This window comes from Amblyomma americanum, chromosome 8 (genome assembly GCF_052857255.1).
Source record: "Amblyomma americanum isolate KBUSLIRL-KWMA chromosome 8, ASM5285725v1, whole genome shotgun sequence".
NCBI classification, from domain to species: Eukaryota; Metazoa; Arthropoda; class Arachnida; order Ixodida; family Ixodidae; genus Amblyomma; species Amblyomma americanum.
Genome location: NC_135504.1, coordinates 53,505,236 through 53,560,434, shown reverse-complemented (window position 1 = coordinate 53,560,434; position 55,199 = coordinate 53,505,236). Strand labels below are relative to the sequence as shown.

At 45.2% G+C, this 55,199-nt stretch overlaps 1 protein-coding gene across 4 annotated transcripts; it reads right to left on the bottom strand.

Annotated features, from left to right (window-relative positions):
* Positions 1 to 10,391: 10,391 nt before the first annotated feature.
* On the bottom strand, positions 10,392 to 50,548 carry LOC144101652 (uncharacterized). 4 transcript variants are annotated; one of them, XM_077634789.1, is made up of 11 exons: positions 50,298 to 50,377; positions 48,481 to 48,527; positions 38,825 to 39,050; positions 38,013 to 38,048; positions 34,213 to 34,248; positions 31,468 to 31,561; positions 25,089 to 25,441; positions 18,617 to 18,664; positions 18,490 to 18,525; positions 13,064 to 13,220; positions 10,394 to 11,968 (listed from the first exon to the last, which is right to left on the bottom strand). In XM_077634789.1, exons 4-11 carry the CDS (start codon positions 38,025 to 38,027, stop codon positions 11,949 to 11,951), a joined length of 759 nt encoding a protein of 252 aa, XP_077490915.1. In that variant the 5' UTR covers positions 38,028 to 38,048; positions 38,825 to 39,050; positions 48,481 to 48,527; positions 50,298 to 50,377; the 3' UTR covers positions 10,394 to 11,948. The 4 variants fall into 4 exon arrangements, with proteins under 4 accessions (XP_077490914.1, XP_077490915.1, XP_077490916.1 ...); XM_077634787.1 differs by lacking the exon at positions 38,825 to 39,050 and having other exon boundaries at positions 10,396 to 11,968; positions 50,298 to 50,429; XM_077634788.1 differs by lacking the exons at positions 38,825 to 39,050; positions 48,481 to 48,527; positions 50,298 to 50,377 and adding an exon at positions 50,444 to 50,548 and having other exon boundaries at positions 10,392 to 11,968.
* Between the last annotated feature and the right edge of the window lie 4,651 nt (positions 50,549 to 55,199).

The following is a 55,199-nucleotide window of genomic DNA, read 5'->3' as shown; positions in this document are numbered from 1 at the left end:
TAACTAATTCCGCTTCAAAAACTGCTCCACTCAATGAGACTTGCACACAACATACTCCCAAAGGACGCAACGACTCGCCACTCACTCCATAAGACGTTGAGGTTCGCTAATAGTTAAAAATAACTGCGCCCCACCAAGCGTTTAAACTCGAGATTCAAGGCAGAACCAGTTGCACTTGTATCAACAAGAGCTGAGGTAGTCAAACAGCCGATAGATAATTTTTATCTTTAGCATTAAAACGAGCGGAGGTTCAACGGTACACAGCTGGCCTCCAGCGACCTGACCTCTATCGGTCGCGCTGACAAATTTCCCGGATTAAGAGTCGAGAAACGCGGGCATGGTGACGGGGTCCTCCGCACGGTGTGCGGGGGCAAGAGACACGCTGCGTTCCGACACCACAGTAGCTGTCCAAATTCTGGAGTGCCAAGAGTCCGCTGCAGAGATCGAGCGGGACATCACAGAGTGTAGACAGACTGGTAGGCTGGCCATGCAGTGAAGGTCGTGGAGCTGTAGCTGGATGGCTAAGCCACTCGAGCACGTCCTCACCAGAAGCTGCGACGAAGTGGCCGGGCTCATGTTAGGGCGGCCAGAAGCCGCTTGACGCTGACCCGCAAGCGGGGTCTTCGTCCAGGCACATCTCAGGCACGGAAAGTGGCAGACCGGCGAGACGTCAACCCCGACGAGGTTCCTACATGTTGTTGTGAGCACAAGCTTTCACGATGCACGAGATACTGTCAAATTCACGGTGTTTTGGAATAAATATATTTCGTACGCACAGAGCTCTTTATCGTATTCGCGGCCGTTACAATATAAAGGAAGCCAAAAGTCACCCAATGCAATGATCATATAAGGGCGTTTCTACCTTTCTAATATATTTTGTGGGTTTATTCCATGAGAAATTAGTTGTAAAATAAGGATTTTCTTGTGGGAAAAAAGTAATCAGAAAGGAGAAGAAAAAAACAACCGCATGCCCTAACTCACGACCTCCTTCCTTCCTTTGTCTCCTCAATAGATGAACAAGGGCCTCGGTTCTGGCAGTCTTAATGCAATAGGTCGATTAAGAGGGCTCTAAGAGAGTTTCTGCCCTCACTGTTCCATTGCATGTCACTCGCGGTAACACAGGACGTACTACACCTGCTGGCGAAGTCAGGGGTGGCGCTGGTGAACACTCTCATAGTTAATTTGCACGCAGCATAAATACCCCCAAAGCAGAAGATTGCTCAGCCGCCATAGTACCTCAGTTGGCATATTACCGGACTCGAAATTCAGAGGTTGTGGGCTCGTATCCCACCTGCGGCACTTGGTTATTTTTGTTCTGCTTTGAAATGTATTATCTTTCACCAGTAAAATAATTTCAGCTGAACAAAACCACTTAACTTTATTTAAAAACATAAAAGCATTACCCCATGCTCTTTGTTTCAGATGGCTGTAGGCTTCCTTCATATGTAGGGCGTACCTAAAAGAAACCGATCTAATTTTTGTTTGAAGTTATTTGTTAAACATTTTAAGCACATACCTTCAATCCTCTTCAAACTCTTCAAAATACTCCCCACTTGCACTAATACATTCCTCTAATCTTTCATTCCATTTTTCGAAACATTTAAACTCAACTTTTGGGATGATAGACAGCGCCTGCGTCGTTATTTTTTTCACCTCAGAACATCAGCAAAACGCTTTCCTTTAGTATGTCTTTTCATTTTAGGAAACAAACCAAAAAGAAAGTCGCATGGGGCAAAGTCCGGCGAGTATGGGGACTGAAGTACAGGGGTCATACCATTTTTGTTCACGAATTGCCATACAGACAGGGGTTGCCGTGACGGAAAAAAAATGTCACTCGACTGCCACAAATGAGGCCGCTTCCACCGCACACTGTTGGCCAATGATTTCAAGACTTCCAAGTAGAAATCTTGTTTAAATGTCGAACCCTGCGGAATCAACTTTGACTGCACGGCTCCTCTCACGTCTAAAAACCAGATCAGCATTGTTTTTAGGTTTGATTTCACTTGATGAGCTTTCTTGAGGCGAGGTGAATTCGAAGTCTTCCACTTGCTTTATTGTTGCTTTGATTGAGGATTTAATCAGGAACACCTGAGTTATCCCCATATCCCCGTGGCATCATCCTTGAGCGCTGTTTTTAACATTTCGAGAGTTTCTGTTCCACTTTTTCCGGGCAAAAGCAGAATTTTGCCGTCACACGCTGTTCGCAAAAATCAGCCACTGCAAAAGCACAGACTCACACAGAACACTTGTCACCATAAACTCGGCCGAAACTAGTCTCACCTTCTTCAGCGACGGCACTCGGCTTACTGACTGTGGACTGTTTTCGCTCTATGGTCTCCTAGCATTAAAACATGGTACTACAAAACCTCCGCCCACCAAAAAATTAGTTCGGCTACTTTTGGTACCCCCTTGTACATGTGGTCGAGATCGTGCGAGGTGGAATATAGTGAGTGGTGAAGCCAAAATTACGATAAATTCTGCAATTGCCGACCCCTATCTTAAAGGGGCTGTGAAGAGGGCTCTAATAAAGTTGCGGCATGTCTGGGATATTGAAGCACGCCGCTTCACGAATAGTGTTCAGCAAGGATTTTTTAAATGCGCTTTGTAGAAACTGAGTTATCTGTAGTTAAAATTTGAATTTCAGCTTCTTCGCACCCTTCCCTCTCCTCTCGTCACTTTTTGCACGCTGGAAGGTAGGCGCTCCTCCGCCGACCCTCCTCTGGGAGCGGACCTTCCCGACCCGCCGGAGCTAAGCGGTTTATTGGCCACGGCCACGGTAGCTGCCGGACGTCTGAAAGAATCTAACCAATGGTCACCTCTCACCTTATCTACGCAAATGCGGCGGACGGAGGAGGGAGGAGGAGGAGGAGGAAAACTTTTATTTCTATTTACAGTGAGAGGTCGATGGGGCGAGCCGGAAGGGCCCGTCCCTCACAAACACTAGGAGGGAGCCCTAGTCCGGGATCCCTGTAGCTTCCGCAGCGGCTCGGGCTCTAGCTACCAATGCCTGTTGGGCATGGAGTTCGGAGCAGCCGCGCAGGGCAGCTTCCCAGGCCTCTCGAGTGGGGTGGAAGTGGGGTGGGTAGGCAGGATTGGAAGGGCATGCCCACACCATGTGGTAGGTGTCCGAAAACTCCTCCTCACAGTGTGGGCACGCGCCCGAGAAAGAAGAATTGAAGTGCTTAAGTACTGCCGGGCACAGTACAGTATTGGTATAGAGGCGGAGAAGCCAGCGCTCCTCCACCCTGGTGAGGCCTTTACAGGGAGGGGGATAGAGACCATGAAAATTTTGATAAAGAGAGGTGATCTCTTTAAAGGTGATGGCCGGATTGAAATTGAATTCCGGATCAGGCTGCGGATGAGGCGACGCCCGGTGAGTAAGCGCGCGGGCGGCAGCGTCGGCTGCCTCGTTCCCCTCAAGACCCGCATGAGCCGGAGCCCACACGATGGTACGATGGGTCGGAAACCCTGTGTAATCGCATGCGTGGAGAATTTTGAAAGCACGGTCTGGAATGTACCCTTGCTCAATATTGCGGCAGGCGCCCCTGGAGTCCGTAATAATGACTCGGGACTCTGGATCTGCGGCGGCCAGTGCAATGGCGATCTCTTCCGCAAATGTAATGTTTGGGGCACGGAAAGTAAGGCCCTGAACTGTAGTGTTTTGGTGGATGACGGCCGCCGTGTACCAACCCCCATGGTGTGGGCCGGCCGCATCCACATAGAAGACACCTGGCTTGTGGCCATATTGTTGAGAAATAGCCGCCGCCCGCGCGAGACGGCGACCATCATGGGTGTCTGCAGTCATGTTCTTCGGAAGGGGTCGCACCTGGAGTGCAAAGCGCCAGGCTTCAGGGATGCGGACCCGTTCTTCTGTATGTGTTGCGTAGGAAATGTGTAAGCGGGTTAGAAGGCGGCTCCCCGCAGGTGTTTTGCTTAGGCGCAAGTATTGATTGTTAAGATGAGCTTCTCGTAGCTCCCCAAAGGTGTTGGTCATCCCCAGACCGAGGAGACGCTTGTTGGACGTCGTTATGGGGAGGTCGAGCGCTCTCTTATAAATCTTGCGGAGAACTACCTCTAAGGCATTCTCATCGCATTTGCGTAGGTGGAGGTAGGGAGCCGAATATAAAATCCGGCTGGTCACGAATGCATTGGCCAGCCGCAGGGCATCTTTGCATCGTAGTCCCCCCCTTTTATTGGACACCCGGCGGAGCATCCGACCCACCTGGTCCCCCCCCTTACGTAACTTGTTTAGGGTAGTGTCTATCTTGCGCCTATGATGAATGAAAAGCCCCAGTACCCGGATCTCCGCGTGTTCAGGTATCGGTCCGCTAAGTAGGGAAAGGGCAATTTTGGTTGTGCACTTTGAGTTGGGGCGTATGTGCACAAATTCAGATTTGCTCGGGGAGCATTCAAGACCACAGCGACGAGCGTATTCGTCCACTATAGCTGCCGCTTGTTGCAGGTTGGTCTCGATGTCTCCAGCCAATTGTTGTGTTGCCCAGAGGGTGATGTCGTCCGCATACAGAGCGTGCTGCACACCGGCGACCTCCGCCAGCTGGGTAGGGAGCTTCATCATGGCCAGATTAAATAGTAATGGCGAGAGGACAGCTCCCTGTGGGGTCCCTCGTGTACCAAGTTGATATGGGCCATATTCTGTGTCTTGTAGCCAGATATAGGATTGGCGATCTGTAAGGAATTGTTTGATATAATTGAAAGTATTGCGCCCACAATGTGTTTGCGACAAGTGGGATAGGATGATCTCGTGGGTCACATTGTCGAAAGCCCCCCGCAGGTCAAGTGCGACGACTACTTTATCATTACTTTATCGATTACTTTATCGGAGGAGGGTGCGAGCATGAAAAAGTCGCCGGAAAGGCTCGCCAACTTTGACGCGTGATTGTGGGTCGTCTGCTGCGCGTAGAAGAGTATTATTTGGCTCTGGTTTTCACCGCAACACAGTGCAGTGATTAAGTGAGTTAATGTGCTCTTCTCGGAAGGCGTTTCAGAGCCCCTTTAATATTTATTAAAAGCACTGTGGGGTCCGCAACGCTTTCCGAGAGAATTCTACATCCAGCGAGAACGACCATTCAGCGAGAGTGACCCTTAAGCGAGAATGACCCTCATCCAGCGAGAGTGACCCTTTTTTTTCGTGATGCAAATTGTCGGATTGAAAACAATATTCGCGAACCAGAAATGAGCAAAAGAAGTTTTGTTATTAGGCAGCAATGTCCCATTCGATCAAGCGGTTTAGAAAGAAGCCTGCAATTATGCGATATGTCATCAGTGTTTTCTTCCTGGTTCATAGGGAGACTGCAGCGAGCTGAGTGGCCGGCACAAGCCCCATGCAGAAGGAAGTGGCCTTCGCACGCGATAGTGAGAATTCTCGGGACTTTTGCTTCAGCGGAACGGTGCCGTAGCTGCTTCTCCGATTGCCACGTCGGCAAGATTTCAATAATTGTGGTCGCAGTCGTGTAGTCGGTGACCACAAGATAACTAGTGCATTCTAGTAGTTGCAAGTTGCGTCCTGTTGGAGGATTTTTCCTGGTGCTTTGTTGATTTGGTTAAAGAAGCCAATGCACCCCAGGGTCAGGCGCCGATAAATGAAACGATGTGTTCAGTATGTTTACGTGGTATCACGTGGTATAATTATAGGGACATAGGTAGTAACCATGGTGTATGTTAAGACATACAAGGGGATAACATTGCCGTTTTTCTTATCGTAAAGAATTTCACCACCTGACGCCGATTTTTGAAACTAATAAAAATATTATGCGAAAGAAAATTGTATAGAAGCTAAATATTACTTAAATAATTTGCCTAAAAGAAGTTTGCAGAACGGGTGATGGCACTCAATTGGTTCACTATATATACTGGGTCATGAAAGCGAGCAGTTTAGACGTTCCACAGGGGTAAGGTTGCAATGATGGTCGTAGCGAGCATATCAGATGGAGTTAACGCAGGTATGCATTTATCGCGACCGATTGAACGTCTGTGGATATGTAACAGTGAAATAATATCACATGGGCCAAGTGGTGGTAGACTGTGCCATTTCCCACGCCACCGTTAGCACCGTTCAAGTCAACAGTTTTATAAACTGTATTCGCTTAGGAGGTGCCCGGGTTAGCAGTAGTGCATATTGTTTAATTTTTAAACTAACTGGAGACTGATCCCTTCAATGTAAGAGGTATGTCAAATGTCAGCTGGGTGAATTTGCTGGAGATTGAGATACTAGAGGATTAGTACGAGACATCAGTTTCAAGTGAAGACTTCAGCCTCCAAGGAAGAAAAAGAACCCCTTCAGGAAACATTGCTCACATTGCAGTGGCATGGTCAGGGAAGTCTTATACACGTCTGCTACTGGACAGTAGCTTCTCCCACTGACCTTGTTAAAGCTTCTACTTGTGCCTTCCTGTGTCTAGTTCTGGCATGCTACCCCAGCGACTTTGCTATCTCGTCCGACCTCTGGAATCTCTGCCGCCTTCTGAAACATTTTCTCTTATTTAGTAGTGGGGACCACCAACACATTTAGAGGCAGAATGTACAGTCTTGGTCAAAAATCTTAAGGTCACAGCGTTCAGCTGCAGCGAAATGAATGTTTCTAGAATGCGCTGTGTAGCGGACCCTTCAAAACGCAATTCAAGCAGGCATCTTCTCTATTGCAAGAAGAAACCTTCTGCTAGAATTTCAAGCTCACTCGGTCTTTAATACTGCCGTAATGACTCTATTATACGGCTCAAGCAAAAAGCCTTTCGCCTTAAGACTTTTGACTAAGACTGTATTTCCGATCTCTGTACTTCCGATAGTTTATATCACGCAAGTAATAATAATTAAGAAGATATTGTGTGCATTAACAGTAAATAGCACAACTGCACTTCGTTTGATTTTCTTTTCCTTCTGATAAAGAGGACAAATATTTCCATGCAGGAAATCATCCTAATAAAATTCAGTCAGCAACCACATTTTTTTTTAGAAATAGTGCGCTTGAAGTGAAACTGTAGCAGCATGAGCAGAGCTCAGTACGTCTAGAAACCCTGCGTATGCTAGCTAGAGATGAAGAAAAGTTTGGACATGGCATGGCCAGCGCTAGGTGATTCATTGTGCGTGAGCCGCGTCTGCATCTTAGCTATCCGTACACGTGTTACTTCGTTAGAAACTTCATCAGGTGTATAAACAGCAACTAGTCCAAATTTGATCAACCTTTACGTTTGGGTACAAAATTTTGATTTTCACAAATATCGAGAACATTTCTTCTGGTCACCAGCGTTCAAGTCTTCACAAACTAGTCGTACTCTGTGATTTCAGTTCTCACTTCTCTACAATTAGCTCTTTTTATATACAATGAAGACCCTAGTGATAACTTGCCACCATTTTTCAGCTCAAATTCGACCTAGAAGATGCGAGGAATCGATTCGCATTGATTCAAGTAGGATATCACAATGCCCAGAGCATTGTTCGGCAACCACGTTTTCGACACCAATGACCAGTTTTCAGATTACCAACGAGCAAACTTAATCGCCTATACATTTCATCTTTCGCTCGTTTGCAGCTTGCCGCTTAAAATCAAGCCAGCTAAGTGCTTGTTTCGCAACTAAAACAATTATGCTTTTCAAAAATGATTGGCCATCAAATACGCACTAAGGTCAGTGAGTACTGTGTGCACAGCAGGATGGTTTTGGAGAAACAACGCACCAGTGCTGATAATCTGCGTAGCGCGAACTATGTTTTGAATTCCGACAGAATGTGTCGCGCTGTCAAGGTTGCGGCCCTGCGACTTGGCCTTCCGCCAAATATTGTTTGGTGACCTTGTGTCCGCAGTCGGTGCAAGATAATCTAAGTTGGAATGAACATTCAGAGGACAGACGAGGACGCTGAAAACAAGCTTTTTTGTACATTTTTGCATTAGCCTGGTTCCTCCTGATAAGAGGACGCAACATCGCCACACGCTAGCAGTGTGTAGCACATGTGTACGCGGGCCCAGCCTTGGCGCAGAGCCATTGTGCCGCCGCGTAGCTCAGCCTGCGGATCTGATGCTGCCGCCATAACAATTTATAACGCATAGTCCGATGGGAGGTCGAGGAATTCTGGTATTTAAAGGGTGTATTTAACGCTGAACCTGATTTCGTCGAGCCTTTCGGGATAAAAAGGGGCACAGGCATAAATCTAAAGAAGCCAAAGAAGCCGGATAAACTGCAATATAAGTTAGAGGAATTAAAAAACGAAAGGAACGGGACAATAGTAACATTGCAGGACAACGCCCGAAACATGGTGGCAACGGCACGAATACTGCTCAAGGCGCCATTGCAGGTCATCCGTGTTAACTGGGTCAGATGAGCAATCATAAAGACGTTGTCTTTATCTGGAATTCAAATTTCAACAAGTAGTGTAATTTATTTCAGGAAGGAATTATTTTATCATACACACCTGCGCAACAGAGAGAAAAAATAAGGTCGAGCACGTTCATATCGAGCGCAGCGAGCTTTGGGGCCTTCTGAAGCGCATAATTTTATTCCTCATCAAAGTAAGAAAGACCGAAAGCATTCCTGCCCTGTTTCATTTTTATTACTATTATACGCGAATTTATTGCTACAAAAAAGCAACCAGATATTTCAAATATGTTTTTATACTTCTGTATTAAATTTTTGGCATTCCTCTTAAATGCAATGCCGCACTAACCGATGTATCCAAGCCTCGTTCTGCTGCGTAGAGGGGACCCCTATTCATAAAGCCACCGGTGCACGCGTCTGTGTCATTGGGGACCTTTATTTCCTTGGGGCCCCAAACCGTTCGGGTCCTCATGTTTTAAAAGTCTCTCTAATGTCGGGACGATGTCTGGGTACAGAAGTGACACTGAAGGTTTTGCTCCATATCAGAAGAGATTTTTAGCATGGCGCGATCCGCAGCCCCTACTGCGATTGGCTTCCGTGGGGAGCCATTATGCGTGCGTAGGTCAACCCCAGGGCGTCAGACGGTGCCAGGTGCCGGCTAGCCGTGCGCAAACCAACCATACCGGGACCAATCAGTGCGTGCGCACTAGCTTCGCGAAGAAAGCTGATCGCGCTCTGCTAGGCCTCTCTAAGCAATGGGTTTTCTAGGGGGAGCTTCTCTTTGTCCTTTACTGGATTGGAGATGGCAGGACTTTGTATTCGACGCCACGACCACTCGAGCAAAAAGATACATGCCTCGCTTTCCGATCCGCAGCATTCCAGGAAGCCCTATCTCTCTGTCTAGATTTCTCGCTGCTTCTCTCAGGTGGGCGTTTCTTTGGTACACAAAAGCAGCGTGCTGCGAACTTCTAGGCTCCGAGCACATGTCTCATTCCGTCTCTCGGGCCAGACCTAGCTCGTGGGACAGTTTCATCGCACAGTGCACACGCGTCTATTCTTTCTAATTCATTCGCGCCTGTCACAAATTGTTTTCTGCAAGCTCTCGACGGCCCCCAAACCAAGGTCGCTATCGTTCTGTCACACAAAAGCTTTTATTCACTCCTCGCGTCGGATAAAGTTCCGTAAGAGCCATGGAAACCGAAAAAAGGCCAGGTCCCTCCCCTTCATATATTGACGCCTGAATCCTTACGCTAGACAAGTACCAGACATGATGGCCCAATCAACGATGTCGAACAAGATGACTGTAGTGGTGGTGGTACACTGGAATATTGGACTGGCGGTTCGTTTACTCTTTCGGTGATCTTTCGCGACATTTCGACCAGGACATGGCGCATGCACATCGCGAAAAAGTTAGAGGTCTAATCAGTCGTATGCCTTTATTGCCCCACTGCAGGAATGCACGCATGATTTTAATATCGCCAAACTGCAGATATTTTACATTTTATGCACGAGACAAGCCAACTAGACACACCAACACTTTTAGACTCCAAGAGGGCCTCGTCAAAACTACAAGCACCTGCTGAGAGCAACATGAGCACGGGTGCAAGGGAGACTGCGAACTTGTGCTCGAGCGCTACAGAAAACGCACGACAAAGAAAAACACTCTGCGCATTACAAAAGCATAAAAGCAGCAACGTTTTCAGGGAGTCTCTACTTGCATGGTCATCTCGTGTAGATATTGGAATTTGATACGGGAATAAAAAATGTCGCTCGTACGGTGTCGTTTTTTCATATACAGTCAACCTTTCATCCCACTTTCATCAATGACGGGCTCACTGCCCATACGCAACCCCGCATCACCATTCCTCAAGCAATAGCCCAGCACGTCCGCAACACGCTTGGTGACACTTGATAGAAGGCGATACTACTAATTAGCCTCGGAAATGGGCTAAACGTTGTATAGAAATGAAAAACGTTAACAGAAACCACTACTACGGTCGTCTATGATTTTCTACAGCATTCATCATAATGCTTAAGACGCAACTCAAAATATGTACACTTAAACAATTTATTGATTTTGAGTAAACTTTATTCATCCATACTCACGATATTGTTTGTCTTCATGGTTGGTTCTGAGTATTGAAGCCAACTGCCTGTAAACTGAAGGCGTACTTGGTAGTGTTTAGAGGGGCCCTGCAACACCTGGTTAGCATTGCATATAAACTCTATCAATATCTAGGCGGTTGTATGATGAACAAGTACGCCAAATAAACGGATTTTACATACATTACAGAACCCAGGTCCGCGCCAGACAGTTGACGAGCTCTTTTCGGCGATGTTTAGAACTTGTGCCCTCCTACTTGTCACGCCTGTATATATATATATGTACGTTAAGTGGATATTTGTAGGACTGTTTCAGACACCACAAAGCCGCAGTGGCTGAGGGAAGTCAGCCGCGTCGGGCCGGCGCTTAGGTAACCTCCGACTCGCAGTAAAGTCCCGCGCGTGTTGGCAGCCTGGTAGTGGGGCGGGCTGGGTGGGGCCACTGGAGGAGCGCTTACCTTTGCGTATTCAAAAATGTGACCACTATAGAGAAAAGCTCGAAGACGCCGAAATTCAAACTCTGACTGCAGATAGCTCAGTTTCTGCCAAAAATGAGTTTTCAAAAACTCTTGTTGGCTGACATTAGTGAAGCCGCATAGTTTCACATCCAACGCATACCGCAACTTCATTAAGCACTACTGCAAGGCTCCTTTAGGGTGACTACATGTCCAGTGAAGTCGTAGTAGATCACACTGCCACGCCGTATTGTTTGCACTGTGGGGTTGAGTGCCATATTAAAGGCCTGCTTAACGTATTAAGGGAACCACTGGTTTGCTACCTTCAAAACGCCCGCATTCAAATCTTCGTTAATGACATTGGCTTATCGCTGTCCTGGGAGGTGCCATAGAAGGGTATTACAGCCCCAACGCTGTGTCAGCCGGCCTCCCGGATCTGCTGTAAGCACTGTTGTGTCCTACTTCACTGTGGATTGGTGGTGCTAGGCAGCTTCACGGCGACGTTTTCCTTCAACGAGCTTCTTCTTGTGGGTTGTGGTTGTTTTAGAGAGGTGTGACGGCGTCTGAAGCGACGAGTGACTCAAGATCGGCGCTGCACCGGCGCACCGAGTGGGTAAGGTAGCTAAAGCACGCTGCCGCATCAAAATACTTCTGTCTCTCTCTCGCGCTAAATGAACTAGAATATGTCTCCCAACATGATATGCTTTTTTACACGCAACATCTCACTAACACCACGGACGGAGGACTATATTTTGTCTGGAGGAACGTGCCAAACAAAGTAAGAACGAGACACCGCTATCTCAGCTATTAAAACGGCACGGGCATTTGCTCTGTAACGGTTCCGTCTGCTGGCACTGAGCAGAGAGTACACCCAAGGTGCATTCAAGAATTTCTTGCCAAGCCGACGATCAAAGCATCCCTTCAGAATTGGAAACGTTTGCTGATTGCGGCCAGGTGCGCCGAGAAGGTCTTTAATGGACCATCTAATGCAGAGGATACAAGAAACGCGCAAGGTGAAGCACCAGTGGTGTCTCGAAGAAATGTGTTGTCGTCCGGCCTCTTCCTTTCAGAAACTTGTAGAACCACCTGTAAAATCACAAGCAAACCACTGCGCTATTTGCGACTCAGTCGTCTGTGTTTGCCCTAAACAGTAGCGGGCAAAGCCCAACGCATATCCCTGGGACGTCCAAACATAGACATCCTTGGGAAGTCCAAACAAGTTTTGCCTAGTGGCGCTGGAATGGAAGGCTTTATGTGCACATGTTTGGCAGTATCCTAGGAACGATTACGCATCAGCAAAAAAAGGAACAAATTTTGCCGTGCCAGCCTTGGGCGCAGCTAAAAGAAGACAGCTGTGTTCTGTACTCCGGCGCGTTCGCATGAAACAAGCTAGTCACTATTATGCGCAATGTTTCCTTGTTACACTGTTGCCAATTATAAGCGTGATTTCTTCAGAGTTTCCTGCATTTATTTCTAGAGTGCACTCTAGCTCTGTCAGTCTAATATGGCATTCGTGTTTTCTTTGCGTTACTTGTAATGTTTATGGACCCAACATAACCGTAGCACGACACGCATTAGCTGCTGCTGAGAACACGTCTTCGACACTAGTCTCGACAGACGTAGTGATAATTCGTCACCGTCATGCAGTCTGTGAAACCGTTTCAGTCACCAGAAGATCTCTCTTAAGTAACTGTTGTCCGCATCGCCATATTATTTCCCTCCAGTGGTCTCTGATGGTAGATATTATGCATATCGCACGCAAAAAACGGCATACTGAATTCAAAAAGACAGGATGCTCTTCATTTGCTCTCTCATTTTCTCACACGGTGCTTGTGGAAATCTTTCGGACAAATGTTTGCGACAGCCTCATCATGTGCCCTAAGTGGATAATTTAAAATGACTCCACTTTAGGCAACCATATTAAGGTATAATTATTTTTTCGAGCGAAACACAGGAGACGTTACTGTGTTGCTTTCACAGCCCTTACGGGTTTATGCAAACCTCAAATAGCTTTCTGTATGACGATCTTAAGACTGTACCAAACCTAAGGTGAAGTCTACACACAATGTTCTCTCCATTTTCATATTTGCCAGCTTTATGCGAGTGATGCAAAACAGGAGTTTTCATGTGTTGACAGGTGTGAAATTTCACGAGAATTGCTTTCCGAAACTTCCTACTCACACTGTTGCTTGATTGCACCTCCCAGCAGGTCAAGGACTTGGTTGAAGATGCCGTGTGAGCTGGCGCTCAGCATGTACTTCAGTACTACCAGCACGACGCAGCAGAGGGCATTCTTGTCGTTCGACGAGCTCGTAGCGAGCACTCGAGAGAAAACGCACTGCGAAACGAAAACAATATTAAAATTCTACTTTGCGCAAGGAGACAACTCTCTAGAACTCATAAATTACGTTTCAAACATTAGCTGGGGTTTAGCCACTGTTGAACCTGGATAGAACGCGAAAGCTCTAGTGTATGGGGAACTAGACGCGGCTTGGCGTCTCTAACGATGGGTGCGGTCCGGAAAACTGCACGCACCGGAGCTTGTCGAAGCGACAGCGTCTTCATTCCCGTAAATGTCCCCGCCGTCTGCGGCAAGAGCAACCTCGGTAGGCTCCTTTTCAACGCCCCACTTGACGTCATGCTAAGTCTCGTGACTGACATTGCGTTATACCGTATCGACGTCATCCGTCCACTCAATCGTTGTTCTTAAAATTCACTGATTTCTCTTCAAGGTCGAGCTGAAGATCACGTCATGGCTTTAGCACTTCTAGTTATCTGTTGCTATAGCAACATACATATAAATTATGATCATTAGAATAGGGAATTCATATGTCTAATTAGTGTCCCTTAATTAGCCTAAACTTCTCGTTCCAATGCTGTGTTACGTGTCAACATTCTTACATTTGCTACTAATTACGCTCATTACTGTGATGTCAGCATCGTTAACCACACTAACTATAGTACACGCCTATATACCATCTGAGTCTAGCTATCCAGCGGAGCTAAGCAGCAGCGAAGCAGATCCGGTTGCTAAGGACGCCGTTGGTAGCCACCGACAACACGCACAGAAACTTTGGTTCGGACTAGCATAGCATACCTTTCGCTTTAAAAACTGGCTGCATGAGATTTTCTCCATAGCAAAGAACGCCGCCATCCTTGCCGCGTCCCACGATCGAAAGCTCCATTCCCGCCTCCAGGTTGAAAGTATTGTTCTTCAATTTAGCCAGGGGCGTATCAGTTTTTAGGGCGGTAGCACTACTACGCGCGTTTTCCGATTTCAGGCATACGTACGTTCCTGAAGCTTGCTTTGTGTCAGGCGGCCCACCCGCCCGAAAGGTTGTGGGTAAGCTGCAGATGTGCGCACCCGGCAGGCCTTCACCTATGTGAAGGCCTACAAGGAAAATGCCTTCAGGGAAAAGATCTTTAGGTCAATAGCCTTTAGGGTGAAGGCCTTATGGTAAAAGCCCTTATGGTAAATGCCTTTCGGCTAAAAGCTTTAGGCCGAATGACTTTAGGTAAAATGCCGTTGGCACTTTAAGACTTGGAAGTGCCCACCATAACTACTGCTACAGCACGACATTCCCAGCTTAGCAATGCTAAACCACCTGCAATCTTTTAACGCTCCCATCAACGAAGGGATATCTAACAATCAGTACACAAGTATCTGCATGATGTCGTAAAATACTTAAGGCCCCTTTTTGCCTTGCATTCGTAACTCTTCCTAGACTGCACCTCTTCAGAATCCCATCATATGAAGCCTGAAGGGATTACCTTGCTGGAAAAGCCCACGAAAGGCCTAGCACACTATTGAATTTACTCTACCACTCACACAGAATAGCACGCACATCTGAATACGAAAGCTAAAATAGAAACGAGGCAGCGATTTATCCAGTCCGAGCCACGACAAACCGGGTGAATCCCTATCCCTCCCCTTCTCTCTTCCTGGGATCGTAAGGTGTCAGGCTAAAACACGTTAGGCTAATAATAATAATAATAATTGGTTTTGGGGGGAAAGGAAATGGCGCAGTATATGTCTCATATATCGTTGGACACCTGAACCGCGCCGTAAGGGAAAGGATAAAGGAGGGACTGAAAGAAGAAAGGAGAGAAGAGGTGCCGTAGTGGAGGGCTCCGGAGTAATTTCGACCACCTGGGGATCTTTAACGTGCACTGACATCGCACAGCACACGGGCGCCTTAGCGTTTTTCCTCCACAAAAACGCAGCCGCCGCGGTCGGGTTCGAACCCGGGAACTCCGGATCAGTAGTCGAGCGCCCTAACCACTGAACCACCGCGGCGGGTCACGAAAAAAGATATTTCTCACCACCACACAAACTGTCCCGCGCGAACGCCATACACTGGAAGAGAATACAAACTAACACATTTCTTAGTCTTACCATTTGAGAACGCCAGGTCATACCAGAACAAGACGCAATGTTAAAACAAACTGCCGCACCCGACACACAAGCGGTAGGAGGGGGCCATGACAAAGAGACAACCCTCACCAGCAAGCCAAAATCATCCAGCTAGTCTGCAAGTTAGCTGCCACCAACAGAGCCCCGGACTAGGGACACCGACCACCCATCAACATCAAATTTTTCAATTTGATAAAAGTTTTCTCTCTCTCTCTCTCTCTTTCCCGAACTGCGCATGTCCGAAAGCCGAATTTTGTCCCTTTCAGTTTCGTCTAGAACTTCTATGTCCTTTTATCTCCCATTCAACACGCTCAACATACAGCTATTGGCTTGTTCGGATCGCTGGGAACACTGGCCATCCCTGATCGGCCAGGACCCTGATAGCCTCATCACAGACAGTTAATTCGTATTTAAATCAAGTGATTTCATCCTCGTTCTCGTGCCACTTAAAAGTTCAGTTGATTCTGCAAGACCAACGAAAATCTGCCGGACACAATCCTCGAGCCGGAAAACATCTTGGGAATGCTATTCGCTATTGGCGGTATCCATAACCAACTTAGTTGTAATGTAACATTCAGATACTAGTGCTCCGAGAGTGCTAGCTCGTTGCGGCTGGTTGGGGCTATATGAAACGATGATGCGCTAATAAAAAAATAGAGAATTTGGAATATATTCGTTTTAGTTAAGTATCCGTAAACAAAATTTTTTTTAAAAAAATGCAGCTCAGATGCCAGAACTTAATTAATATCCACGCATTTGAAACGTTTTCGTATTCACAAAGCAGTGGAAAAAGGCACATTCCAGGCAAGGGTGCTATTGGGATGCATGCTAACTGCGGCGCGAATGGTTCGCAATATGCATCCAGCTCTTAAGACGCTAATACATCGCACACACTGCTGTGTCGTAGCTCCGCCCTGTAGTAGACACGCGATAAAAATTATTGGTTAATTGATTTATTGCTGATGAATTCAGGTACTGAAGCTGAACAGCTTGCGTGACCTTAGCAGTGGTTGGTAGCATCGAGAAAAGCTAAAAAAAATGGCTGGAAGCACAACACATAATCTGAAACCCAGTATATTCTTTCAATTTTTTTTGTCCTGTTCAAGTTGGCATAGCTGTTGATTTCCTGTTTTCTTTGATCAAAACGATTGCTTTAAACCCAGTATTCAATCTGAACAATCTCAATTTCACAATTTTTATCTCTGCTCTATTTAGCATTTTATACTCCTGCATTGTTTACTTATTTGGGCACAATAAAATATTTGCTTTAAAATGCGGGCTTGGTACCATGACTCGTTCTCTCTACGTTAATCACAGTGTTTCCTTTCGTGTTCGGTCTGTTCCTGCTGAGGCAGCAGTCGTTAAGCATAACGACTATCGGATAATGGTGGTCGTTTAAGATAACGGAATGAATTCCAAGAGGACGTAGCGTAGTAGGGGGCGGCAGAAAATGAGGTGGCCGTAAGAGATTAGGAAGTTTGTGGGGATAGGGTGGCCACGGGTGGCACATGATAGAGTTATCTGGAGAGATACGGGAGAAGTCTTTGTACCTCATTGGGGGTAGTCAGGCTGATGATGATGATTTACAAAACAGTGCCAGCACGTTTCTTCGTCGCGGGTAAAGAGCATGCAGTTACGTTAGGCATGTTTACTGCCATATTCTCAATGCTCGAGTCCATCCAAAGAATAGCTGCCCGCTACAATTCAAGGAGTCATAACTAATATACGAGTGTAACCTCACTTAAATACTATAATCACCTTCTGTTGCTCAAAATTCTTAGTTCCAATCCACTCCTCTCTCTGTATTTGAACCATGTTCATGATCGTACACTCTTCAGAGATGTAAGAGGTTCCAAAGTCTCAGCATTCACTGACTACTCGATAGTTGTATGTGACAAGCACAGTTTTTTTTTTCTCTTTTCATTGCATTAACGCTCATAAGCTCGGTAAGGATGCTACTCGTACAGAAGGGTACGTGCGTACCTTTGTCACTTTTTGCATTTCTGAGGACTTCACGTCGCTTACCTAATCCTTACCGCTTCAACCGCATATATATATATATATATATATATATATATATATATATATATATATATATATATATATATATATATATATATATATATATATATATATATATATATATATATATATATATATATATATATATATAATAACCCCTGAATGAACGCACAATTAGTCCGCATTTACCTTGAGCAGTAGCTTTTGGAATGATCTTATAGACACGAATGCTGCTTTGTACGGGTCCGAATAGCTTAAAAACCATTTCAGTATGCATATGTGCTGGTGTTAGTGCGTACAAATATTTTTGAGCATCGCCCACATGCTTTATTATTTATTTTTAAGGATTATTATTAAAGCATGTCTAATGGTTCCACTGTTTGGTTCAGTCCCTACTAACTTATCTTGTATATCTTTGCAAGAAACATGCAAAAAGTTTTGTGCTTTTTTGTCTGTCTTGCAGCGCGTCTATTGTACCCTTACTCAAGCCAAAATCTTATTTACGTGCCTTTTGCAATGCACTTTTATCCAGTGCTACTCGGTGCAAGTGGGGTACATATAAATACATATCCATAGGCGTCTCGTACATGTACAACAATGATAATGGTAGTTCAAGAAGGGATCATTGGGATGCACATGAATACACTCGTGCGGATGACGAGTCCTGGTCTTTGGCGAAGACAAATGGTTACTCAGGAAATTACAGCAGCGCGCATAAGCAAACGGAGCACGTAGCGGTTGTGAAAACTGCGTTCAGTTGTACCTAGCAGGGTGCCAATGAAACTAAACTATGCTGGGCCCATAGGCAAGCGTCCTGCAGAGAAAACCTTGCATTCGCCCACTCTCTTCCCTCCCTTTAAGATGCTTTGAGATCCTTTAAAATCATTTAAGATGCTAAAGCGTTAAGATGCTTAACCCATTAAAAGCAGTATACAGCACGCCTTACAAGATTTATTACTTGTGACGTCGCGTAATTCCTCACATTCAGCTCTTATTTTTGGACTTATCTCATGTTCCATTGTTTTCTTTTCTACTTCAGCGCGCTGCAGCCATTCTGGAGGTTAATTTTTAGGAGAAAAAAAATGGGGACAATTAGCCACTAACAGTTTTCGACTTACTAATGCTGCATTTGGTCATCACATAACGGACTCTCGAAGTAACGCTCACTTACCGCGATAGTCTGGAAGAGCTCTTGAAGAACAAGCATCTGTACGAAAAACCAAAAATATGCATGCGATAATGCCCAAGGAACACAACGAATGGTCCAAAAAGAGTAACCTTAGTCAAGCTTTGCTCACCTGATTCTTGCTAGTCCCATCGCACTTGGTGGTTCTCTTTGGCAGACACTGCAAAAAAGATAGTATGCCATTCATTTTATGTATGATACAATTATCAGCGCCATTAATTCGAGCTTGACATGCCTGCATTGCTGCCACTTAATGTGATCTGCTTCTTCATTCAATTCGTTTGCCCGAGATAGCAGTTTATGTAATGAACCAACTGGACCATCTTCACACTATGCGTGACCCATACTGCCACATGGCTGCAACGCATGACCCTTTGGGTGCTCTTAGCATATTCAAAGGTCAAGTGCAAAAGGCCTGGGTTTGCGTAACAAATCTCGTCCGTTTGACGGTAGTCGAATTGTCCCGTCTCCAGCACACATTATGAAATTGCGGCTATAGAGGCAGTTGAGTTATTTATGGAATCGACAAAGGCAGATGCCATTAAAAATGGCATGTAGTTGTAGCATAATACCAATTAAGTGGGGACCGCGATTACAAGATTTTGTAACAGATAACCACCAGACCTTCCGGCAGCCCAAGGGACGCATTCCTGTGAAGTTGTTTTGTACAGACGCCTCTGTTCGAGCTGTTTCCGTTATCTGAACTACATACAACAGTCGTTCACGTGAGCCAGTATAAAATACTGATTCTTTCTCTCCCACCGCCCTATTTTTTTATCCGTTCCATTCAGGGACAAGCCGCAATCAGAGCGGAGAAGCAGTAAACCTGTTTGAATGACGAAAGGTGAAGGAAAAAAATGTTGTTTAGTAATATTTATTGTTTGCGTATCGCTGTCCGGGACCTCACCAGTGTTCTTCGCAGGAAACCTCAGAAGCTTTCACTGATTAGTTATGGTTAAACCGAAATCAATTCTTTAATTTTGATGGTGACTGTGCAAAATTCATTAACCAGAAACTGCTACGGAACCAGATGTGAATTCAGATTCGTGTCACTCGAAGAAGGAATCCACTCTGCGGTTCTCAAAAATCATTGAAGCGGCACAAATCATTTTAATAGGCACACTCCTGTGTCATCATAATCGTGAGCCTAACGCGTAAACTGTAGGACAAAGGCATCTCCTACCGACCTCCAAGTCAAGCTGTCCTACGACAGCTGCGTTCCTCTTGCTTCCGCAAACCTCGTTTCAAGCGTCCGCCTGACGCTTTGACACCCCTGGCATAATTCCGTTACTATTCAGGACTATGAATTGTCTTGCCTGTTCAATGCATGCCGTGTTCATGTCCATTTCTTCTTGTGTATTTCACTTCAATGTAATTACTTAACCCGCCGTGGTAGCTCGGTGCTTAAGGCGCTCGTCTACTGAGCCGGAGTACCACGGTAGGAAACGGACCGCGGCGGCCGCGTCTCGATGGAGGCGAAATGCAAAAGGCGCCCATGTGCTGTATGATTTATGTTTGTGTACGTTAAAGATCACCATGGGGTCAAAATTATTCCTGAGACCTCCAGTACGACACCTCTTCCTTCCTTTTTTTCTTTCACTCCCTCGTTTATGCCTTCCCTAACGGCGCGGTTCGGGTGTCCACCGAGATATGTGAGACAGTTAGTGCACCATTTCCTTTCCTTGAAGCCAAAGCCAGTGTTATTAGCGTTTCTTCTCTGGCCCGCACGGTTCTCTTCCTGCCTCTTAATCTTACACCCATCCTCCTTGCTCTGTGCGCTGCCCTGCTAGAGGACATCGACTGAAAGCCTTAAATTTGCTACATACGTGAGTAATCACAAGAGGAAACGTTTATATACTTTGTCCCTGGACGATACCTGTCAATTGCTACCCATGATCTGAAAAGACCTAACAAATGGACTCAACCCTTCTCTTCTTCTAGGTTTTTTACTCTTGTCGTCTGGATCTGAGGTAAGTTTCATGCGCTGGGAAGACTGCTGCCTGTTGTAAACTGTCGTTTCATTTAAAAGTTGTTGAACATTACGTTAGTTTTCTTCGTACTACATTTTACAGCCATCGTGCAATGTTACCTGTTTCAGTCCTCATTGATCTCTAGTCCGTTCACTGAATTACTTATTAGCACAATTTCATCCCCAGATTGGACATAACTAAGATATGCTCTAATAACCTTTACCCTGAGCTCTTCCCAATTCAGCTGTATGAATAACTCGCGTAAGACGCGGTAAATAGTAGTGGAGATATATTTCTCCCGGCCCGACAGTTTTTTTTTATTGGCTTTTCCTTAGTCTGACTGTGAGGGACTCTTATGGCTGTGCGGCCAGTAAAACATTTTTCAGCATATTTGCATATACCTCTTCTACACCCTGGGTACTTAAAAGCTGCTTCACTGCTTAAGCTCCAACTCAATGAAATACTTTCTGGTAATCTGCGACGGCTATCAGTAAGGGTCTTTGTATATCCTGCGCTCTTCTTCGTCACGATCTGAATATGATCCACTGCGCGGCACTCCGTTGAAAAGTCAACCTGGTCGTTTGGTTGGCTAGCGTGTAAGGTTCCTTTAATCTTATTAGCTTTGCCTTAGAAAACATATTTTAAGCAACGGCCAGTGAGCTGATCAGTCTCGTGTTCTCCAAGAGTTCTACATCCCTTTTCTTATGCAGTAAGATAATCTTAGCGTTCTTCCTATCTAACAGTACGCACCTGCTTGTGAGGCACTGCGTATGCGGCATGGGAAGCTTTGTAACTCAATGTTCCCGCCGTCCTTAAACGGGGCGGCCGGCACTTGATCCTCATTCCGGCGTTTCCCAATTCTATTGCTTTTAAGAATTTTTCACTTCCTCTTTCGCTGCCGCCCGGTTCTAGAATTCAGCTTGCAGCAGCCACTGTGGTGAGCGTCATTAATATTTCGGCGACTGCACAAATCTGTTTGAAGACCTGGAACCATTAAAATTATTGATATTTTAATAACATTGCCTTTCTTGTTTCATTCTGCATACATCTGATTCGTCTACCTATGCTTATCTTCTTCTGTACAGCCTTCTGCCTGACATCGTTCTTAGAGCATTCATGACCCTCTGCACGCTATGCCTCTTTTTGCGGATTAACTTTCTCTTGATGACTAGCTTTGACAATTCCGCCATCTCCACTGTGTCTTTTAGTTAGAAACTTTCAAACTTTTGCGTTTCTAAACCATATACAGCGTCTTCTGAAAGATCTTTGCCGGTCTCCTGCCTGCCTGACTACCCTATCCCTTACTTCTTCCGCGAATCCTGATTTTATTTCCGTAATTGTCGTTCATAACCATTACACTGAAGTCGCCCTTCTCAGCTGAAGAGGAATATCAATTCCCGGGCTAGATGTTAAACTCCTCTACTTTCCTGCTCACTCCAAAGTCATACATGTAGTTCTTTTTACTAGATATGTAACTGAATTGTAGTATAACGCTGATTACTGCACGTACAATTAGTTGGATTACAGTAAAGTCATTCCTGCTTGGAACTGTCGATCGGTGATTACATACTCTATTATCTGCTGGAAATGATTGAGCGATGTCCAGGAGCCGGAGCAACCGCTTTTAAGACTGTGGCGTGGATTTTATTCTGAAAAAAAAAAAATTGACGCTACGATAGGCTACGGCTTAGTTTAAGCATTCTGCGGATGCCATCATGCCCATTTCTTTCTCCATGGCGGTGTAACTCCTTCTCTCCTCCCTCTCGTGTTTTTCTACGTCCTGCTCTTGTTCTCTCCCTCATGCTTTGGGCTAGCTCTTGGGTTGGCTTCCATTGGCTTTGGCCCGGTCCGCTTGGGTGCCATGTCATGCCGAGCTGAGCCATGATATGGAATAACAAGTAATAGTGGAACTACTAGTTGAATCTTCAATTACGCGATCACAAAGGTCGAGCTCCCGTTAATGGCTCTCGCCGAAAAACGATTTTTCATTTCTCCCCTAAATGAACTAAGTACGACTCATGTAGGGGCTTTTTTTTTTTTGCAGTCAAGGAGTGGCTTATGAAAACTGAGCTTGGACAGCAGATGTAAAACTGAGGATAGCATTATCGAACGCAACTATTTTTAACAAAAGCATTTTTGAACGGTGAAGGGTTAATGGGCGCGTTTTTTTCGTATATTGTAAGATTTCACTGAAACAATCAATATATTCATATATCCGCAGATCTCCCGGCGGCAGGCTTTCATTTTTTGCTACCAAGGTTTTTGCCATCGTCAAAAGCGCTCTTCATTGGTTTTTTATGGCAATCGTAACTGCTCGATGCGAGTGATTGAAACACTAGAAAAGAAAGTTTTTATGCATGCCAGAAGAACGGACAACTACCTTCAATATGGCTATTACTGTACCTTAAGTTTTTTTCAATATTCAAAATTTACGTCCAGGAATTTGGAACATGAGTGGTCGGTTCGAAAAAGAGGGAAGTGAAAAGTAGCCTGGAGCGGAAGAATCATGTGGAGGACTCAGAATAATTACTTTTGGGGCTAACGTAGCCGCAGCGAACGCAGGATAGGGCCATTCGAAGACAGCAGTGGAAGATGACCACGTCTTACATTGAGCGTAGCGTGGATTTTTAAGTGACGACAACAACAGATGCCATCAGCAGCTGCTGTGCTCGTCGCATCGTGCGTCACGTGTAACCTAATAGCGTCAACATTTAAAAGCAATATGGCACTAGTTCAAAAAAGAAAGCTAACACATGGATACAGAACATAAAATAATAAAAAAATACATATTAGCGATTTTCTCTACCTAGAAGGAATGCCCGAAGCAATCCGATGAAGAAGTTGCGAAGGACTGCTTCCGAGCTGAGTGTGAGCAGAACAGCTCTTGTTTTCCAGTTTCACTTTAAATTCGCGCGTGTGTGTCGAATGTATTTATGTCGTCCGAGGCAGACAGCCTCTTTTCTTCAGGGGCCGAAATAAATAAAGCAGAGACAAAGAAAGTCTCTCCATGGCGTTTAAGTACGACTATTATGTACAGTGACTAGGTACAATTACTATGGCTTTGGAGAGAATTTTAAAATTCATGACACCGACGACGACCACTTTTGCTGAACCAGCGAAACACACAACCAGTATGAGACGTAATCAAGACGTAGCACATGTCCAACATTCTCGGCCAAAAATTTTGAAAACTAGAAAATTGTAAGACTGTCATGAAAATATTTAAGGAAATTGTCCATTCTTCTAATATGTAGCAAAATCTTTCTTTTAAAGTATTTCCAGCGATCGCATCGAACACTTAAGACCGCCATCAAGACCAATGGGGAACGCTTTTGACGATAGCAAAAGCATTAATAGAAAAAAAAACAGGACTGCCGTCGGGTGATCTGCGGATATATTGATTGTTAAAGTGAAATCTTTCATAATACAAAAAATTACATTTGTAAACGGCTTACCGCTCAAAAATGCTTTTGTTCAGAACTGGTGGGCATGATAATAAATCTGTCGCTGTGCTCTGCAGAAAACAAGCTAGGAATGCTCGCCTGCCAATCTAACCTGAGTTACAACTTCCATAGCTGCACTCTTTTTCCGCTGTTCGTTGCACACAAATTTTGCTAACAGTGCACTACTTTAAGTGTGAGCATATATATAAATGAAAGCAATAATGTCACTGTTTCCGCACACTGTCTTCTCGTAGTATTTAACCGCGTCTTCAGCTCACAGTTTGTTCGTGAGCAGTGGGTAAAAAGCATGCAATGAATTTAACGGCGCTGCGATAATTCCGTCTTGTCAGATTGTGTTCTATGATTCCCATCTGTCCGTCTGTCGACTGATTCGAAGGACGGCGAAGGTATGCGGCTATTAGTGCAAAACGAGTCACATTGTAATGAAATGTTTTTTTATCGCACTGCGCCTGCTGTCCGTGCCTTAACAGTCTCATGCCTTAACAAAAAAAAAGCCCGCAATGAGAGCAAGAGTGGTGCTCAGAACCCTTCAGGCTTGAAATGTTCCCAAAAGTCATGTGTCGCCTTCAGCTCCATTCGATCAGCGCTGTTTCCCAGGCAAATCGTCTCTCTAAAAAGTAATGGCTCGATGCCTGATACTAAATGAGCTGTCATGACCCAGCAAGCGCTCGACTACAGCGTGGGAACATCCTGTTGCCATGTTAGCTGTTATTGGCATCAGAAAACTCATGCAGTGACGCTCAGCGTCTCTTGTATCTCGTTACCTTGCAAACGTGTCTCTAACAGCGTGCCAAAAATATATTTTCGCATCAAAACTCTGACGCCAATGTACAAATATGCCGACGAGCTTGTCACGGCACTGACCACACGACGCTGTTCAGCGTTCCGATCTTTCTAAGACTAGTTCACATTGCTACCGCACCGTGGCGTGGATTTCTTAGAATTCACCAATACGCGGTGGCATTGGACGAAAGCCACATTGCGCGCGGTTTGGCACCATAGTAACATGTCTATCGGTCCACGGGTGAAAATTAAGGTAATGTGCCTTGTGGAAGTCGGAGAAATATGGGAGAGGCCTTTGACTTGCAGTGGGCGTACTCAGGCTGATGATGATGATGATGTAAATTGATCATGACGGATGAAATCAAACCTTTGCAAGGTTCAGCTTGCTTGGAAACAGTATTTCCGCGGGGCTGCCGCAAACAATCGCGCTGCACTGGTTAGGCTTCGAGCACTGTCCCAAGGGCAGTTGGCCGCTGGTGTCAGTGCCTTTTCCGCTTGAGCTGTCCGACGAGCTGCCGCTGCCACCGAAGATGGGGTCAAGCAAGCCACCAAGTAGACCACGACCTTCTTCCAGAAAGGAAACTAGACTAGATCGCCCGAGCAGTGCATTTCCCACGCCGCCCAGTACTCCGCCAACAACATCCAACAAGGAAGAGATTGGGTTCCCGACGGAAGGAGTCCATGCCGTCAAAAACCCGCTGAGAAGGCTCCACACATTAACTGAAAAGAAGCGAGACATGAGATATTAACTGCTTGTATAATGCAGACAGCAAGAAAGGCTTTGTCTATTGGCAAGCATCTGCTGAGCTAGAAGAATAGAACATGAGGCGAGAAGGCAGGCATGAAGGAAGAGAAGATGCGTAGAAGAGAGGGGACGGATAATAAGGAAAAGTGAAGGCGATCAGAAAACGGAACGTTGGCAGCAGCAATGACTGCCGCTATTTGAATGTCCCTGGGAGAGTCGTTGTAAGCAAAGGACTGTATAGACTCATAATTGCGGGCTCTTTGTGTGAAGACTCGTAACTAGTGCAATCCCACAGGTACTACCTCGATGGAAAGAAACGCGAACAACCCGGCGCCAACACGCTCCGCTGTTTCAATTTCTTTTTACCGCGCTTTTACTTCGGTGATAGCAAAAAAACCCTAGACTCGTCCATGATATATTCTAGGATGACTCTAACGTCCTTTTCATACCGCCCAGGTAAAAGCGCGATGAAAAGGAATTCCAACAGCGGGGCGGGTTGGCTGCCGGATTGTTCGCGTTTCTTTCCATCGAGCTAGTACAGCAGGCAAACAATCATGGCCAGTTTTAAGACTGCTCGAGCAAATGTAAATTTTGAAATTTGGGTGTAATCGACAAGTTATTTTTATCATAATAATAACAATCATCATTGTAACAAAAAGTTGAGTGTCCAGGCAAAAAGCAGCCTCTTATCCATCTAGAGTAAGCCCGTAAGCTGGAGTCACCCTCTGCGGCCAGATTTCTACGGCTCATTTCAACCCGACTGCTCCGTATCCTGTTACATTCCATTTCTCGCGGTACTACACCATTCCCCTAAAAGAAAACTAGTCGTCTGCTTTCCGCATATATGTGCTATATTACATATATTCCGCATATATTACATTTTGACTAAATCATTAATATTTAATCACTCTCTTTATTATTATTCTTAAAATTTTAAAATCAGAACACTCATCCCTTTTCTGTTCATGACGAAAAATTCACCGGTGTTATGCTCCCACGTGCTTTTCCTTTTTGTTAACTGAGTTCAGTTGAATAGCCACCCGATTCTTGGCCGATCCCCCAGTGTGGGTATGTGCCATCTTTTGATAGGTTAACAACAACAACAACTGGCGTGGATTTTGTACCCCTAACTGCACCTTCTAAAAGGCTTCTCTCGGCTAAACCGCTGACGAGTATTCAAGCTGTAATTTGACGTGTGTGTTGGCATTTGGCGGTCCATTTTTTATATTGTGCTTCAGTGTAGTAATTACCTCCTTAAATCAAAACTATGAGTAACGTTCATCATCTACATCTACGAAGAGCCAAAGCAATGGTTCTGGTTGCGCAATCGCGCTTACTCTGGGTTAACGACACGCCTAGCATGGGAGGAGAGGTAGTTTGCCCAGAGGAGTCAGCGAATTAAACCGGAACCATTGCTGAATGTGCCGCTTGCTTTAGTTCTTCGTAGCTGCAGACGATGTGTACTTTTTAGAATTTTGATCCAATCGCGCCCTTTTAAGATTTGGCGGAATGTACTGCAAAAATCCATTTCCTCCAGTCAATTCTAGCAACAAAATCGCTCGATCCTCAGGCAGCTACCCTCCCGCTATGTGTAGAAACGTGGGTACCGTCGGTAGTAAATGTGGTGTATGCTATCCGCTGCTGGGTGATTCGGTGCTGTGGCCACACCCTTCGGCGTTATAGCCAGGCGGGTGCGCCAGGGATCGAAACTAAAAAAATTCTTAGATTTAAGCTTACTGGCGTACCACATCAATCAGCGAAAGCTGCTCCCCATTAGCTGCCAAAAAAAAAGGGGGGGGGGTGTCTGGAGTGGCAAGTTCATTTCGGCATTTCAATTTCAATTCCATTCGTTTACTTTCAGAGCGGTTACAGACACAGCTCTGAAGGTCCCTTGGGCTAAAAGTTGCTTTCAGCAACTTTACGAGGCATAGGGGCCATAGCAAAAAATAGCAGTCAACGCTGGCTATTAAAAAATAAAAGCTACACAATCATCAAAGTTGAGAGAACATGTACAAAAATATTAATAGCAAATGCACACATCGTGAAAAGATAATCTATAGTGATACGGAAGCACGCAATAAAGACCAATTGAATTCATTTAAGAAATCATAATCAAAACTCATAACCCAATAAAAGCTTTCAGCCTATTAGGGTGACGCCTATCATTTGAGCTGGGGCTACAAAATTTTTTTAGTTCTTTCTTACATGAAGAGGACTGCTTTCGTCATTTGTTTAGAAGTAAGTGATGTTAGGTTATGTTTTAATGAGTAAATAATGGATTGGGTGCGGAAATAGGGAACTAACCAATATGGAAACTTTCTAATGCATCAATTTGTTGTTCGCTGCTGTAATGATGCCACAAGCTCAAGAAAATTTGCAGATTCTGCGGAGGAGAAAGACAGCCGGTTTAACATCTGATGTACGTAAACAAGTGCATGAATGCAATGATGACGTATTTCGGGAATAGGTTCTTAGTTGTTTGCCAACTATGGGGCTAGGCGTCTCACAGGACTGTTTCGGGTCTATATACGCTAACATTAATACCCGGCTAGATGAAGGGCCCGCTTGCTGTAAACAAACAGTCTAGCTCTGAGTGTTGCCTTATTCGCAGCCTAAATCCTCCGTTGGTTTACAAGAAAATAAAGGCGAATACCTGGGTCACTGGGTCAGTGGACGCCTCAATCGCGCGTTGAGGTGGCGGTGGTGTCCACCTAAAAATTGAGGCATTTATGTGCCTTACCCTTTTTAAAAACCAACGAAGGGCTTAGACACCGTTGGTTTTGAGGAAAGGAAAGGCGCATAACTGGGTATCTCGGTCAGTCGACCCCTCGATATCGCTTGAAGGTACCTGTTCCTTGTATTCACCAGGCGTAACGGGTGGCACAGCTGCTGTTTACACCCTAGATTGCTTCCACTAAATGACCTGTACAAAGCTATCACAACTCGCGCTGCAAAACTTGAAGACACACTTAAGCTCCGCCTTAAAGGCTTGGATGGGTCCCTTCGGCGGCCTCAGCTCTTCTCTGCGCATCATTTCGCCTTGGTTCTGCCTACATGCCCATATGTGCGGAATTTATCATTGTATACTTTACTTTCATACATCGCGAGGAGTTACTGTACCACTCCTGGCGCTGTGGTGCTGCGGTTAAGCGATGCGTCACTTCTGCGGCAGGTGGCTGTTTCAAGCGCAGCCACAGGTGGGGCTTGTGCAACCCAGGTTGGTCTTAGCGAGCAACATCTCGCGACCAATCACTAATTTAACTGCCACCTGTCAAGGCGGGCAGTGTTTGCTCAAAATAGAATGGGCAGGTTCTGCCAACCTGCCACGGTGGGCAGATAGCACAATTTGTATTTCTCGCTCACAAAACCGTCGACGACGACACGGACGGGACCGAAATTTCTGCAAAACGGGAATTTTAAAATATTATCGTGTTAAAACTGTCAACCCTCTGAAACAGAGCCGCCTGACCGCCTGTCTGGACTTGTGTTCGATCGCGCTGTAGAAAGAACCTAAAAAATTGGAGGGAACACAAAACCTCCGTTATTAGTGTTATGACGAGATAGGGTTAATGAGTTAATGATCATTTGCGTGGAATTGATAATTCCTGATTTAATATTCATATATCGTCAGGAGTCCTCATACCAATCCTTTCACAGTGGTGCGGCGGTGAAGGAATGCACCATTGCTTTGCGATGGCAGGTGCTGCCACCGGTGGGGCTTGTGCGACTATCAATAATTTAACTTCCACCTATCACGATGGTCAGTTTGTTCAGAATCACGTGTGTAGATTGCGATGACGCCAGACGATCACGTGGCCTACGTGGCCCACTTAGGTTGCCTCTCCAGGGATTCTCGGAATCGGGGGGGGCCTCCCCCCTCTCCCTCAAGGCGTCACATTCCATCTGCTGCTCCGGCCGCTCCGGCTGCGAGGCTTGAGACTGTTGGGATCGCCGAAGCCTGACAATTTATTCCAACATCGGTGTACTAACGCTCTAGCGTTAAAATATAAGTTCCCAGCCTGCACCGCAAACTGCCACAACGGGCTTCCGTCGTCTGCACAGTATAGACAGTACGGGCTGCCAGAGCGGGGTGTGGTAATACGTCTAACCGAAGCTTGAGTGCCCTTATGCATTTTCACACCCGACGGCGCCTCTGCCACCGTGTACAATTGATATGAATATCGCTAAACATTATGGATGCGATAACACTGAGAAGCCTCATGACAAAAAAACATGGCGTGTTTATTAATAAAATTCGCTTATTAGGTTTGGTTTGGTTTATTGGGGCTCATTGTCCCAAAGCTACTCAGGCTATGAGGGACGCCGTAGTGGAGGGCTCCGGATAATTTCGAGCACCTGGGGTTCTTTAGCGTGCACTTACACCGCACAGTACACGGGCCTCTAGAATTTCGCCTTAATCGAAATTCGCCCGCCGCGGCCGGGATCGAACCCGCGTCTTTCGGGTCAGCAGCCTAGCGCCATAACCACTAAGCCACAGCGGCTTTCTAATTCGCTGACTCGTCGAAACAATCATGATGTCACAGGATCACGTAACATGGATGAATTGGGAAATGCGCTGGCAGGTAACATCTGGCATATAACAATGGCCGAGCGCTCATTAGTCACCGGGATGTGTGACGTCATGAGACCATCGCCGAGTATGGAGGCGCACTGGCAGTTGAAAGGTGCGCTTGTGAGGTGACATGCCCGGCGCCGTGGTCAGCTTGGCGGCAATTGCCAGCAGTGTTTGGTTATTCGCAGACATGCCTAAACAGCTCCGCGTACCAGGGTGCAATGAAGTAAGAATAAGCAATGCATGTTTCTGCAGCAGTGGAAACTCCTCGCCAGAGTATAGGCTGACTACGCAAGTATGTCGCTGAAGGCAGCGTATCTTCGGCTACACAGACTCAGCGGATGCGGCGAGGAGAAATGACGTAGGAGGTGAAGCAGGACTAGAAGACTCCACAATGTAGTGCTATCGCAGCACCAACGTGTAATGTAATTTAGCATCCCTAAACTTTTCTTGACACGAGGCCCAACAAAATGAAAGAAAAGGCCGAGGTTTTTTTTTTTTCTTCACAGAAAAACATTGCGCACAAAGCCTTGGTGAGACCGTCGCTCTGAAGCTACGGAAAACTGCTGACAGCGTTGTACCATTTATTTTTGCCAGATTTCTCGTTGTGCCAGATCTCAGTGGACTGCTGGACGTGGTGAGATAGTGCGTCTTCGCTCCCAATAGCCTACGCAGGGGCTGTCAGCACGAACCAGCAGTGGTCACAAGGAATGTTTCTGTAGCGTAATAAGCACACCATTGCCACTCTACACGTGCACATTCACATAGAGATAGTTATGTCGCTTGGTTCGTTATGCAAATCTATTTAGCAACTATATCACAAAAGTCACAGGCGTAAAACGAATAATAAAACTAAAAACTCAATACATCAGTAAATATCAGTGTTCACATGCATGAAATAAAGGATGAAGAAAGCCACAGAGGGTGAAGAGAGCATACGCACTATGCACGCTTTTTATACATGGAGTAAACCTGGAAATGGTGAGGTAATGTAGATTGTTTGGTTTGGTTTATGGGAGTTTAACGTCCGAAAGCGACCCAAGCTATGAGGGACGCCGTAGTGGAGGGCTCCATAATACAACATTTTGGGCGAGTTGGTTACCTACATTCATTACTACAGCGCAAAAACGGCACATAACAAGAAGGGGTCCCCTTCTTGCTCTGTGCCGTCTTTGCGCTGTAATAATGAAAGTGGAGGGCTCCTGATAATTTCAACCACCTGGAATTCTTTAACGAGCACTGACAACGCACAGTACGCGAACCTCTAGAATTTCGCCTCCATCGAAATTCTACCGCCGCGGCTGGGATCGAACCCGCGGTTTTCGGGTCAGTAGCCGAGTGCCATAAAGAGTGAGCGACCGCGGCAGGTTAATTGTGCTGTGACCCCGAAACGCTCGCCGCCTAATCGAATATCAAGTATTTACTTACCCAGGCCCATGCTGCTCAGGGCTTCTTTCAGAATGCCTTCAAGAAAATAAAGCTGCGTTGGGACGTCGAAATATGACATGCCGTGAACAGCGCACTGCAAAACAAAAGACAACGCATGTTAGATTGAGACGTCTAGCAATCTGCTAATTACACACAGGTGACATTAAAGGTAATTATCAGTCATTAGCGTCCACTTCGCCCAAGCTTGCACGCATTGGACTAAACAAATTTTGACGTGAGTGAAGGCGCAGCAACCGTAGAAAGGAACGTGTATGCGACCCTTTTCTGATATTTTAAGCGTGAAAAACGAGCGACTCTATTGCGTGCCACTGAATAAGGCCAGACTGCCTTTCCCTGGCACTAGTGTTGCTCGGTGCGTCTCCTGTGTTCTTATTAAGGCCACAGCTTTTAATGGCTCATACTCTCGGTGACCGTCCGTCCGTTACATCGCCACGTAGGTCACGTGACCTCATGATCACGTGACATCACAAAGTCACGTGACCTTGTGGCCACGTGACCGCCGCCAAGCAACAACTCGTCACGCTCGCGCCAGCTGCTCTTTGTCGTGAAATGAATTCAAGCGCGGGAAATTCAAATCAGTGCAATGGAGTCGCAAACGGCTTTCGCCTTGCCGCAGTTAAGAGATATTTAAGTGCCTCCAACGAATTTGTTTTCTCAATGATGATCGTAAAGGCGACTGTATACACTTTAAAGGGGCTCGCTATAGCAGAATTGCATTACAAGCAAAGAGCCCCGCAATCTCCTGCTGGCCGACGAGGATGTCATCGCGCATCAATGCGTCAATGCGTGTGACAGTGATTTACGATATGCCGTCGATTTAGTATCATCAGAACTTAACAGCGCAGATTTAAACTAGCTTCCAGCTAGGGGTCCACATGTTTATGCAAACATGCCTCTATAATGAATGCTTAAATTGGAAATCAAACAATCAAGAACCAAATCACGTCGGTCAGGGAGCGCGATTTGTATAGAATGAGCGTTTTGTGGCCATTGGATACAGGCGGAACTGGCGCTTGAGGGGCTAGGAAATGGTGGTCCGATGGAAAAAAAGGGGGAGGAATTGCCCCTTTGCGTAAAAAGAATGCAAGGAGAGGCACGTATATCGCTATGACTTCGTCCGCTTTGGAAAGGTGATGAACCTAGGATTTTTTACAGCAAGAGCTGTTTCTACAGTATTTGAGCACCGAAGTGGCATCGTCCCACCAGGGGACGTCATCCATGACGTCATCTTTGGTGCAAGAAATTTCCGCAAGGCAAGTACGCGAAGCTACGTAACAGAACGGTCACACAGTAGCCTCTCGTCTTGCAAATACTGCCTCATATGTTCTGGAAGGAAATAAAAGGACCACAACAAATGAAGCAACAGTAAACTGCTCTCGCTTGATTAAGTTGTAGCCACAAGTGTAAGCGCTGCTAATTTTCTCGTCTAGCCTGCTCAGAGTTGTGAATTCTGCCTGCTTCGAGGAATGATTGCTTTCTTTTTGAACTGGGTTGAGTCGCGGTTGACATAAAAGGTTACAAACGTTGTTTTTCATTGCGATTTAATTGAAAAAGTAGGCCTTTCATTTCTGTCGAGATGATTTGCTGACAGCATGTCAGGATATATGATGTCGGAAACGTTCGGAAGCTCACTGGTTCGGCTGCAACGGGTCCTCCATGCAAAATCTTCGATAAGTTCTTTCCATCGCCGACATTCTTACTGGCGATCGGGCTAAGTATGTACTCGCTGGCAGCGTAGTTTTGTCCCGCGTGATCATGCAAGTGCTTGGCCGTTAACATATCTTTCCATGTCCACCCTTATTTTCTGTATTACCGCCATTACTAATGTAGGCAATTGTGTCGTTTCTTACGACATAGTTTGCATCACCTGCTGCTTTTGCTAAGCGTCTATGCTAATTAGCTATGTATTGCGCAATGATGGACTATGCTTTCGCAGTTTGAGTTGCTCACATTTGTTATTTGGCTGAAACATTAGTGCCAGTAAAAATCGCGCTGTTAGATTCATCTACTCATTGTCACCGCCGTGAAATTTAAAGTTAATGTGTTTTTCCTTGACCTTGAGACATGGTACAAAATCTACGGACTGAATCCCTTTCACAAATTTTATCACCCATTCCTTGTAGACCTAAAATAAGCTACTAGAACTTGCCATTGCACCATGTAAAAGCCGTTATCGTCCTGGTGCACAAAACTACGGAACAAATATATTCATTCTTTGTCCTGACACCAGTCAACAGGATTGGCATGCGTGCCGGTACGGTACCCCACACTATCACCATCTGTGTTAAGATCACCATCGAGAATGTCATGCATTGAACCAACATTATTCGTAGTCGATCCGTCATGTCTAATGTATTATATTTTATCTCATGCACCATAGATAACTAAAGCAGTGTCTACCTGTTCATTTTAACGAACCCGTATTTCGATGGCTCCTGTTGCTCACTGAAAACGCAAAGGAGATTTTATTGTGGCAGCGTTAGAAGCATTATGGGGCCATTAGGTGTCGCGGTAAAAAAATTCGCCCATTGCATGGAGGTAAGTGATGCCACTAGCACGGAAGTGACATCTCGTCCGGTAAACGCATAACAGCTGAAAATGCTACCGCATTGCCAATTCGTAATGGAGTCAGGTCTCCTTCTTAATTTTTTTTTAATGCTCAGGGATGAAAAGGCTTAGCAGGAAGTAGGGGGGGGGGGGGGCGAAAAAGAGGACAGTACTTACAAGCAACATGCTCTGCGTAAATTGGTTGACATTCGTCTAGAAAAAGGGAGGAATAGAAATCATTACAAACATATTTCCGTAAACACGGCTGATATCGATTAGCAAATCCTGTCTGGAGTCTAAGAGACCGGCAGATGTTGTCGCTCGATGCTTGCGAATAAATGCACGCAGAATGTGGCACGAAGTGCGCTAACGACGAAACCATTGCGGCACAGCCCTTCACGTTGTAGTACTTCAAGTGATTATACCACAGTGAGGCTTAATTTTGCAGCAGGTGCTGTGAACGGTCCAGAGTATTTGCGCCTTCTGTTCGTTACAAATACAATAAGGTTTAAGGTAGTCGCAATATCTTTCTCGCTTTCATGTAAGTTTGTGAGCTCAAGCATTGGCGCCGCATCTTTCCAACGCTCGTAAAAAGTGCTGGTATATGATATTGGCGCTGTTTACTTCGGTCTTAAAAGGTAATTAAAAGAAGCTACGATTAATGGGTATTCCTACTAACGCGACTTGCTGTTGCTAGCTTGTTAGGCACTGGTCAAGAAAACATTGAAGATAAATTTCATGATGACGATGAGTGTAGTGATGAATTTATGTGGCGTGGGGGAAGCTTTGGCCAAGAAGAACCATGGCGCATTGTGTCTTGATCTACACAAGATCAGGCCAAAGGCACGCTTCACAAGCATTTCACCTCGATCTCGAGAATAAGCGGGCGATTTAAGATGCATGTAGACAGCGCTGACGATTAGGCGTCCCAAATGCGTTCCACTTTCTGATCTGAACGCGGTGATTTGCTGGGTATTTTTCGGAAGCACGCCATTGTTCAAAAATAGTTTTCTTTACATGTATAGATGTCTTGTGCAGCATAAAATACTTTGTTGGCGTAAATCTGGAAACGGATTATTCATGTTTACTATAATTTCATTAACCAATCTCTAGGAGCTTACATTTTAGCTACAACATTTATATGCCTGGTTGCAATTGCAGCTTTGTGGCCGGCTCTTAGTAATAGCTGTATCAATGCTTATAATTTTGAAATTACCGCTGTTCCTTTGGCCGGCTACGATCATACAACCTTCAACCCCTACATTTTGTACGGGCAGATGTATCCACTAATGGGTTTCACAAATGTACGCCATTAAAAACTGGCAGCGTATCAATATACTTCTATAATCTATATCTCAATAAAATCTTCATGATATCATCATCATCATCATCATCAGCCCAACTATGCCAACTGCAGGGCAAATGCCTCTCCCCTGTCTCTCGAATTAACTCTATCCTTTGCCGGCTGCGCCCACCGCATGCCCGAAAACTTCTTTATTCCATCCACCCAACTGCTACGCTTGCCTTCTCTTGAATTCCACTCCGTTAAGGACTAGCGCTTATCTTGCCTTCGAATTACATGTCCTGCGCAAGCCCATTTCTTCGTCTTCATTTTGACTACGGATGTCATCAGCCCGTGTTCGTTCCCTTACCCACTATGACCGCTTCCGGCCTCTTAACGTTACACCAATCATTTTTTTTATAGCTCGCCGCGTAGTCCTTAACATGAGCTGAAGCCTTTTCGTTAGCCCCCACGTTTCTGCCCCGTAGTGAGTACTGGCAAGATAAAGCTTTTGCATACTTTTCTCTTGAGGGATACCGGTAAACTGCCATTTATGATCTGAGAAAACCTGCCATATGCGCTCCACTCTATTCTTATCCTTCTAGTTATTTCCCTCTCACGATATGGAATAGTGGTCAATACCGGCATGCTCTAAGTAGACATATTCTTTTACCATTTTAAGCACCTCGCTTCCAGTTGTGAACTGCTGTTCCCTTGCTAGACTGTAGAACATTACTTTGATTTTTTGCATGTTAATTTTCAGACCCACCGTTCTGCTCTGCCGGTCTAACTCATTGATCCTGCTTTGCAGTTCATCTGCTGAGTTACATAGCGAGGAAATATCATCAGCGAATCGCAGATTATTTTGGTGTCCTCCATTTACTCTTATTCCCAACTGTTCCCAATTCAGGCCTCGAAATACCTCCTGCAAACATGCGGTGAACATCATTGGCGAGATCGTGTCTCCTTGCCTGACGCCCTTCCTTATTGGAATTTTATTGCTGACTTTATGGAGGACTATAGTAGCTGTGCAGTTGCTATATATATCTTCCAGTATTTTGACATAAGGCTCTTCTACCCCCTGATTACGCAATGCCTGTATGACTGCTGAGGTTTCCACTGAGTCGAATGCTTTCTCGTAATCAATGAAAGCTATATATAGAGGTTGGTTATATTCTGCGCGTTTCTCTATCACCTGATTGATAGTGTGAATATGATGTATCGTGGAATATTCTTTACGAAAGCCTGCCTGATTATTTGGTTGATTGAAGTCTAAGGTTGCCTTGACCCTATTAGCGATTTTCTTAGTAAATATATTGTAGGCAACGGATAGTAAGCTGATCGGCCTGTAGTTTTTCAAGTCGTTGGCGTCTCGTTTCTTAAGAATTAAGATAACGTTTGCATTCTTCCAAGCTTCTGGCGCGGCCGAGGTCATGAGGCGTTGCGCATACAGGGTGGCTAATTTTTTTGCATAACCTTCTCTCCATCCTTCAAAAGATCTGCTGTTACCTGATCCTCACCTTCTTCTTTCCCCCTTTCCATTGCTTCTAAGGCTTTCATTACTTCCTCTCTTGTTACTGACGGGATGACGCATTGCTGTTCTCTACTGTCTCTCTCATTAAAGTTGTGGTAACATTGGCGACTGTATAGATTTGTGTCGAACTCTTTGGCTTCGTTAACTACCTTACCAATATAGGTAATTACACTGCCCTCCTTGTCTTTTACCTATGCCTGTGGTTTTTAGCTATGCCTAGTTTCCTCCTCTCCTGTTTTAGGCTACCTGCGATCTTTAGAGCATGCTTCATTCTCTCCATGCTAAACTTCCTTATGTCGGCTACCTTGCATTTAATTATCAACTGAGATAGCTCTTCTAGGTCTATTTTCTCTCTAGGTCCAGACGCCCTAATGCTTTGGCGTTTCTTAATCAGATCTTTCGTCTCCTAAGATAGCTTATCGGTAACCTGTCGAAATATGATACCACCTACTTCAACAGCGCACTCCGTAATTATAACAGTGAGATTATCATTCATTGTTTGAACATTAAGTACATCTTCCTGAGTTAAAGCCGAATATCTGTTCTGCAGCGAAATCCTGAATTCCTCTACTTTCCCTCTTACTGCTAACTCTCTAAAGGGCTTCCGCTCTACTAGTTTTTTCCGTTCCCTCTTCAAATCTAGGCTAAATCAATACCTACATGAGATACCAATCTATAAACCACATACATTCTGCAAATATTAGCACCTTGTTCCCTCCACAATCACTAACATGTAGTTGTGTGCGGAGTTTATATTGACGGAAGTCGACGTAGTGGGCCATAAAAACATACGCAAGCTTCAATAACATCACAATAGCCAAACGGGCGAGTTGGTGGTACATATTGGTGGCAAACAGCGCAACGACGCGGACAGAGCGCTTGTCCTGTATTTTCTTCCACTCTGTCCGCGTCGTTGCGCTGTTTGCCACCAATTCAATAACATGCTTGACACTAATGATTTCACGATTGTTAAAAAGTTTCTACTGTCCCAAAAAAATCGGTTTTTCATGAAGGGTTATCTTATTCCTGTACATTCATTAGATTTCTAGGCGAGACTACAAACTGATAACGATGAGCGCCACCGTTCATAAACTAACCATCTCGACTTAAGGTCTATCACCCAAATCTTTTCGAGTAGTAGAGACAAGGTAAGTGACTTACGTTGCATATGCACATGTCGACGGGGGCGCCTAAGCACTGAAAATTAGGCAAAAGAAGACACGGTAAATTAGACTCTACGGGTATTTTCTGCGTTATTTTTATTGCTTTTGGTAAGTATAGTTAACGATCCTGCACCTTATGCCAAAAAGAAACACAAAACAATGCGATTTCACAATACCTACTTCTAGCGCTCAAACATTGTCAAATGCCGTAGTCCCCTCCATCTTTAAAGAGCTGATGAAGAGACTTTAAAGATCGACGAGCTTGAAAGAGTAGTAGGTGTGCAACTTATAATTAAAGCATGCAATGTCTTTTTGTGCTGGCATTTAAAATGGAGACGTAATCGTCAAATAAAACTGTGATACTGTTAACACTTCTCCGCAGCGCACAGCTTCAGGTCGTGCTCCGCGTGGTGACGTAAATAATCGTTGCAGTGCAGATTTCAGCAGCAGTAATGCTTGCCCAAAAGAAGAAAACAAACACCACCAAAGAAACGCTGATGATGCCATCATGTTAGCTTCTCCGCACTGCTCTATCGCCGCAAGGTGAATCGCGAACATCGTCGTCGTTTTCATCAGCCATTATTTTACAATTTTAAATATTTAGCGCAAAAACACATGGCATGCTTTACTTTCAAGCTTCCTTTTTCACTAGTGAATCCCTTAGAATAGTAAAAAAAATCTTCATTCGCATCAGCTGCACGCTTGAACAGAAAACACCCAAACAAAAAGTAGAAAGTTGTGTTGTTACACCAGGTCGCGTACGCCATGATGAAATTTCAGTGATTGATTTGACTATTTTAGCATACTGACCTTGCGAGGCCAGCCAGGAAGGACCCGAGAGGCGATTTCTTAAGTCTCAGTGGAACCCACACATTGGCCGTCTTTTGGTACTAACATTACAACATGGCTGCGAGCGAAAGGCTCAAAGCTCTACCTTCGGCGTAGATTCCGCGCTTAATACTGTTCGCGGGCTGCCTCAGCATTCTGGACAGTTCTTGTTGATTTAGAAGACAAGCTTGCACTTCAGAGAGGCACACTGCAGGAAAGTTTGCGCGAAAAGCCCCACACATGTCAAGCTTCAGCAGCAAATCATTAAAATTTAATGATCTGAGACGCACCTACGCTGGCACAGTTTCTTTAATAAACAAATCAAATGCAAAGTTCTAGACCTATAAATAAGAAATCTCATTATTCTTCTGTATTATTACATTTTGACAACACCTGACTAGTTTCGCCTTATGCATTACAGTATCCGCGTCGCTTAATTTATATATTTTTTTGAAAATGCCGAGATACCTGCTTGCGCCAAAAACAAGACACTTGGCTCCTAACGAACTTGTTTCAGGCCCTTCTTGTAACATTTCTGTTCACCTAGAAAAGCGAAGCGAATTTCTATGTTGCTACTGCATCAGTATACAGTACCCCTATAATACGGTTGCGACAGTCAGGACGCTGTTTCTATTTGTAAAGCGGCAGCTTTAAATGTCTTACGAAGACTAAAAGGTGCCGTCGGTGATGAATTTTAGCTATTGGTTGCAGGGATGCGATGTCACCAGACAAGCGAATTCCCATTCGCTGGTTGGAAGTAGCGTAACTAAGAGCGGACAATTACCACTAGCTGGAAGCAAATGACATAGTCATAGATAAGTTAAAAGCGAAAGCGACCAAGGTATATCGGTGCTTCTAAACGTAACGACGACAACATCGAGAGCTTTTGTTTCCCGTTTCGAGACGCCCACAAGGAAAAGGTGGGTTTTGAAGCGTCACCTCACAATTGAGAGGGCATGCACAGCGGTGGTGTTACATGGATTCTTTGCCTTTCTAATAAAACTAATGCGAAATCATTATGAGCGTTTAGCACAAAAAACGTCCATCATGGCACGAAATTCGGATCACGCAGTACACAGGAGTAGGATACCAGAACACGTATGCGAACACGTATAGTCACGAATGATCAAACGTACCGTACTAGGAAAGCCGTAACTCGTAGTCATAATCAGGACCCATAGTAATTCTGTGACGCATCTTGACTCAGCACTTTACAGGTGACGCAATGTAAAGTCATAGAGTGTGTACAAAGTATGCATAGTCATGACGGGTAGTGATAGTCATGGCATATAATCATTTTGCAAAATAACATGACTCAGCACTTTACAAGTAGTGCAGTCAAGCAATGACGCATGACTCAGCACTCTACATCGGCAACATAGGATGACTCGTCACTTTACAAGCAACCTAATGTAAGGTTACGTTAAGGTGCAAAGAGTCACAGTCATACTATTGACTTATAATCATTCTCCTCATCTAAACGAAGAGGCGATCACGTTGGTTTAGCCACAGATGCCGCCAACAGCCAGAAACCACGAACAAATTATACTGCTGCCACGGATGTGAGGAGCGACACAGTTTATGCAAACTACTCCCGCGCCAGGTCAAAGCTTTCCTCGAGTGTTCAAAGCAGGATCCACCACCTACGCGAGCAAAATCTTTCACCATTGCCTCCCCTTGGCATGCCAAAGACGCTCACTGCTGGTTGAATAAGTCGCTTTTTAGCATATCGCTGAAAGCGCAACTGCAACACAGCATAAGTTAAATCACTGCTGCCAAGGTATGCTATTATTTTGGAGTGATATTGAGTTTATTAGCAAAAGTTCCTCAGCATTGTTCCTTACCAAAATATACGGGGATATGAATCGGCCGCACGACGACACTGCTCTCGAGCCAACTCTGAGGCTAATTTCGTGCCCGGCTCAAACCATTTAGCCCCCTTTAGCTAGACGACGAAGGGCACTGGCCACAGCGACCTTACAAGGGTGGGGAATATATATCCGTCTTGAAGATGGGAATAGTGTCTTGCAGACATCTTTTAGATGAAGATACACTTTTTTGATAACGTTATTTATTGTCTCAGGGCATAAGGGGAGTTGGGAAGGTAGAAAGGGAAAGAAAAGAAGTGGGTGGGTGTTAAATGAAGGTGAAGAGTTGGGCCGATCTAATGAAGGCGAGGAGAAAGCGGAGATGTGGCCCCTACGTACAAGCAATGTGTGAGGACGGGTTCTCTGGCTGTAGACTCGGTGCTGTCAGGTAGCGAATTCTGGTTGGCTTCAGCGCCGGGAAAACCCACAAGTGGTCAATACCAGCCTCAGTATCTTGGGAGTTGCAGACTGGACACTCTAGGCGGGGATACAAATGGCGAAATTGAGGTTACGTCCGAGTGACGGCAGGAGTGAGGGCAACCCTGACCCGGATCCTCCGGAGCACAACCTCCTCTGCGCGGGTAAGACTGCAGGGGGAGCGGGGGGGTTATGGCACACGGAGGGACGAGAGCACGTGTGCGGCGCCGGAGGTGTTCCTGTCTTGTGAGAAGGAAGGTAGCATCATCCATGCTGAGGAATTCAGGCATTGATGTGGGTAGGGTCGCCAAGCGGGTTGCAGAAAGTGCAGAGCTTTGTGAGCTCAGCAGGTCACGTGGGACCCACTTAATTCGAATGGCTTGCGGGATGCGAGCCGCCAGACGATGTATATTCTGGCAGATTTCTGGGCTGCGGCTGACGCGTTGGAGTAGATGTGGTGCTTGAGGGGCGTCAGTGCGGATGATAAATGTGGGCTGTGGGGAGCAAGGTGACTACGGCTACAGAGCGAAGAGCGTCTTGTATAGCACCCAGCTCAGCACAGAAGGAAGGAGGGGGTTCCGCTAATCTAAACCTGGCTGTGTTGTAAAGTTCAGGCTGGCACGGACAGTAAACTGTAGTCCTTGTTTCACAGCCCCGGACGCTGGCATCGACATACATAATGACTGAGCCGCGGGGTAGGTGAATATCTTGTTCCGCTATTTGCTCGTGAAGGGACCATGCCACATAAGATGGGGTCGGTCGACGTAGATCGGTAGGTTTGTAGTCGCTCTGCTGCAGAAAGTCCCATGGAGGAAGAACTGAGGGTGGCGGCGACAGTATGGTGTGTAATGAAGCATAAGTCCGGAGTGCTCGCGGTGAGCGCAAAAGGGTGGCCTTAAAGGGACTGCGAAACACTGATTGAACGGATGCCGGTTACACTTCAGATGGATTCTTTATGTCACACAGAAGCTTAATCAAAAAGAATTACAAGAATCGATGCATAGGAACGGGAGATATTCAATGAAGAAATTTAAAAACACAAGCAAACAAAATGCTGCCCTCAACACCATTTCCGCGCAGCTTCCCATTCCCATTTCACTCTCCCAATGACGACACTTAGTGCGACCAATCAAAACAGCCTATCTGAGCACGTGGCGGAATTTTGCACTCCATGGTTGCCAGTTCTCTGTGACTCGTTCTTTCCAAGACTGGCAGCGCCGTTTGCACGGTTGCAACAACCATGTGAACGCCCAGCTGACCAAGCGATGCTTCATCGTCACGCCGATGGCGCAGAAGGGAACACTGATAAGTGACGTTCCCTGATTTATGAATCCGAACGCGATCCGAACTGGTTGCGAACTCTAGCGCGAGATGCTGTGACGATGTGACGGCCTGCGCAAGATAGCAGACACATTTAGCATAGCGCGTACCGCTACTGCTTACCGCCTACCATTGCCCGTCGCTCCTAGCGCGCTCATTGATCAAGGCGAGCAAGGAGCGCGCGCTGTTGACGGGCGCGTGGCGCCATCTGGCGCCGCCGCCCGGGGATCCTCCACAACCTGACGATGCGCACTGCTAAATGTGAAACGAACAACTTTTTTTTTTGCATCCTTCCTTGGGACCGAAACGAACGTTGCGCAATGGCTCGATCAGATCGATTCCGCAAAGCCGTTCTCAGATACGTGGAGAGTAGCTATAAGTGTTGTGTGCTAGGTCGTAGGATGCTTACAGAGAAGCGCAAAGTCCTTCGACGCAATAAGTAGCCAGAGCCTGTGGTGGTTTATTTTGATTTTACTTGCTTTACAGCGCCTTTATCTAATGCAAACAAGTTGTTTTTGTTTATGTAATATAAAACACAAAAACTTGACAAAACGTACCTTAAGGTATTAACCCAATTTGAAGTATATTTACTGTTTGTCCAATCATAAAGCTCCCGCTTAGTGATGTTATATCTACTGCCAAAAACCGCCACTGTATGTTGACACCGTCAGCGCCATGAATTTGTTTTTGCGAGCTAATTAAAATATTAAAAACCGGAGTATATGCGGTACGACCGAAGCTAATAGCACCACTATAACTCACTCTATGCAACCAAGAGGCAAAAAAATGCACTGATTATGTGTTTCGGGGCCCCTTTAAGGCTACGAGCATCACGGCGCTGCTGCACAAGCTCATCAAGGGTGTTAAGTTGAGCATTCTCTTGAAGTGCCGCGATCGGTGTGACGCGCGGAGGGCAAGTGATGGTTCTCATAGCCTCTCTATTCACGGCTTCCAGACGATCTCACTGAGCCCTGCTTAAGGGCTGGAACTGTGTTTGGTAAATGAGGCCCGGTTGCAAATCCGCTTTCACCAAATGTCGTGCGACATGGGAGCGAGCGCCGCCGGTTTTGGGAGCAATACGTCTGATTAGGCCCAAAGTCTGCAACGCCTGCTTTTTAGCCTGAGAAAGCCAGGCAGTACCCGTTCCGGACTGATGGATCGACAAACCCAGAATTTTCAATGTCGAAGATTCTTGAAGTGGGTCTCCAGATAGTTGGAGACGGATTGGCGTGGCAGCGAGCTTACGGAGTCCCAAGCGGTTGGCCACTGACATGAACGTAGTTTTGCTCACGGAAAGCTGCAGGCCAACAGACATAACATAATTCGCGGTAATATCCAAGGCTGACTGTAGGGCCGCCGTTTGACTTAGTAGGTCGTGGTGAGTGCTCCACACCGTGCTATCATCGGCGTACAGCAAGAACATAACGTCAGGGACATCAGGTAATTGCAATGGGAATGATGGCAATATTGAACGGCATTGGTGACAGTACCGAGCCCTGGGGTAAACCGCGAAAAGGCACTAATGATCCTGTGGAGTCACCACTGAGGCGTACGGCAAATCTTCTGCCTTCAAGGAAGTGTTTTATAAAATTGCGTAGTCGAAGTAGGAAACGCAACATGGCACTAAAATCCAAAATGCCAGCATGGCTTATGTTATCGTAAGCCTTTTCGATATTCATGGCGAGAACGGTATGTACACTGTGGCTGTGGGTTGATGAGAGAACTTGCGACGCCAAGGCAGGCAAACCATTATCAGTACCGATGAATGGACGGAAGCCAATTTGGGCGGGGTGGTAGAAACCATGGTGCTCCAGACACCAAGACAGTCGTGTGGTTAACGTTTTCCCTGTCAGCTCTGTCAGGAAAATAGGCCGGAAGTTTCCAAGGTCCGTCGGTGGCTTCTCTGGTTTTGGAAGTGCGATCACAGTGGCGAATTTGTAGGTCTCATAAACGGAGCCGTTTAGCCATACTTTTTTAGTGATGTCGAGAAGTTGAGGGAGGACTGCACAACTCATGTTTTTGTGCACCTCATATGGCATATGCAGCCTGACCGGGGATGTCTTTCGTTTAGCCTCATCCGTGAGACACTTATTCTGAGACATGTGTCCGTCTGTTTCTACCTGGTTATACCTGGTTTCTAGCAAAGGACTCTAAATGTAAGCTCCAGTCATTGCAAGGTGTAAACGTGCGCAGATGTGGCTTAAAGGGTTACTGTCCTTGTTGCCCACCTTTTCTCATAATATTTTCGTCATCGTCAGCGTGCCCGTGCAGACAACAGCACGCTGATGGACAGGAAACGCGCCGATGCCTGCGACCAGGAAAGGCTCTGTCTCGTGAGTATGCGTCTAAGATTGCGTTCGCTGCATTATAGGCAACGTAGCAACGCGACGTTCAATACTTCTGCATCGACGCCGGTCCCAAAGTAGAAGAGAAATTTTCGTCGTCCTTTCTTTACGACACATTTTTCTGTAGTATTGCCAAGTTGTCTGTTTCTGCGAAAGAGCGGGCTCCGTCATGACGACAGGAGACTGGTCTGTTCTACAAAACGTCGTGTGAACCGTGCCCAAATAAGCAAATACGAACTGCATCGTCCTAAAATGACTTCATGCTTTTACATTTTCTATTTGCCTTGGGTTGGTTGGTTTATAGGGTTTAACGTCCCAAGGCTTCTAAGGCTCTGAGAGACGCCGTAGCGAAGAGCTCCCTGAAATTTCAAGAACCGGGGGTTATTTAACGAGCTCGAACATCGCACAGTACACAGGCCTCAAGAATTTCTCCTCCATCGAAATTCGACCGCTGCGGCCGGTATCCAACCCGCGTCTTTCGGCTCAGCAACCGAGCGCCATAACCACTGAGCCACCGCGGCGGATTATTTGCCCTTGTATTCATCTCCCATGTTCGCACTCTGCATGTGCAGCATTGTTGGACAAAAATTGTGAATATTGCAATATTGAAATGTACCTTTATGGAAATATTGAAGGCAATGGTCCATTCTTCTGATGCGTAGCCAAATCTTTCTTTTGAATTTTTTTCCATCCCTCGCAGGGACCATTCAATACAGAAAAAAAAAAGCCAACGCAGAACGTTTTTGACGATAGCAAAACCACTAATAGAAAGAGCAAATGCTTGCCTGCCGACAAGAGATCTGAGGATATATTGATTCCTGCCATGAAACCTTATAATATATAAAAATTGTGTTAATAAACTCTTTACTGTTAAAAAAGCTTTTTACCAGAATTGTTTGGCATGAATATCTCTGTTGTGTATAACGCGCTGCGCACTATTAAGTTATTTACGGTATCTTCCTTACTTATTTAAAGTGGGCATTGATCACACGAACCAATGTTTGAATAAAATACCCCTAAGGCACTTCAACCTGGTGAAAAATGGCACAAGTACGGATCTTCGCATTCATTCCTTTAGCGAAAAAAGGCTGTGCTAGAAATGCATTTCCAACACATCTATTATTGCATATTTATTTTGCATTTTTTGTGCCTAGGCTAAAATTGCAAAACGAATGCTTTCAAAGTATGATGGGGGTAATATTCTGAACATTAATAGAAATGCATCAAAAATACATTTTCTGTCCGCTTAGTATATTTATTATAAATGAATATTTATTATATATTAAAATATAATAAATATGCATTATATACATTAAAAATAGGCTAAAAATGTACATTAAATTCATTAAATATATACTAACAATATACATTAACTATACTACATTAAAAAATAAGAATATACAATTAATGGTTCAATTCTGCTCGGCTTAGAAAACGTGTACTAGTCGGATTCACCGGATAATACTGATCAATGCTGTGAACATCAGAAGTAATGGATGCACTGGCTATAAGCATTAGGAGACAGAAAACCCCAGAGAAAACACGTAGACATCAAGAAGTCTATTGCAATGAAAGGTCACGTGACGGGGACTGAACGGGAGTGATGTCGCCGCACAGGGAAAGACCGACGGAAAGTGACATCAGCAAACAGGAACTGCTCCCTCAAGTGCGGTACTTGGCTTGGCTTATATGTACCCTCCTGGAGGAGACATATTATCTTGCCCGATGAGGCGCTTTTTGCGCAAAGACTGTTTGCCTCCAAAGTTGTCGCACAAGCGTCGGAGTGATCGCGCTCGAATCTGTAGTCTGTCTAAAACCCCATTGTTTGTTGTAACTTGCGTCAGGCATCGGTCAGGAGTCGAACTGTCAACCAACACATGCATGGGCGGCTATGGGAGCCGGTCGGCGTTGTCGGTCGGCGTCCTTTTGGCTGGCATGTTCGGGCCTGGAGGCGCGCATGGCATCATTGCTTGGTATAATGCTATCATGCTGTCCACACGTGATTTAAATAAGTGGTGAGTGTCTTTCTGCTAGAACTTCACATAAACGAATGGACGACAGCAAAGGGAGAGTTTTCAGTGTTCCCGGAAGCGGTATTTCGAGCACTAGGTTGTTCCACGGCAGCTTGAAGTGTGCTGCAAGTATGCTTACGCAGACTACCCATTTGTTAGAAATGAAGTATACTATGCACGAATTAATTTCGTATTTACGGAAGTACATTTTAAATACATTACCAACATGTCATTTCCCGAAACGCGGTTTCGAACATTAACTGTTCAACGGCAGTTTGATGTGTGCTGCAAATACGTTTACGCGGACAGCTCAATCATTGAAATTGAAGTATACTTTGGATGAATTAACGTTGTATTTGCGAAAGTAAACTTTCAATACATAGCCAATATGCACATGTAATTGCCCGAAATGTGATTTCGAGAACTAGATTTTTCTACGGCAGCTAAATGTGTGCTACAAATATGATTAAAAGGACTTCCGATTTGTTAAAATTGGAGTATACTTCCGACGAATTAATTTCATAGTTACAAAAATGCACTTTTGATTCATTGACAAGATACTAAAACTGCATAGATATTTTTTCACGTGTTAGAAACGTGCTCGAAACATGCTTTAAGGGACAAATATCTAATACGAATTAATTTAACTTTACGAAAGTACACTTTTAACACATTGACAAGATACTGAAACCGCACACATATTTTTTCACGTGTTTAAAACGTGCTCAAAACGTGCTGTAAGTGACGTATACTCGAATGAATTAATTTCATATTCACGAAAGTACACTTTTAATACATTGACAAGGTGCTAAAAAGCATACATATTTCTTCACGAGTTTGAAACCTGCTCGAAACATGCTGTAAGTGATGTATACTTCGAATGAATTAATTTCATATTTACCAAAGTACACTTTTAATATACTGACAACATGCTAAAACCATATTCATATTTTTTCATGTCTTTGAAACGTGCTCGAAGCATGCTTTAAGTGACGTATTTATGGAAAATTTTAAGAATATATTTCGAATACCAAGCATACAATTTCAGGAACCTATTTCCGGCATATTTTAGTGCATTCATGAATGCAAAATATGTTTAAAATACATTATATATATCCCGGAGTATATTCCAACCGTATTAGTTTTCGCTAATGGGATTATCAGAAATGCAAATGCAGGCCAGCGTTTAAGAAACACAGTTCTTGAGGCACGCAAAGGGAATTCTTGAAGGCGAAATAATTGAACTCTCTTGCTTTAAAAACGCCGGCCAAAACTATATTAGGACATGTCGCTATCATAGCAAGAAGTTAAATGGCGCTTTCCGCCTAACTGCGATTACCTTTTACATGTATGTGAGTGGTGACCTTTTTTAATAAAAAGCAGTTGAAAGTGCAGCGGCAGTGCTTTCGTATATGTTGAATGTCTTCGTCTTTTTAGCGCTTTTATCATTCTACACAATGCCTCAGGTCATGACGGTTGTCGTTCTCCAACATATGCCGTCACAACGTAGAGCTTAAGTACACAAAAGGCGGATATGCTGTATAGCAGGCAGTAACGAAATCTATACCGTGTAGTTTCTCTGTTAGATGTGTTCGCTACTGCACTTTTTCGTGGTATACATTGTGCCAGGAATTATGAACGCGAAGTAGAGATAAGTTTAAAGAAGGGCAACTCACATCGCCAAATCCAAGTACATTCGGGAAGGTCACTTTTGTGCATGACTCTACAACAATAACAAAAAAAGGTGAGAAAAAAACGCTTAAAATGGCAAGGATCGATACTAATGTGTTTACACAAACAGCACTGCAATCACTATCTGCAGATAAATTCTCGTTGCAGAGATTTAGGAAAATTTCCAAATACCGCTTACACTTTTTGTGTGGTCTTTTCGGTCAAGAAATTTCCTCAGCTATATCAGGATCAGAAACCGCGAACTACAACCACTGGATTAAACGCTGCCTCATGTGGACAGAACAGTTTAAAAATGCTTGTAACCATTCTTTATTATATAATCGGATAAAGCTCAAGGACAAAGCGGCAAGTGCGGCTACAGCCAATGGCATCGACCAATTCTCCCCCTGTTTCCTTTGACCGATCGCAGTGGACCCCCTAGCGTGAAATCGCACGGGCTGGCAGATGAAAGGGGAATAACTAGGACTTAGTCGTGTTTGCCGCAGCGTCATGAATATCGGTCAACGCCTTTGACTGGCGGGTCTCCCTTTTTGGGACATCTGTCTTTTCATTCTTGAGTTGTATTCGACTATAGCAAAATTTGTGTTTGAGGCTCCATATTGTATAGGTCTTAGGAGTGGAACTGCAGGGTCCTATTGTCCCACAATTGCGCTCTGAACTTTGTCAGGGCACCTGTCGGAAACACTGAGCTTCACCAATAGTGCTAATCCATTATATTAAGTGCAAGAAGAGCGGGTATCCTTAGAGCTCAGGTTGTCATTGCAGACACTTTCCATCAATCTTAAGAACAAGAACAATCATGCACCAACTAGCCCAAAACGAAGTTATAAACTTTCCATCCAACGGAAGAGTTAGCGATCAACCAACCACTAGTTTTGTTCGAAAGCTTCCTCCTTCGAATGTCACGCAAAGTTTGTTTGCAAAAACGCTCAAACGAAGGAAAATGACGGCAAAAAGTTGTAACGCATATTTATTTAGGCTATTTATTGCGGTGCACTCTCCTTCACACCAAACATAGGAAATGAGAATTGTAGGTAAATCGCGCGCGCGAATTTTAAACCTCCTTTGTTGAGAACAGTCTAAAAATACCGCGACTTGGCACTCTGACCTTCAAATTTCTGTTTTACTTAAGTATTTTTTTTTTCAATGGCTACGAGCTCCTGCATGAAAGTTGAAGAACTTGTCTGCGGTTCGAAAGTCAAAAAGCTTGTCACATGCAAACGCTATAAGTTGTACAAGAATTTAGAGGCGCTCACATGTGTGCTAGGCCTAATAACTAGTTCGCAGTGAAGCGGATGCTACGAGCGCGAGTCGAGGGCTTCCTCGAAAGTGCGTTTTGATGTTCTTGCGAATAGAGAAAAATGCAAGGCGGTGCAACAGGCATGAGCTGTTCGAAATGTAAATTTCGGGGGAGAAAATGGACATTATTCAACGCATCGAAATGCTAAACTTGTGACGCATTAGGGTGCGCAATCTGCTCAGCGCCTCCTTCATCATCATCATCATCATCATCATCATCATCATCAGCCTGACTACGCCCACTGCAGGACAAAGGCCTCTCCCATGTCTCTCTAAGTAGCACGTTCCTTTGACAGCTGCGCCCACCTTATCTCCGCAAACTTCCTAATCTCATATCTCAAGCCAACATATTTCTCTCTCAAGGCGAAATATTAGTATAGTTTTCGCAATTTCACAAAATTGCGGCGTTGAAGTTCACTTTCTGTACGTGGCACCTCTACGGAACACATTTACAAAGCGATGCTTACGATCTGCTTGCTCTTTTTAGTTCAGATATACTTACGATTTGATGCCGATACCACTGAAAGAGCGCAAAACGTCAGTGCAGTCCAAAACCATAGGTGCTTGAATGAAGACATTGCAGACGACCCCCAGCGCTTTGTTAGCAACCTTATGATGTTGGACGTAAAATCATTGAATGCCACCAACCTCTCTCAAGATAAGTTCGAACACGCAGAGGAAGTCACGTGCTTCCGGCTGGAGCCGACGCGGATTGAAGATTAACGACCTCGATTGCATTCCAGCTGCTGGGTGTTTACGAAAGCTCACCCGGACAGAAATGGGAGCGTACTGATTCTATCGTGGAGGAAGTGTATGCGTACGAACAGCCTCCGACAGCGACTCTAAAATTTTAGCATTTGTACGTAATTTTATATACTGCTATTGCTGAAAGGCCTGCCAGAGCCGTCGTCGGGCAGAAACCACACTTCGTCAGCAGCTGTTCGTTTTAGCTCGCAGGGCATAGCGCACACGTGTCGAACATATATATGGCTCCGAAGCGAACGCTGAAAGGTGCTACGGACTTCGCTTCACGACTGTCCATGTACCCAATACATCTGCACATTTTCGTTGTAGTTGAGAGTGTACATGTGTGTAATAGTGATGCATTTTCGAACCTATTCAGAGAGAGGAAATTTTAAATGTGCGCGACCGCTGACAACATAAACGCTTTTTTAATGCGGTCACTTAGCGGCGATAATGTACCTAGAATATTTTCTCATTAAATTCTCCCATTTGGACACATGCCTTTTCATAAATGTGATCCCTTTAGAGTGAGGCCGTCGCGGTGACTCAGTGTTTATAAGGGGGTTGGCTGCTCACCCGAAAAAACCTCGTTGGATCCGGGCCGCGGCGGCCGAATTTCGATGGAGGCGAAATTCTAGAAGTCCGCTTACTGTGCGCTGTCAGTGCACGCTAAAGAACCCCGGGTGGTTGAAATTTCGCAAGCCCTTCACTACGACTACCCTCGAACCTTGAGTTGCTTTGGACGTCAAACCCCAATAAATCAATAAACCCAACTTCCTAACACATGTATTATATTTAGTTCTTTTTCAATACCCTCTTATGATAGGAAGTGTGTTCCAACCTAACGCTTAGCCTTGCTAGATTTTTGGCTGTTTCAAAATTATGTATATCTGCAAGAAACGTAAAACTCAGATAAGCGTGTGCTAGCCAGGGCAAGTGATGTCAACCGCCGCAAACAACGGTTTGTAGGAAACCATGTGTATTGTTTGACTTCAGAAAAGAATGATCATTCTTGAAAATTCGCCATACAACAAAGCTGTTCAATTCGTACCTGGCTGCCATAAAAAACACGTCCCGGGGCGCAGATTTTGCACTTCCTCATTACTCACCTCATTACTTCCTCATGACACATGCAACGAGGGTTATTGAAGCCCACTGCGTGACGAAAGCGCCCAGCTGCGGTGAAGTGCTAGCAACGATGATTTGCCCGCGCGTCGTGTTTTGTGGCAGAATGCGTGACGTGGGCGGGAAAGAAACAACAGTGTGCGCAGTTGTGAGGGGGCATCGGTTCGTAGCTTGATTAATTGTCTATGGTGAACCAAGCTTATATACTCTGGCTTGGCAACCAATACAAGGTTTTGATGTCTTGCCCGCACGGCTCAGGAGCCTTCAAGAAAGAACTCGGAATAAAGGCAAGGAATGAGCGGAGAGTGCTGCTCTTCTTACCACCGAGAATGTTCGATATATGCGTAAGAGGAACGGAAAAATAACATTTGCAGCATTTGCCTTTCGCAGAGTCTCTCAACTCATATTTTAAAAATATTTGCTTCCGATGTTTCCTGTTGTAGCCAGCCGGAGTTCCTCGAAATCCCTGAAAATGACCCTAGATCCATTAGCACATGGCAGCCATGGACACATCAGTCAATCTGCCTTTTATTTGAAACGTAGGATTTTATGTTATTTATAATAGCGAATTAGGACGCTCCCATATTATTGCAATGCAAAGCTTGTTCCTAACTTCATACCCTGAAAAATCCTCAATCACTTTAGTAACTAAAAACTCGTATTTGATTCACAGTGCAGTGAAGGCCGGAACATGGAACTTTTGGAAACACAAAACAAAACGAAAACAATGATTAAGTCGGAGCCTGATTCTACTAGCCAGCGTTTCGACTACTAGAAATTTTTCGCACAGGCGAAGGCAATTAGGACCACTTGTGTCGAAACGCTGGCTAGCGGAATCAGGCTCCACCTCGATCCTTGCTTTTATTCTGTTTTGCGCTGTCAACAGTCCCATCTTCCAGTCTTCTCTGTACTGTGGATCGAAGTAAAAGTGTTTTTTACTAAAGGGTATGCCGGAAGTTCTCAGGGTATGACGTTAGCAACAATAACAGCATAAAAATGACAGCTACTGCCCTGCTCCGCTTCTATACTTATAATAAAAACATACGTTTGAAACAAATGGCATCGTGACTGATGTTTCCGGGGCCCCCATATGCTGGCGGATCCAAGGTTATACTCAGGGATTTCGAGGAACTCCTTTTTTCTACAATAAGAAACATATTGGGCCCAAATATTTTTAAAAAGTGGAATAAATGACACCGCAAAGGATAAATTCCATTTGTCCGCTCCTGTTGTGCGTATACCAAACATTTTTGCTCGTTCCAACAGCTGCACTCTCCGAGACCGGGTGTACCTTAATTGAGATAGGTAGTATTCAGAGTCCCTCTAAAGCGACGTTGCAATTCTTGTTCAAACAGTCTGCGTGCGTTTTGTTGACACAATGTCCTTATTATATCTTCACAGAAAGCTAATACGCAGAATCGAACAACGTCTGTGCTATTAGCATTCATCATCATCATCATCATCAGCTTAACTACTTCCACTGCAGGGCAAGGACCTCTCCCATATATCTCCAATTAAAGCTGCCATTCCCCAACTGCGGCCACCCCAAGCAGCACAAGTAATTGGCCCAACATTGGCACTGTATTGGAAAAGCTGGCCCTACAAACGACCAGGATGGGACCATCCTGTTGCAATAATGAACCGATGACCTGTGCTGCCTGGGACCGTATCCCCACAAACTTCCAATCTCATCCGCCTACCTAACCTTCTGCCGCCCCGTGCTACGCTTGCCTTCTCTTGGAATCCACTCCGTTACCCTTAAGCGCCAGCGGCTATTTTGCCTTCGCATTACATGTACTGCCCAATCCTATTCCTTCCTCTTGATTTCTACTAGGATGCCACTGACCCGCGTTTGTTCTTTCACCCACTCTGCCCACTTCCGGTCTCTTAACGTTACACCTATCATTTTTCTTTCCATGGCTCGCTGCGTTGTCCTTAACTTAAGCTGAACACTTTTCATTAGCCTGCCATTCATGATCTGAGAGCCCCTTCCAACACGCGGAGCCAACCAGCCCGAGAGAATGTATTTTTTATGAATTTCCATCTCCTACGGCCATTGTTTATTGCACCCGTTTGGCAATTACTCATGTCCCCATTGTTTTCAATACCGCCATTCTTGATTTGGTCGCTCCGTGTACAACATTAACCTAGCAGCACTGAATTACCTCTCTAAGCCCACGCATTCGTGGCATGTCATGACAAGAAAGCGTTTGAAAACGTTGCAGAACTCGCTCTACCAGAAGCTTTCTTCTCGCTTTGAATATCGGTGCAGTTATCAGGCTTCTCACAACTATGGCGTGTTCTTTTCATGTATTTTTCCTGAACAGCCTCTCTCTAAAGTCCCCAGGCTACATCGCAGTGTAAATTCCAGGAAAACAGCAGACCCGCACGTATGTATCGCACGGCCAGGAACGAGATGTTGCCAGCAGAGCAAGTGGTGCGGAAGCAATGAAGAGGAAATGGAATCCAAACGGCAATCCGGCAGACTGTGCATCCGGCTTAAGAAGATCCTCTTATCACGAACTGCGGATGGTTCATAACCCGAATGACGCACTACGCCATGCATCCCGCATCCTGCAGTGAGTTCAATCAACCGGTTAGACATTAACCCATGTTTACCACTTCTCCTACACGTGTAGATTTACATTTGGCACATTTAACCGTGTTCCACTTGTTGCAGATATTCCTAGGCCACGGCACGTGGCAGCAAGGAAGAGCGCTCTTCAGACCATCTGATAGTTTTGCAACTAAAAGTGTCAGTGTGCTCATAAAGAACTGTAGCTGTTGCAACAAAGCACGCGTGCGGCCGCAATGAGTCTAGCCCACAAATGACACGAAAAGGTTTGCAAAATATGCTTCATTTGAATCTGGAAGCAATTTTTGGCGACCCTCATATCTTAGTGAAGAACTGTGACCATGTGGATTTTAACTTATTGATTTTGGTTATTCAGCCGCACGTCTCACCTCGTATTCGCCCGAGAGATTTCAATGGTTAATGAGAATAGCATTAATTTACGTTGTTGGTTGAATTGGTGACTGAACATTATGAAAGAGCGCAGCACAAAAAAGAACGGGACTGAAGAGAACAGACACACATGAGCGCTGACCAGCAACTCAATGCGTTTATTGCGCGAGCACGTTACTACATTTGCAGAGTTTTTCACAGAAATAAGAGCCAGAAATAAAAAATAGGAAGCAGAACCTTTTACCGAAAAGCAGAGACACTACACCTAGTCGTTCAGGAATTAAGATGCGCCAACTCGTGGCTGGACAGCGGGACTCATGTTTTGCTGACACATGATGCTCGCCTACGCGCGACAGAGCACGCTTGAAAGATTTCCCTTCTCTCTGCATCAGAGTAATGCCTGAGGCTAACGCACCGATTACAAATGGTAAACACACTCGACAGCTTTTTCAGTGGATCGCCAGGTTGCTGTCGGTGGCGGCGGCATCTAGGGACGAAGCTATCTCTGAGGCTATGATTTATGCATTGACCCGTTTTACCAACGCATGATGCGCCGCAGGAAACGGCGCT

Excerpts from the sequence above, each read along its gene's own strand:
- LOC144101652 (XM_077634787.1), bottom strand. The coding sequence starts at position 50,373 with ATGTCTTCATTCAAGCACCTATGGTTTTGGACTGCACTGACGTTTTGC. Across the intron at positions 48,528-50,297 it reads AGTGGTATCGGCATCAAATC|AGTCATGCACAAAAGTGACC; the intron begins GTAAGTATATCT and ends TTATTGTTGTAG. Across the intron at positions 31,562-34,212 it reads TTACGCAGAGCATGTTGCTT|TGCGCTGTTCACGGCATGTC; the intron begins GTAAGTACTGTC and ends TTTGTTTTGCAG.